The sequence below is a fragment of the Scyliorhinus torazame genome, chromosome 18 (assembly GCF_047496885.1).
Source record: "Scyliorhinus torazame isolate Kashiwa2021f chromosome 18, sScyTor2.1, whole genome shotgun sequence".
Lineage (NCBI taxonomy): Eukaryota > Metazoa > Chordata > Chondrichthyes > Carcharhiniformes > Scyliorhinidae > Scyliorhinus > Scyliorhinus torazame.
In genome coordinates this window covers 124155598-124227686 of record NC_092724.1, presented here as the reverse complement: position 1 = coordinate 124227686, position 72089 = coordinate 124155598, and positions in this window count along the sequence as shown.

Below are 72089 nucleotides of genomic sequence, written 5' to 3'. Positions count from 1 at the left end.
ATGATTGCCTGTAGGTCACACATTCCCTCTCTGCATACACTTACCCTGAAGGGTGACCACACCTCAAAAAGTTGGAGAAGCACATGTACGAGAGTACAGTGCCCAGGTCAAAAACAAGGACTTCCCCGATTATGAACACGGGTACTCGAATCACAGACAAATCTGTAATCCCACTGTATTGCTGGATATTCAGCAAAAAGCCTTACACAAGAAAAAACAATCACAAAGGAGATGGAATCTGCATGGCGTCACTGATACTGAACCCTTCCGCAAATCCTATTGTAAACCCCAAATTTGTGACAGGACTCAAAGGTATATTTCGGCACCAAAGTCAGTGTGAAGGCTAAATTATAACCTATGTTGAATTTCCAATGTCGGATCCTGTGTCATCAATAACCACCTGAGGAACTGATGTATAGTTGCCAATTTATCTACATGTAAAATACATTTAATAACTCTGATGATGTTTATAGTGTAGGTAACAGTAAAATATATTTAACTTTACCTCTGTATGTACCTTAAGCATAGGAATTGCAATGGAATTGCGTTGTTGACTGTTGCAATCAGGTTGTTCTGGGCGGAATCATTTTAGGAAGTCTTTCTTTGCAACAGGATGTCCATTGATGGTCACAGTCAGCAAACAGGATTCAAATCTTGGAGGATGGGTTGGAAAGAGAGAGAGAGAGGCATAAAGAAACCCACTCAGATATTCTCTCGGTGTTTCAGCTGCTTGTACACCACAGAGAAAGCAGGTGCTTAGATATACAAAGCACTGGCATGTCACTTGACCTCTTCTCTTCCAACTACCCAGAGGATTCAATAAGGCCATTGCTCATGTTTTACAAAGGTAACTTGATTAGATAATGTATGTAAAGCTTTCTTAGTCAGGCTATCATCATCTAAGTAATGGTTCATCTCCAACAGTTGACTACCTTACCTGATTGCCTTGATGATTTGATACTGGGAGAGAATTCACCTGAGGGACATCATTGACTACGGTGGCCTTTGCAAACATGCTGGGCTGAATTTTACATCTCCAAGCAAACATGTTTCCTGCAAGAGGGAGGGAGCACACAAAAGAGGGGGATAAAATTGGATCAGCCCATCTTATCAACCTCCTTCCCACCTCTGTGCTCACCCCACACAATATGGGGAGTGGGCTGGTGCCAAAATCAGTAGCCTGCCTTTCATATTTAAACTGCCACACATGGGACAATTAGGCCTGTTACTCAAGCTAGTTGGCCCTGATTATACACTACCCATGCCATTAAACATTTGCAGCAGAGTGGGAGGGGGAAGCTCAATTTTCTGTTGCAAGTGTTATGTTATGGGTCAGGGTTTAGAGAATCCCAAAGTGTATCATGGAGTTCACCTGACCCACAACTTTTAATAGATTGTGGTATGGGGAGCACACGGCTCACTCTACAGGTGTGGTACAGCAGAAATGGACCATTATTTTTAAAAACAAAACAATGTTTATTCTATGAACTCAAGTTAACCTTTCTAAAACAAACAGTGAACATCTTAGCAATCAGTAAATCAACCCCCCCCCCCCCCCAAAGAATACAACACTAAGTAATCTGTATGCTGTCCTTTTCACCCAGAAGACTTAACAAACCTTTAAACAGAAGCACATCAGAGTTTACATTCAATACTGAAAACATTTATAATTCTTCTGAATTCACCAAATGATCAAGAGATAGTCCTTCATGGCAGAGAGCTCAACAGTACAGCTGCTTTGGCTGACTTCAGCTGCAACACACTCAAAAACGAAACCAAAAAGACAGAGACACACCCTAGCTTTTCTCAAAGTGAAACTAAATAGCAGAACCAGAGCTCAACTCCACCCACACTCTGACATCACTGCAGTAACATGAGCAGCCAAACATTTCTTAAAGCGACATTCTCATGACAGTTAAAAGAGTGGGAAGGAAGGGGGTTGGGTAACTCTTCAGGGCTTGTTGTTTGCCAATTGTGGGGCTGCCCCCTTAGATTAAATTTCTCCTTCCTACCGACCTGCTTCCTTCTTTAAGCCAAGTCTTCTCCCACTCCACTGGTCTTCTCCATAACCTCCTCTAACCCTCTCAGACACCGGAATTACCTGCTCCATGGATCAAAGGCCTGACAGTTTTTGAAGGTTCAATTCTAGCCCAGCCAATGATTAAAATCCGTATTTCACATAAAGCACATTTTGATGACAATGTCACTTAGTCATAATTTATTTTACTTTGCCTCTGGTCGACACGCCACACACCCTTCATAATTGGCTGACAACCTTACCTCTCATGTTATTGTATTATGGAAATGGTTGTGTTCGATGGATTTTATCTCTGTTGTTTTCTGATAATATTTAGACGGATGGACAATAATTACATCATAATTATATGTTCTATGCTCCTGATTACTCCATATTCCAAATTTAGACTTGCTAATACTAATTGAGGACATGAACAACTACCATTTTGATTTAAATTTTATTGAAAGCATGGTATAAAAACAAAAAAAAAACAAATGCCACAGAATATGAGAAAGGTTGCAATTTAAAGAAAAGTATTTTGATAACATTAAACCATTGGAATTTCAGATATCATATGCAGAAATGAAAAGTTTTGCAAAGGAAGGAAATTCAACATATCTCCCTTGAACACAATTTAGAAGTTAAAACTGTTAGGGCGGCGTGTGGCACATTGGATAGCATTGGGACTGTGGCACTGAGGACCCAGGTTCAAAACCCAGCACTGGGTCACTGTGTGGAGTTTGCACATTCTCCCCAAGGTTTGCGTGGGTTTCACCCCCACAACCCAAAGATATGTAGGTTGGTAAATTGACCATGCTAAATTGTCCCTTAATTGGGAAAAAAAATAATAGTGTACTCTAAATTTATATTAAAAAAAAGTTAAAACTGTGAAAAGAATTGAGTCTGGACTTTTGCCTGGATATTTATTCTGTGCAGGCATGCTGTTGTGTTGACGGGAAACTTTGAAGAACAGTTTTCCTGATTCCGCTGCAGTTTTTTTATTCCGCTAGTTCTTTTAAGCTTTTTGTCATCAGTTTCCCTTGAAGAGGCACCGCCGCCACAAACTTCTCAGTGGCATTAAGGATGAGCAAAAAATAATAATAATATAATAATAATGTTCACATTCCAATAGCGAATCAACAAAGGAAACCTGATTGGCAGGTTGGAGGCCTGTTGGATGAGGAAGCCTGTTTTACAAGGCCACAACTTGTGTTGATTGTAAAGATCGGTTTCCAATCACAAAGGTACCCCAATCGAAAAATGGGGGAACGGGGACATCCCAATCGTGTGGCAGATGAATGGTGGTCATGGGGGGGGGGGGCAACTAAGGGGGCAACTAAGGTTTAGCACAGTGGGCTAATCAGCTGGCTTGTAATGCAGAACAAGGCCAGCAGCGTGGGTTCAATTCCCATACCGGCCTCCCTGAACAGACGCTGGAATGTGTTGACTAGGGGCTTTTCACAGTAACTTCATTGAAGCCTACTTGTGACTATAAGCGATTATTACCATTATCATTATTATTATTACAACGCCCTCTGGGTCAGCGATTGTTCTCAATTCGAGCTGGCAGAGTGCCTGCCCATTTGCATGTCCTGACTCGCTTATCAAATAGCGCCCCCAACGGAAGTGCAAATCGCACATGGGGTGGATCAGGGAGATAGCAGTCACTGACAGTGAGGTTGGCCTGCATCAGAGAGGTGAGGATCTGCTGCCCCTTCACCCAGATGACCTGTCTCAAGTGAGTTGTTAATGTCAGACAAAATAATCCTTCCCTCTCACTGACCACATTTCCATTGTCTCCCAGGATCTCCATCTGATGGGGCCGGGCCTACCAGAGCCATCATGACCCTTGCCACCCAAGAGGACACCTCAGGGGAGAGCTCCGAGGAGACCACCATCCAGAAGTCACAGTTTTCTGACGCACACCTTGGTAGGCGACAATAGTGGACAGGCTTCTGGGGCACAATCTGGTCAGCACCACAGTGGCTGATACATATCAACTGGAAGCAAGAACATCAAATGGAGTCAGCAATTGGAGATCTGCTGGATCCCAGGACTCAGTTGGGCCCCAATCAGACATCGAGCCTCTGGACAAGGTTATCCCAGAGCTGATGCAGACACTATGACACAGCAGTGAGATTCAGGAGAAGATGTCAGCGACATTCCGGCCGCTGATTGGAGGATTCCGAAACACTACGGGCACAGGAGATGTTGCTGACAATGCGTGGCACCGAGGCCAACACTGCTAGGATGGTGTCTGCAGTGGAAAGCCTGGGGCACGAGGTCAGCATATTTTTCTTTTAAATTTAAAGTATCTAATTCTTTTTTTTTCCAATTAAGGGGCAGTTTAGAGTGGCCAATCCACCTATCCTGCACATCTTTGGGTTGTGGGGTAAGACCCCAGGCAGACATGGGGAGAATGTGAAAAATCCACACAGAGAGTGATCTGGGGCTGGGATTGGACCCGGGTCCTCATGCCATGAGGTAGCAGTGCTAATCACTGTGCCACCGTGCCGTCATGAGAGGTCAGCGCCTTGAACGCTAGTGTCCAAGACATGGCTCAGTCTGTGATGACCATGGCTGAGGGCCTCACCATGTCCCATTCACTGAGTGACATGTCCCGGATGCAGGTGGATATTGCCGGGGCACTGCAGAGCATGGCTGAGTCACAGAGAAGCATTGGTGAGGGCATTGACACCATGGTGCAGACAATGGGGAGATGCTAGGACCGGCAGAGGCGGATAATGTAGAGGCCTCTGGAGTTCACACCAGTTGCTCACCATCCCATGGAGTCCCCCAGCGCCCCATGGGCACTGTCAGGGAGGAGGAAGCGCTGGAGGCTGACACGGGGCCTGCCACCCAGGAGACAATGGCGGTCTCCAGTTCTCCCGAAACCCTCCTTCCTGACACCAGCACATCTCAAGGGCAGAACAGGGTGGCACGGCAATGCCAGTGACACCAGTAAGTTGGCTAAGAGGACGTCCGCCAAGGGCATCAAATGATGGGGAGCGTCGAGAACAGGGAAGGTGCTGAAATAGATGTGGGCGAGAGATCAGGGCAGCCAGACAAATGGTGGCCCGATCTGTGCGGAGCCTTTGCTGCTGGGCTTGCCAGCCGGAAATGGCTTTCAGCGTGGCCTCGGCAGAGATACAATCCCTGAGGCCAAAAGAAACGGCGAAGTGCCGTTGGATAGCGGTGTATTTCTCGGCGGCTGCAGCCTTCGGGGTAGTATGATGGTCGGGGAGGCTGTCTAGCAGTCAGGGGTTAGTTGGTTAGTCTGGGTTAGTTGGTTAGTCTGGGTTAGATGGGTCATCTGGCTTAGTTGGGTAGTCTGGGTTAGTTGGTTGGTCTGGGTTAGTTGGGTAGTCCGGGTTAGTTGGGTAGTCCGGGTTAATTGGTTAGTCTGGGTTAGTTGGGTAGTCTGGGTTAGTTGGTTGGTCTGGGTTAGTTGGGTCCTCCGGGTTAATTGGGTAGTCTGGATTAGTTGGATAGTCTGGGTTAGTTGGTTAGTCTGGGTTAGTTGGGTCATCTGGGTTAGTTGGTTAGTCCGGGTTAGTTGGGTAGTCTGGGTTAGTTGGGTCCTCTGGGTTAGTTGGGTAGTCTGTGTTAGTTGGTTAGTCTGGGTTAGTTGGGTAGTCTGGGTTAATTGGTTAGTCTGGGTTAGTTGGGTCCTCTGGGTTAGTTGGGTAGCCTGTGTTGGTTGGTTAGTCTGGGTTAGTTGGTTGGTCTGGGTTAGTTGGGTCCTCCGGGTTAATTGGGTAGTCTGGATTAGTTGGATAGTCTGGGTTAGTTGGTTAGTCTGGGTTAGTTGGGTCATCTGGGTTAGTTGGGTAGTCCGGGTTAGTTGGGTAGTCTGGGTTAGTTGGGTCCTCTGGGTTAGCTGGGTAGTCTGTGTTAGTTGGTTAGTCTGGGTTAGTTGGTTGGTCTGGGTTAGTTGGGTAGTCTGGGTTAGTTGGTTAGTCTGGGTTAGTTGGGTAGTCTGGGTTAGTTGGTTGGTCTGGGTTAGTTGGTAGTCCGGGTTAGTTGAGTATCTTGAGGGTAGTCAGGAGGGTCGGTTGTGTTGCTCATTTGAATTACACTGGCTAGCCTCTTGAGTTAGACCAGGTATTAAACTGTCTAACATTTTCTGGCTATGTATGCAAGTAAATCCCAGGTATCTGGCCCAAGTTCATGTCCTAAGATGAAGGTTCGAAAACATTTGCAGAGGGTCTCGGGCAGCAGAAATCAGCCCATCAGAAGTTAAACTTCCTTGGGCAATCACAGCACATGTCTGTGTGGTAGGATTTCTGCCGGATTCTAACACACAGCCCCTCAATTAATCTTCCATATCCAATGATCGGGAGACTGGGTGATTTGGACCAATGCTTAGTTTATCGTGCACAGTGAATAGTTAAGCTTGGGCACAATGAGAAGATTTGTGCGCCAGAATGTGCCACTCCCTACCGATCTGTTGCACTGAAACTTCAACAGTAACAGACAGTTTGGAAAATTTCCCAGGTATGTCATCTCCATAGAAGTAAAATAAACCTCGTCAACTACCACCTTATCAGCATACTCCCAATCATCAACAAACTGATGGTAAACATCTTCGACTGTGCTATCTGATGGCACATACTTAGCAAGAATCTGCTCATCAATGTTTAGTTTAAGTTCTGCTCGGATCAATCAGATTCAGACAACATTGCAGCTGCTGTCCAAATGTGGCATTTTGAACAGCTCAATTTCAGAGGTGAGATGTAAATGGCTACTCTTGATATCGAGGCAGCCTTTGATTGAAAGTGACGCCAAAGAGTCAGTATAATACTGAGATCAATGGGTACAGAGGGAAACCTTACCAGTGGGTGGGATCATACCTGACACAACTAGATCTAAGCAACATGCAGGCTTTGGTTTTTGAGTGATAAGTGTTGTGATAATAATCTTTATTCTCACAAATAGACTCAAATTAGCACTGCAATGAAGTTACTGTGAAAAGCCCCTCGTCGCCACACTCTGGCGCCTGTTCGGGTACACAGAGGGAGAATTCAGAATGTCCAAATTACCTAACAGCACATCTTGTGGGACTCGTGGGAGGAAACTGGAGCACCTGGAGGAAACCAACGCAGACAGAGGGTGAACGTGCAGACTCCACACAGACAATGACCCAAGCCGAGAATCGAACCTTGGACCCTGGAACTGTGAAGTGATAGGGGCCTGGTTTAGAGAATCCCAAAGTTTATCATGGAGTTCACCTGACCCACAACTTTTAATAGATTGTGGTATGGGGAGCACACGGCTCACTCTACAGGTATGATACAGCAGAAAATGGACCAGTGTTTTTTTTTTAACAAAACAATGTTTATTCAAACAGTGAATATTTTAGCAACCAGTAAATCAAATACACCCCCCAAAGACTACAAGACTAAGTAACCTGTATGCTGTCCTTTTAACATCCAAAAGACTTACAAACCTTCAATAAGGAGCACATTAGGGTTTACATTCAAGACTGAAAACATTTATAATTCTTTTGAATTCACCAAATGATCCATAGTCTTTGGATGGCAGAGATCAACAGTACAACTGCTTTTCCTGACTTCAGCTGCAACACACTGCAAACACAGACGCACCCAAGCTCTCTCTCAAACTGAAACTAAAAAGCAAAAGTAGAGCTCAGCTCCACCCACATTCTGACATCACTCCAGTAACATGAGCAGCTCCATTTCTTAAACACCCACTCTCACATGACACCTCCCCCCCAAGAAAAAAAAAACCCATCGACTGCAAGGTGGTTTCATTTTTCACCTTTTCACCATCCTTTAAGAAATTCACACAGTAAATATACTGTATCGTTTCAAAAATAAAAACACACGCAAACAGGTATAATAATATAGTCCATTTTTTTCCCCCATTCTTCTTCCTCCAACAGAAATTCTTCTCAATTAACAGTCTCGTTGAACAAGAAGATCTCTGCACGATCTATCCATTGGTCTACGCCTCGGGATTTCTCTTTAAAGTCAGATAATTTAGTTCAATCTGATCATAGCGTCCCTTGCAATTCTCCAACACAGGAGCTTGGTTATCACAGCTTTCAGGCAGTCAAATGCCTTGTAGAGGGTTCCATCTCTGCTACTCCACTACTGGGCCGATATCTGGGGTTTGAGTATCTGTGTGTGTCTCTCTCCAGCTGGCACTGAAACTTCAGAGGCCAGGGGATGCCGCACTGGGACACCTCCACGGAAGAGAGCACTGAATCAAGCCTGCCGTTTATCCCTAACCGGAAGCCTGAGGCTTATATCACACAGATATCCAGACCCCCACCACTGCCCAGGTGATTCTCTCTCTTGCCGGTGGTGCAACACCCACCCGGTTCCTACTTCGCTGGAGTAGCTTTCCCAAGAGAGAGAATAGGACACTGCTGTTTATTACCTAACCAGCAGCCTGTCCTGAGTGAATCGTTCAAGATGACCCTAGATTCTCGACCCCGGAATTAAGGTGAGGAATATCTTAACAATGACTTGGTCAGAGATCGCTGGTGAGAGATTGAAGAATTTAAACGACTCCAATTATCAGCAAATCGAGGTTTATTGCAAAACCCAGGTCAAAATCATCAAACAGAAGAAATTATAATAAAATCTTAAACTCTAACACAAACTAAGTCTATTCAGAAAGTACTATAACGGACACAACGTAAAATCTTATTGTTACACAGTTTTAGCAATGACACAGAACACAAATCAGGTCCCCTTCCCCAAAGCCTCAACCACTATCAAAGTCAAGGGAGTTTCGCAAGCTGCTTCAGGGTACTTACGGTCACAGGCTGCAGGAGGTCAAGTCGAAGGTGGAGAGGTCAAGCCAAGAGACCCTCAATCGAAACACAGCCCCTTTTATATCCGTTTTACCTGGCTTTTTCCTGTGTTCGGCCAGCCCCTTTTGCATTGAATCCATAAGGTTTAAAGTTCCCGCTGGTCCTGCCCCCTTTGAGCCGGTCAGACCTGTCAAGATAGGAGTACCTCCCCTAGGTCCGCCTCCAGTCTGCTTTTTGAGATAACGAGGTTGAGCTCCCTTGTGAAGATTTTCAAAGTCTTCCATCTGCTCTGGAGATCGCTGCTATGTTGATGGGGTGTTGATTGGATTCTGCTCTGGTGGAGGCAAAGTCATTTACATCTGCATGGGGCTATGACCATCCCATTGTCCTGCTTGCAGGCAGGCCCCTTACAGCATTACCATGCCCCTTTGTCTCTGTGTTTAATCTTATCTAGTTGCCTGGCTCCTTCTTCCTTGTAGCTCCTGGGGGGGGTTTGTAAATACCTATGCCCCTACTCAGCTCAGCGGACCAAGCCTGCTGGGAAATTTGGTTACGTTCCTTTGGCTGAAAAGTGTCCAGTTTAGTCTCTGGGTTTTATTCTTGGGCAGTCCAAAAAGGGCCGAATTGCCCGAAAACCTTACAGCCTGTTGAAAGTCCACTGTCCATTGAAATTTGCGACGTTTCTTCAGCAAGTCCATCAGTGGAGCAATCACCCTACAAAACATTTTGCACAAATGATCGATCAAATCCACTCATGACAAGAAATCGCATTATTTCCCTTTGTCTCGAGGGTATTGAAAACTCAAGGAAAGTGATTCGGGCTTTTCCAAATTCACTTTTGGCTAGGTTTATCAGCAAACCCGCCCCCTGAAGTCGATCGAATAACTCCATCAGATGTTTTAAATGGTCTTTCCATGTCTGGCTGAAAATTACCACATCGTCGATGTATACCGCACAATTGGGTAATCCTGAAATGACTTTGTTAGTTAACCGTTGAAATGTGGCTGGGGCGTTTTTCATGCGAAATGGCATAACTTTGAATTGGTATATACCATCTGGAGTCAAAAGCTGAAATCTCCTTTGCCCTTTTGGATAAAGGTACCTGCCAGTAACCTTTAAGTAAATCCAATTTGGAAATAAAAACTGATTGTCCCACTTTCTCAATGCAATCCTCCAAATGTGGGACAGGATAAGAGTCCGTTCTTGTGTTGATTCCCAAATTTCTTTCTCTGTCAGTCTGGCCTCAATAAAAGTTGAGATGGATTCGCACGTAAAAAGAAGTTATTTATTTAGCTTGCAAGCTTGATTCATTTCATAGAAATATAAGAGACATCCAGTTTCCTATATCCCACAAAGCGAATGAACAAAGAAACAAAGGGATCTCTGCAAATCAATTCAAATGGTATCAAGTTTCACATACTCGACGGACATAGGTCAGCCTATGTCCCTCCTGACCTGTTCGATCTATTCTGATTGGCTCACTTCCAATCCCTTTCTCTGGCCCCTATCAATGCAGCATCACTCTCATAGACACACCTCTTCCTGCTTTTTCCATGCGGTCTCAAACCCCTTTCTCCCTAACTGCCAGAATCAAAGTGGCTTATTTCTACATTACATTAACTAGTATCTCTAAAGTAACTATTTTATATCACATTCGTCATTCCCTCCTTTTATCATTCCATGATAACCGAACTATCCAATCCATAGCTACGGTTCCTCATCTAAAAAGATCTGTCGCTGCATTTCCAATTCCTGTCTTAGCCCCCCTTCATTTGCCTCACCCTCATGGATTTTAACAGTTAAATTTTTTTTTCCGGTGATTGGGGCGGTGATCTGATCTAGTGCACCCCACATTCTACCCATCACACATTTAAGGATGGCCAGGCCCACAAAGATGCAGCCGATAGCTAACACTAGATACATGGCCATATTTATCAACCAGTCCTTCCATCCTCCAAATCCCCAGTTACCCCAAGAGTCAGGATCCTGCATCCCGTCCAAGTGATCCCGTATGCGATCCATAAATTTAGTAATGTTAGCGGTCAAGTCCTGAACACCCATGATACACTTGCCCTGTACTATGGCGCATACCCCACCCTCACGGGCCAGAAGATAGTCAAGAGCATACCGGTTCTGCATTGCAAACAACCGTAGCTGAGACAACTCCTTGGTTATTGCCCCGAGGGCTCCCAAGGTTTACTACCCGGGTTTTCCTCAGTTTGGCCTTTAACTAACTTAAGTGTATCTCCCGGTAACCTACGTTCTAGCTGTACTTCCCTTCTCATACGCCCCGTCCTCTCTCTAGTCCCTTTCTCTTTCTCATGGTCTCTTCCTACACTCTTCTGACAGCCTGATTTTACCTTTATTGTACCACTCTTAACACATGCAAAATCAAATTTACATGTATTCCAAAAACAAGGCAATGTCCATATAATGTTCCCTTCCCATCGCCGGGACCGGTGCAGCTGCTTCATGACTCCTGCATTCTCCTTAACTTTGATGACCTTCCATGAGTCGATACCATGTCCTCGTATATGGGGGCAGCGAAGAACATCACCTTTGCATAGGTGATGTATCCTTGTAGATTGGTTGGGGCTACACAGATACATAATATTCCCCTTTTCCATGTCCATCGCCAATAACACGCCAAGCGAAGTGAGGCCAAATATCAGACAGACGATGCGTAGCCACTCCATCATGCTCCACACCTGTAAAATAGCACTGGAGAAGGGAGGCAGGTTAGTATCCGACCTTTGACAGTAGTGGAGATGGACTCAATTTACAGTGATGTAGGTGGACCCAAGCACTTCGCCCCTCCACTTTAACTGCTGTGGGGGTGGTAAGGAGAACTTGGAAGGGCCCGTCCCATCGCGGCTCCGACCCCTTCCTAGTCCAATTTTTGACCATGACATAACTACCGGGCTGGACTGAAAGTGAGCTAGGTACTGGGGCAATGGCTGGTGAGCCGCGCGGACTTGGCCATGGAGTTCCTTGAGCACTTGCGTAAGGGCTAGAACATAGGCGGTCATTTCTTCAGTCATCTGATGAAACTGAACCCGTCTGGGAACCTGCAGGCTCCAAGGAGTTCTAAGAGGCCTGCCATAAAGAATCTCGGCGGGAGAGAGCCGGGCTGGTCCCGCAGGTGTAACCCGCAGCTGGAAGAGGGCAACGGGGAGCAACTTAAGCCATGTCAGTCCTGTGTCTGCTCTTAATTTAGCCAATTTAGTTTTGAGGGTCTGGTTGTGTCTCTCAACCAACCCGGCCGCCTGCGGTCTGTAAGCACAGTGTAACTGCTGGCGTATGCCCAACTGGGAGCAAAACTCCTTGTTAATTTGTCCAATAAAATGAGGCCCATTATCAGAACTTAACTGAGCTGGTATACCGCACCGGGGAATGATTTCCCTCATCAAGACTTTAACCACAGTAGCAGCTTTATTATCGATAGTCGGATACGCCTCGACCCATCTGCTGAACACATCCACAATGACCAAAACATATTTGTAACATTGACACCTTTCCAACTCAATGTAATCCATTTGGAGCGTCTCAAAGGGACCACTGGGCAACGGGGTTTGCCCCTTCCCACAAGGGATACCTTTTCCGGTGTTATATTGCTGACAAATCAAACACCGATTACTGATACTTTGGGCCAACCCCTGCATTTTAGGGTGCCACCAAGTGTCCAGCAACAAATCACTAGTCCCTCGAGCCCCACAATGAGTTGCAAAGTGTACACATTCAATGACCCATAAAGCCAGCACATCAGACATACAAGTCTGATGTGCAGGCGTGGTCCATAAAGAGGAAACAGAATCATATGTACAACCTAACCGTTTCCACATTTGTTTATCACTCTCAGGAGCGTCCTCCTGTAACCTTATGACGTCTTGGATGGTTGGCATTGGCTTGTCAGAAGCAGACATATTCATAGTAGATCGTTTAGTCTGACTTAACATTTTAGGCACCATCACTTGCTGAATTTGTGCGGCTGTCTCGTTCATTACCAACGTCAACTGGGGTTGTACCATTCGTTTGGGCAGCGCATTTAATAACGGAAATCTGCGCGGGCATAAGGAGGGCCTGCAGTAGGTCATTAACTAAACCCCGGTGGGATATTTGACCACACATAATCATGTCAGGTTGTTCTGACGAAATGTCACTCAAATCGCCCCTTATTGTGGTAGTTTCCTGAATCAAGGCTAAACAGTCGTGGCCAGGTGCGTCTTCATGGACAGGGGGACCACTAAGAAAACAGGCTGGATTGATAGTGGTACAGTATTTAAATGTCAGACGTGGATTGTTCAAAAGGTATATCTCATACCTATTCTGACGAGCTGCGGTAAGATGCTGACCATTCGCCCCATATCCCTGGCATGGTACTGGTCATGGACCTGACGTGTAATATGAGGGCTTACCGAAGCTGACTGTGGCCATAAATGTGGTGATATTGTAACAAAATCGGCTGTACCTTCTTTTCCCGTGACTGTGGCTGTAACCTTGACTGGCCATTCGGTCTCAAGTAATGGCCGGTATTTGTCCTCCAACTCCCTGTTTCGTCCAGTTCTGTCATAGGCCAGGGTAACGTGATGCAGTGACTGTTCAACGTCTAACGTCCACCACTGAGGGGTGATAGAAATATAGCACTGTTGTCTCATCCTCCTCTTCGCTGATCCACCCACCCAAAGTCACTATATTGGGGCTCCTGCTGGTAAACTACCATTTCTGCCGCTTGTTGGGGTCGCAGATCATCCTTTTTCATTACATACTCAGTCTTAACCTTTGTAACTGAGCCTCCTTCTTGGCCTACACCCTCCTTCCAGTAAAATCTGACTGCCCTTGCCATCTGGGAAGGGTCGTTCTCTGTCCAATTCATGTTATTACATTTCACAGCAGTAACCACAGAAGGTGGTAGGCAATGCATTAACATAGCACAGTATTGAGGGGAATTCTGACCATTTTGATACAGCAAATCGCCTGACTGCCCCCGGTGGATTTCATTAAAATGCTCCAGAAATTCCTCTGGCTCTTCAATCTTCCTAGGTTTTAGGTCTAAGATAACAGAAAGATTTATGGGCCTTTGAAATGTGCTATTCAACGCATTCAAGATCTGTGTCCTTCTTTTCTCTATTTGCTCTCTTTTTTTTAAAACTTAAAAATGTTTGAAAATTCAAATTGAATTACTGCAACTTGCAAGCTTAGCTCTGATCTCAACTCAGAACTAAATTTACAATTTGCTTAACACAAACTTGTATAACATTTACAACTTAATTATTTCTTTATCTTAACAATTTTTCTTTTAACAAGTTTTTTTTTTCTTTTACATACACATAAGTATTAGCAAAATCAACTATCATCTCCATATTGACACTTTTTAAAATGGTGTCCATGATCTTCTTTAAGTTTCTATTAATCTCCAGATAAAATGAGATAAACCTTATTTCAAGTAAGTAAAACTTAAGATTCTGGCAATTTCAATCAATTGCTTTCGAAAATAATAACTTTTATCAAAGAGGTGGAGAAACCCACTGGTTTCCTTTAATTAATTCAAAACGTAACTTTGCTGGTGTTCACTGACTCAAAGGAAAGGTATCCGATTACACTACGGCTGCTGCTGTTATCTCAAAGCCTGAGTGAGAAGCACTGTCTGTTTTCAACTCCGCCTGCTGCTGTTAACCCTTTGAGAGACTTCTGCTTCAACCAATATGCAGCATTCCTCACAATCTCAACTAGACCTCGGAACTTTACAGTCCAAGGAGACAATTTTAGCTTAATCAACTATATATTTAAAACACTCACACATAGAGTTGAACCATCTTCAGATTTAAAAACAGTTATACTGGACTGAACCTTCATCTATTGCAGTCCCATCAGCCCCTGAACCCATATAATAGACTGAACCTTCATTAATGAAGTCACATCAGCCTCTGAACCCTTATAATAGACTGAACCTTCATTAATGAAGTCACATCAGCCTCTGAACCCATATAATAGACTGAACCTTCATTAATGAAGTCACATCAGCCTCTGAACCCTTATAATAGACTGAACCTTCATTACTAAAGTCCCATCAGCCCACAACCCTAACCCAAGCCGAAACAACAATATGAAATCCCATCAATTAAAGTGCTAATCCCCAGACTGACCTGTGATTTCGTCGAGGCGGTCTTTCTGTGCCAACCGCGAGTGACCAGACTAATCAGACGATAAGAAGAGGGGAACAATCAATGCGCGGTCGTTTTCCAGTTCTACATTGAGGGCCCTTTGTTCCCCATCCTCCTGTTCATAATCAGTCTAATTCTGATTTCGCAGTTGGATCAGGATCGCCCTGAGAAATCCCGGTTTTCGGTACCAAATGTTGATTCCCAAATTTCTTTCTCTGTCAGTCTGGCCTCAATAAAAGTTGAGATGGATTCGCACGTAAAAAGAAGTTATTTATTTAGCTTGCAAGCTTGATTCATTTCATAGAAATATAAGAGACATCCAGTTTCCTATATCCCAGAAAGCGAATGAACAAAGAAACAAAGGGATCTCTGCAAATCAATTCAAATGGTATCAAGTTTCACATACTCGACGGACATAGGTCAGCCTATGTCCCTCCTGACCTGTTCGATCTATTCTGGTTGGCTCACTTCCAATCCCTTTCTCTGGCCCCTATCAATGCAGCATCACTCTCATAGACACACCTCTTCCTGCTTTTTCCATGCGGTCTCAAACCCCTTTGTCCCTAACTGCCAGAATCAAAGTGGCTTATTTCTACATTACATTAACTAGTATCTCTAAAGTAACTATTTTATATCACATTCATCACTTGTAACTCCATTAACATTTCTATAGTCCACACACAACTGTTGGGTACCGTCTGGTTTAGGTTCCATCACTATGGGTGAGCTCCATTGGCTGCAACCCACTTCAGTTATGCCATTTTTAAGCATACACTCAATCTTATTGTTAACCTCTGCCAATTTTAAAGGGTTAAGTCTATATGGATGTTGTTTGATTGGAACAGCATTTCCCACAGCTACCCCATGTATTGCCATTTTAATACTTCCCAATTTATTTCCACAAACTTGCCCATGTGATATCAATAACTCTTTCAGGTCAGTTTGTTTTTCCTCTGGAAGATAACTCAACAATTTATCCCAATTTTTAAGAACATCCTCATTTTCCAATTTAATTTGAGGTATGTCAAATTCACAGTCATCTGGATTTGGTTCGTCACTTCGAGTTAGAATCATTAAACACCCATTTCTTAAAGGGTACACTCACATGACAGAAGCAACAGTGCTACCCACTGTGCTACCGTGCTGCCCACAGAGACTGATAACTTGATAAAAGAGTAACAAATTTCCCAGTGATCAACTTAAAGGATCGCACAGCAACATTTTGCATTTCATAAGTCTTTCACTGTCACATATAAACTAAATAACACAGAGTAAACATCGATTAACAGGCGACTAAATGCTGAACGACCAAAACGGCAGTCCCTCACAACTTCTTCAGACAACTGAAAAACCTACGTCATGTTTATACGTTAAATTACACTCTCGCAGAGATGCAGTCCTGTTTTTAAAGTCCCAAGCTTCACCCACCTTTCACAGGATCTCTTCTCCCTGCCCAAAATGACTTTTCCTGTGTCCTTTAAAAGCAAGCCCCATCACTGCCCCCTTGAGCATGACCAAATGGACTTCCAGTACCCTGGTAACCTTCGGTGATTCCATGATCTTTAACTTTTCTTTTATTTGAACTGGGAATCTTTACAGTGATTAACCCGAGTGTTACATATTCAAGTCGAATGTCATGTGATCCGTAGTGACATTAGTGGAGTGTTTGCACGGGCTTTCAATTTACTATTTTAAAAAATATATATATTTATTAAAGTTTTTTAACACAATTTTTCTCCCTTACAAACAATAATCCCCCCCCCCGTAACAAAAAAAAAACAAGAAATCGGCAGAGCAAGATATATACATGGCAAAATATATTTACACAGCTTTGTACACTAGCCCTCACCCGTACGTGCCAGTTTCCCCAACCCTTCATGTTATCTCTTGCTCATCCACCCTCCCAGGCAGTCCCCCCTCTCTCCCCCCACTCCCAGGACGCCCCCCCCCCCCCCCCCCCAGGTTGCTGCTGCTGCTGACCGGCCTTCCTCTAACGCTCCGCGAGATAGTCTAGGAACGGTTGCCACCGCCTGTAAAACCCCTGCGCAGACCCTCTCAAGGCGAACTTAATCCTCTCCAACTTTATGAACCCAGCCATATCATTTATCCAGGCCTCCAGGCTGGGGGGCTTCGCCTCCTTCCACATTAGCAAGATCCTTCGCCGGGCTACTAGGGACGCAAAGGCCAGAATGCCAATTTACTATTTTACCCAGTAGAAGCAACATCCATTAACAAACATTGCATTTCAGTTTTACAAACTAACAGAGTATGGCACCTCTACTTATTTTTCTTTTTACGCCTAATAACAAAAATATAACACTGAGAAAGTTCTACATTCCCTATTTTGCATAGCAGAGCCTGTAGTGTGTCTTTCTCCAAAATCGTTATTTTTATAGGCTTTATTTATAGAATACAAGAGCAAGGAGATTGTGTTGAACTTGTATCAGACAATAGTTCGGCCTCAGGTGGATGTAGCATTTAGTTCTGTGCACCACACTTAAGGAAAGCTGGAGAGAGTGCAGAAACGATTCATGAGAACAGTTCCAGGGAAGAGGAACTTTATTTATGGAGATAAATTAGAGATGTTGGGACCGTTTTCCTTGCCGGAGAGAAGGATGGGAGGAGATTTGGTAAAGTCAAAATCATGAGGGGTCTGTGCAGAGCAGGTTAGGAGAGACTGTTCTCATGCAGTAATGAATCAAGAATGAGAGGGTACAGTTTTTAAAGTAATTGGCAAAAGAAGCAAAAGTGATGTGAAAGAAAAACTTTATCCCGCAGCGAGTGTTAAGGTCTGGAATCCTCTGCCTGAGATTGTGCTGCAGGAAGGTGGAAGGTTCAATTGGGTCATTGAGAAGGGACCTAGACTTTTATCTGAAAGGGGACAATGTGCAGGGTTATGGGGAGAAGGTGAAGAAATGCCCGAGATGAATTGCTCATCAAGAGCCAGTGTGGACATGATAGACTGAAAGTTCTCCAATTCTGCGCTGTAAAGATTCTGGGTGATTCTGTGAAATCTCTTGGTCTAACTGCTCTGAGCACCTGAGAGCCTGGAAACAACAGGGTCAGCTGCCTCCTCCTCCTCCAAGTTAAAGTGTTAAAACTTGCACCTTACTTCGAATAAGTTTGGATTTTAAAAGTTTCTGCCTCCAAAATGGACTTTGTCTTCCGGCAGATTTATTATGAAGTCACATGGTCTTGTCTCCGGGCAGGTTTTACATAGATATACATAGAATTTACAGTGCAGAAGGAGGCCATTCGGCCCATCGAGTCTGCACCGGCTCTTGGAAAGAGCACCCTACCCAAGTCCACACCTCCACCCTATCCCCATAACCCAGTAACCCCACCCAGCACTAAGGGCAATTTTGGACACTAAGGGCAATTTAGCATGGCCAATCCACCTAACCTGCACGTCTTTGGACTGTGGGAGGAAACCGGAGCACCCGGAGGAAACCCACGCAGACACGGGGAGAACGTGCAGACTCCACACAGACAGTGACCCAGTGGGGAATCGAACCTGGGACCCTGGAGCTGTGAAGCAATTGTGCTAACCACCATGCTACCGTGTTGCCCCACAGGTTTTGTAGGAGGTCACAACCCCTTCTCAAAATTAATCCAAGGGAGGAATCCTCCAGCCCCACCACCAGCAAGAACCTGGATGGGCACCATAATTTGTGAGGCCAAAAATCTGTTTCCCGACAATGGTTTAAACTTTAGCAATTACTTTCTCAGGACTTTAATGGTTCCCACTGAACAATGTTGGGGAATCCTTTTGTGTGTCATGCATGCTCACTGAAAGGCCACATTGCAGGAATTAAGTTTCTTCTCTGAATTAAGTTCTGCGCCAGCGAGAAATTAGAATGTTCACTTTTACGACTGCACATAAACGGTAGGCACCCGACAATGTAGTCTTCTTGCATGATGAACAGTGAGTTGCTGCTGCATTGTTCTCTTCGGAGAGTGCCTGTAAATGCCAGCCCACTACTTCAGTCCAAAAGGTGGCAATGCAAGTTGCATGGAGGATGACCAAGAGAAGGAAGAAGGTCTCCAAAATTATGAGGGGCATAGACAGAGTGGATAGTCAGAGGCTTTTTCCCAGGGTAGAGGGGTCAATTACGAGGGGGCATAGGTTTAAGGTGCAAGGGGCAAGGTTTAGAGGAGATGTACAAGGCAAGTTTTTTACACAGAGGGTAGTGGGTGTCTGGAACTCGCTGCCGGAGGAGGTGGTGGAAGCAGGGACGATAGTGACATTTAAGGGGCACCTTGACAAATACATGAATAGGATGGGAATAGACGGATACGGACCCAGGAAGTGTAGAAGATTTTAGTTTAGAAGGGCAGCATAGTCGGCACAGGCTATGTAAGGGCTAGTGAAGAGTGAAAGGTGGAGCAGTGGCCGGGCAAAGGTGGGAGGGATAGTGCAGGCTCTCTGGATGCCCTTTAAATATAGTGTTCAGACCTCTGGCCCAATGAGGTAATAGCAGCGGTGGCAATGTCCTGCTTGCCCACACTGATGAGCTCCTTGCATATTAGCTGAACAGCGCAAGATCGCTCGTGGTCAACTGTCTCACACCCCAGTGAAAATCACTCCCAATTCTGCACCCACTACCCACTCCAGAATAGAAGATTCTAGCCCATTTTCCCTTGAATAAAAGCTGACCATTTAAAACATAACTGTCTAAGAAAGTCCAGCAGCCACATAGTAAGTGTCAGGCAATGACCATCACCAAAGGGGCCTAACAACTCCACTTGACATTATCATCACCTTGTCCTCCATGATCAACGCTGATAGGAAACTCAATTGGACTGACTACACACATTATGTAGCTACTAGGGCAAGTCAGAGGCTGGATATCCTATAGTAAATGGTTCCCCTCTTGACTCACTAAAGCTTTTCCACTACCTACAAGGGAAAGTAAGGGAAAGTGTGATGGGATAATCTCCACTTCTCGGAATCTATGGCAGCTGCTACGATACTCAAGCAGCTCAGATCCATCCAGGACAAAGCAGTCCACTTGACCATTAATATCTCCCAATAAACCCACAACCTGTACCACCCAGAAAGACATGGGTAGTCAGTGCTTGGTAACTCTAGGCTCAATGATAAGAATATGGCGACCCAGTATTTAATCTTTGCTGGGGTTCAATCCATACACTCAGCTCTGTTGTATTTAATTTTCTAAATCTGATACAGATTGTAATCAAGTGAAACATTAGGAAATTAATACTTAATAAATTATTAAAAGGTTTTATGGGTAGTTGTTGGAAAGTAAAGGGTTAACCCAGATAGTGGCTAAAAACAGAAAAGGTGGCATTCTCTGAACATTACTATTATGCATTCATGGAGCAGTTTAATTGACTCTTTTCTTGTGGGCTTGGTATGTTCTGCCATGATTCAGCATCTGTTAAGATTTCAATAATAACATTGATTCATTTTACTGAGAAAAAAGATGAGGAGAGCAACAGTATAAAATGAAAGCCTTGAAACAAATTATAAGGGCATGTTGAAGTTTCTTTTTAATCTGTAAATCTTTTCATTCCAATGCTTTATTGTCACCATTCTGTTTTGTTTCTTTCTCCCGAGCTTTGGCCCCTTTTTATAATCACTTTCCCCACTTCCCCTCGGCGTTTATGCAGGAATCACCAGCATTCCTTCTAAATTACATGAATTGAACATAAATTAACATTCCCTCAGTGTCATTCCTTCAGTAAATTTGCAGCATTCCAGGAGTAACTGCATCACATGCGCTTCAGCCATTCACCACCACCTTCTCAAGAGCATTAACTTGCAGCTTTGCCAGCAACATATTCCGTAACCGCGGGAACAAAGTAAAATCACTTCCATGCAGCTAGTGCCCCCTGTTGACGGATCTACCTGATTTGATTTGTCTTCAGTGAAAGAAAGACAAGCTTGCATTGATAAACAATCCTTCACAGCCGCCAGGCACTTTACAGTCATTGAACTACTTTTGAAGTACTGTTGGGATGTAAGAAACATGGTTGCCAATTTTGCACAGCGCTAACTCCAACAAGCTGCAATGTAATAAGACCATAAGACATAGGAGCGGAAGTAAGGCCATTCGGCCCATTGAGTCCGCTCCGCCATTCAATCATGGCTGATTTCAACTCCATTTACCCGCTCTCTCTCCACAGCCCTTAATTCCTCGAGAAATCAAGAATTTATCAACTTCTGTCTTAAAGACACTCAACGTCCCGGCCTCCACCGCCCTCTGTGGCAATGAATTCCACAGACCCACCACTCTCCGGCTGAAGAAATTTCTCCTCATCTCTGTTCTAATGTGACTCCCTTTTATTCTAAGGCTGTGCCCCCGGGTCCTAGTCTCCCCTGCTAATGGAAACAACTTCCCTACATCCACCCTATCTAAGCCATTCATTATCTTGTAAGTTTCTATTAGATCTCCCCTCAACCTCCTAAACTCCAATGAATATAATCCCAGGATCCTCAGACGTTCATCGTATGTTAGGCCTACCATTCCTGGGATCATCCATGTGAATCTCCGCTGGACCCGCTCCAGTGCCAGTTTGTCCTTCCTGAGGTGTGGGGCCCAAAATTGCTCACAGTATTCTAAATGGGGCCTAACTAATGCTTTATAAAGCTTCAGAAGTACATCCCTGCTTTTATATTCCAAGCCTCTTGAGATGAATGACAACATTGCATTTGCTTTCTTAATTACGGACTCAACCTGCAAGTTTACCGTTAGAGAATCCTGGACTAGGACTCCCAAGTCCCTGTGCACTTCAGCATTATGAATTTTGTCACCGTTTAGAAAATAGTCCATGCCTCTATTCTTTTTTCCAAAGTGCAAGACCTCGCACTTGCCCACGTTGAATTTCATCAGCCATTTCTTGGACCACTCTCCTAAACTGTCTAAATCTTTCTGCAGCCTCCCCACCTCCTCCATACTACCTGCCCCTCCACCTATCTTTGTATCATCGGCAAACTTAGCCAGAATGCCCCCAGTCCTGTCATCTAGATCGTTAATATATAAAGAGAACAGCTGTGGCCCCAACACTGAGCCCTGCGGGACACCACTCGTCACCGGTTGCCATTCCGAAAAAGAACCTTTTATCCCAACTCTCTGCCTTCTGCCTGACAGCCAATCGTCAATCCATGTTAGTACCTTGCCTCGAATACCATGGGCCCTTATTTTACTCAGCAGTCTCCCGTGAGGCACCTTATCAAAGGCCTTTTGGAAGTCAAGATAGATAACATCCATTGGCTCTCCTTGGTCTAACCTATTTGTTATCTCTTCAAAGAACTCTAACAGGTTTGTCAGGCACGACCTCCCCTTACTAAATCCATGCTGACTTGTCCTAATCTGACCCTGCACTTCCAAGAATTTAGAAATCTCATCCTTAACAATGGATTCTAGAATCTTGCCAACAACCGAGGTTAGGCTAATTGGCCTATAATTTTCCATCTTTTTCCTTGTTCCCTTCTTGAACAGGGGGGTTACAACAGCGATTTTCCAATCCTCTGGGACTTTCCCGGACTCCAGTGACTTTTGAAAGATCATAACTAACGCGTCCACTATTTCTTCAGCTATCTCCTTTAGAACTCTAGGATGTAGTCCATCTGGGCCCGGAGATTTATCAATTTTTAGACCTCTTAGTTTCTCTAGCACTTTCTCCTTTGTGATGGCTACCATATTCAACTCTGCCCCCTGACTCTCCGGAATTGGTGGGATATTACTCATGTCTTCTACTGTGAAGACTGACGCAAAGTACTTATTTAGTTCCTCAGCTATTTCCTTGTCTCCCATCACAAAATTACCAGCGTCATTTTGGAGCGGCCCAATGTCAACATTTGCCTCCCGTTTGTTTTTAATGTATTTAAAGAAACTTTTACTATCATTCCTAATGTTACTGGCTAGCCTACCTTCATATTTGATCCTCTCTTTCCTTATTTCTCTCTTTGTTATCCTCTGTTTGTTTTTGTAGCCTTCCCAATCTTCTGACTTCCCACTACTCTTTGCCACATTATAGGCTTTCTCTATTGTTTTGATGCATTCCCTAGCTTCCTTTGTCAGCCATGGCTGCCTAATCCCCCCTCTGATAACCTTTCTTTTCTTTGGGATGAACCTCTGCACTGTGTCCTCAATTACTCCCAGAAACTCCTGCCATTGCTGTTCTACTGTCTTTCCCACTAGGCTCTGCTCCCAGTCGATGTTCGTCAGTTCCTCCCTCATGCCCCTGTAGTTACCTTTATTTAACTGTAACACGTTTACATCTGATTCTATCTTCTTTCTTTCAAATTGGAGATTGAATTTTACCATATTATGATCACTGCCTCCTAAGTGCTCCCTTACTTTAAGATCTTTAATCAAGTCTGGCTCATTACATAACACTAAGTCCAGAATGGCCTGTTCCCTCGTGGGCTCCATCACAAGCTGTTCCAAAAAGCCCTCCTGTAAACATTCAATGAATTCCCTTTCCTTGGGTCCACTGGCAGCATTATTTACCCAGTCCACCTGCATATTGAAGTCCCCCATGATCACTGTGACCTTGCCTTTCTGACATGCACTTTCTATTTCGTGGTGCATTTTGTGCCCCCGGTCCTGACCACTGTTAGGAGGCCTGTACATAACTCCCATTATGGTTTTTTTGCCTTTGTGGTTCCTCAACTCTACCCACACAGACTCCACATCATCTGACCCTATGTCATTTAGTGCTATTGATTTAATTTCATTCCTAATTAACAAGGCAACCCCGCCCCCTCTGCCCACCTCCCTGTCTTTTCGATAGGTTGTGAATCCCTGGATGTTTAAATGCCAGTCCTGAACCCCCTGCAACCATGTCTCTGTGATGCCTACCACATCATACCTGCCAGTCACAATCTGGGCCACAAGCTCATCTACCTTGTTCCGTACACTGCGCGCATTTAAATATAGCACCTTTAATACTCTATTGACCGTCCCTTTTTGTTTTCTTAGTGTGGTGGACCTTGGTTTACTGAGCCTTTCCATACACTGTGTCATATTTTGTGGGATGGGGACTATCGTAACCTCTCCTGAGTTTTGTCTTTTCGTGCTTTTTTGTATTCCTAAGCAGCTACGCTTCCCACTGATTACTTCACCTCTTGGTTCCCTGACTTTCCCTTCCCCCCCCAATCTTTAGTTTAAAGTCCTATTGACCACCCTATTTATTCTTTTCGCCAGAACACTGGTCCCAGCTCGGTTCAGGTGAAGACCATTCCAACGGTATAGGTCCCCCCTGTCCCAAAACTGATGCCAGTGTCCCATGAAAAGGAACCCCTCTTTCCCACACCACTCTTTCAGCCACGTGTTAACTTCCCTTATTCTTGCCTCCCTATGCCAATTTGCACGTGGCTCGGGCAGTAATCCGGAGATTATGACCCTTGAGGACCTGTTTTTTAATTTGAATCCTAGCTCTTTATAATCTCTAAACAGGTCCTCTTTCCTAGACGTGCCTATGTTGTTGGTGCCGACATGGACCACAACAACTGGATCCTCCCCCTCCCTCTCCAGTATCCTTTCAAGCCGGTCAGAGATGTCCCGCGCCCTAGCACCGGGCAGGCAACATACCATGCGGACTCTTTATCCTGCTCACAAAGGATACTATCTATCCCCCTGATAATAGAATCCCCTACAACTACAACTTGCCTATTTACTCCCTCCCCTTGAATGGCCTGCTGAACCATGGTGCCTTGGTCAGCTGACTCATCCTTCCTGCAGCCCTGTTCGCCATCCACACAGGGAGAAAGTGCCTCATACCTGTTGGACAGAGTCAAGGGCTGAGGCTCCTGAGTTCCTGACTGCTGGTTCCCTTTACCTGCCTGACTTGCAGACACACCCTGCTGTCCCTGGCCACTGGCAGGATTTAAACTACTTACTCTGACAGGTGTGACTGCCTCCTGAAACACAGTGTCCAGGTAAGTCTCCCCCTCCCGGATGTGCCTCAGTGTTTGAAGCTCAGACTCCAGCTCATCAACTCTGAGCCGGAGCTCTTCGAGCAGCCAACACTTACTGCAGACGTGGTCGCTGCAGCTCGCAATGGGATCTGCCAGCTCCCACATCAAGCAGCTCAAGCACATCACCTGACCAGCCATCACTAATTAATTAATTAGTTTAATTTAAGTTTATGAGTTTAGCTCTGTTTTTGAAAAAAATTTGGGGCAGATTTGCTATCAACCACTCAGATCACAGCTTCCCTCTGACGTCACTTTTGGGAAAAAACTGGAAAACAGGAAGTTTCCGTTAGGTTTTTATACTCACAGAGACTGCTCCTCTTCCTCCGAACGGCTCCCGAAATTAGTCCCGAAGAAAGAGAGAGAACAAAACAGTAGGGAAAAAGCACCTTCTCCCACTCTTCACCGAATTACCTCACTGCACCAAATTACCAAATTCTCACTCGGTCTGTATCTCTCTCACTCAGGCTATGTGTCCTTGACCTGCGCAATGCTTACTAATGTGTGCTTTCTGTCTGTCTTTTATACAGACTTTAGGATGACTCACACTAAAACTTCAAAGAGAAGAAAACAATGTGTACCTTTGTGCCCCTTAACAGGCCTCAGGTGACTGCCAGATAACTGCCTCTCAGCAATTAGTGTGGAAGCAGCTTCAGCCAATCAGACACTAATCTACACTGCACTTTTAACTAAAAAACAGCAAAATTAGATGAACCACTTACCTTTCCTGGTTACCTCACTGCACCAAATTACCAAATTCTCACTCGGTCTGTATCTCTCTCACTCAGGCTGGTAATAAATGAGTGGATAATCCTTTTTTTTTGTAATGTTGACTGAGGGATAAATATTGGCCAGGGCATCTGAAATAACTCCCCTGCTCTCAGTTAGAATTGTGCCCTGGGATCTTATACACTCACCTGAGAGGGCAGACGGAGCCTCAGTCTAATGTTCCATCCAAAAGAAGACACCTCCTACACTTCACCAGTTCTGCACTAGAGCGCTATAAAATGTTCTGACATTTAGATTATAGATCATAGAATTTACTGTGCAGAAGGAGGCCATTCGGCCCATCGAGTCTACACCGGCCCTTGGAAACAGCATCCTGTTGTGTTATGCTGCTTCGGATAACACAGGCTGCTACTTGACTCCAGACTCTGAAATGAGTTCAACGTGTTTATTGAACACAGTTCTCAAATGGGTTCGACTCTCTGCTCATCTAACTAGTAACTCAGTCTAACTTCACCAGCTTGCTCTCAGCCACGTGCTGGGTCGTGATGCTGCTGATCAACCCTGTCTAACTCTCTAGATGTCTGTCTGTGGAAAGAGGCAGGGTGTGAGTGCCTCCTCCCTTTTATAGTGTTTATGTCATACCCCCTTGTGTGGTGATGCCACCTCTGAGTGTCCTGACTGCCCATTGGTTGCGTCCTGTTTGAGTGTTCATTGGTTACATGTTTGCATATCATGACACACCCTACTTAAGCCCACATCTCCACCCTATCTCCGTAATCCCACCTAATCTTTTTGGGACACGAAGGGGCAATTTAGCATGGCCAATCCACCTAACCTGCACATCTTTGGACTGTGGGAGGAAACCAGAGCACCCAGAGGAATCCTACGCAGCAGCGGGGAGAACGTGCAGACAGTGACCCAAGCCGCAAATTTAACCTGGGACCCTGGAGCTGTGAAGCAACAATGCTAATCACTGTGCTGCTGTGCCACCCTTTTTGAGGCATCAAACAAACACTAAGTAATCAATATATTTAGCTTCAACCTCTTGTCATGTTGATGCCATACAGCCATGATTTTTAAAAATAAATTTAGAGTGCCCAATTATTTTTTTCCAATTAAGGGGCAATTTAGCGTGGCCAATCCACCTAGCTTGCACATTTTTTTGTTGTGGGGCGAAACCCACGCAAACACGGGGCGAATGTGCAAACTCCACATGGACTGTGACCCAGAGTCAGGATCGAACCTGGGACCCACTGTGCCATTGTGCTGCCCCATACAGCCATGATGATTTTTTGCCATCATATCCAGGTGACAATTGTGAAATCTAGGAGTGCCTGACCTGGGTCTCAAATTGGGCAACAGAAAACCGGTGACTCCAATTCAAAAGTAAGTAATCAACCATAAAGCACCTTGAGCCAAACAAAGGTCATGACACACATTGCAACTCATTGTATCTCTCATGTTCCTGGTAAATAACTGGCTTGCTTTCTCTGTTCCGAAGATTATTTTGTACTTGCTAAAAAAAACAGTGTAGTTTTCTGAGTGTAACCCCTTGGAATCCAGGCTTACCTATACATTCTTCCACACTGCAGCTTCTTTCACAATAAATTGCTGGAACCACATGTAGAAACCTGTCATACTGTAATTAAGCCTTGCTGCCAGAGGAGGTTTCATTTTTGCATTATGGTCCTTCCCACTCATTCCAGAGCTCTGGAACGTTTCCCTTCTGAAGTGTATCCATTTCCTTTACGGACATTGTTATTGAATCTGCTTCTGTCAGCCTTCCATGCAGTGCATTTCAAATCACAACTAAATAGACAAAATTCTCCTTATTTCCCCGGCTTCTTTTGTGAAGTATTTTAAAACTCTGACCTTTGGCTATTGACCCACTTGCTAACGGAAGCAGTTTCTACATGTGCACTCCATCAAAACCCCTCATATTTCCAAATACCCTATTGTTCTTAGAAAAACAAGCTTAGTTTCTCTTGTCTCTCTATGCCACTGGTCACGCAACCCTGGTATATTTCAGATAAATCTCCTCTAACCCTCTCCAAGGTCTTGATATCTTTTCTAAAACACCATGTTCAGAATTGAAGCCAGCAATGTTAAACTGGAAGCATTACCAATGATGTATTAAGGTTTCTAAAGGTTTGGGATAGCATATTTATTTTCATACAAGGTACAGGATCACGTTTACTTTGTAATACCCACCACGAGGTCCACGGGTTGACCTGATTGATCTCCCCATGGGGTTTGTGGAATAGGAGCTCCCCCGTTGAGGGTCGGAGGCCGAACAGTGGGCTTGTTGAGACGGACAGTCAAAAGCCGACCATGTTTAGGACCGGCACCTTTGCATGGTCCTGATTGGGACTGGTGCACTTCATGCCGCATTGTGGCCTTGTTTTTCTTTAACAGAATAAACCAATGTGTTTGAGCTTTCTTGGGACTTCTGTGACTATTATATAAATCAAAATCAAATTTGCCTGCTAACTTCTCAGATTTGTGAACATGAACCCCTGGTCTCTGTTTTTATCGTAGAATCATAGACTCACTACATACAATCCCTCTGCAATGTGTAGCCATCTAAAATGGTCGCCCGCAAAGGATGATGGGAACTGTGGTCAGGTTGGGACACAGACAGGACACAACTTGTGCATATTGCAAACAACAACTCAGACTTATATAGAAACTCCGCAGGACAATAGACTTCAGATTGAAACTTACCATTAGTAGCAGACTCAGGGGCGCTTGTTTGCCATATTTGGGAGTGCCGATGTGACTTGGACAATAACAACTAGGACCCGCCCAGCCGTCAAGGTACCCACCCCTAATTGGCCAGAATCGATTAGGGTGATCAAAATCCTATTGATCCATTGGATTCCTACTTGGGACCACTCAAAAGAGCGCGAAAGATCGGAGGATAAGAGGAACTGCGCGACCAACATTCTGCCTCTTTTGGGGACCGGCTTCTGTCATCCAACTGCAGCACATCGACCAGCCAAGTTCAAGGACCCGCGATCTACACCTGAAAGACGACACTCAGCCTAGATGAACCAGACAACCTCCAGCCGCCACACGTGGGGAACCAGATAAAGGCCTTATCTAACCTGCACAGAGCCGGTCACTTTGAACTTAAGTAAAGGTCGTTTAAACTGCTAGATAGAGTCTAAGGTGTAGTAGCATGTAATTTATTAAATCTAGAAATAGTCCTATGTTCAATAATAAACTGAGATTATACTAAATACTTGTGTGGTCATTTGTCCAATACACGGAACACACTCGCACATTGTGGTTATTAGTGGTAATAAAGATAGAAGTCAGCAACAACCGACCCTCTGAAAGAGCACCCTACCTAGGTCCACTCCCCCACCCCATCCCTGAAATTCCACTTGACCTACACATCTTTGGACACCAAGGGACAATTTAGCATGGCCAATCCACCTAACTCACACATCTTTGGACTGTGGGAGGAAATCGGAGCACCCGGAGGAAACCAACCCAGATATGAGGAGAAAGTGCAAATTCCACACAGACAGTCACCCAAGGCCGGAAGTGCACCCGAGTTCCTGGTGCTGTGAGGCAGCAGTGCTAGCCACTATGCCACCCATTGTCTACCATAATAAATAATTCACTACCCTAGAGGACTGCAAAAGCATGTTCAAGACTGAGATCAAATGGTTCCTGAAGACTAATGACATCAAGGGATATGTGAATAGTGCAAGAAAATGGCATTGAGTTAGATGATCAGCCATGATCTAGCTGAATGGCCACTCCTGTTCTTATTTTCTTATGCTACATAACCAGGCCAATGCAACTCAAGTTTTCTTCTGCCCAGGATCAAGTCCATCACTTCCATTCTCACTTTTTCTCCCTTTTTAGTTACATCTTTTCTCGTTAACCCTCCTATGCTCCTCCCTCACATCCTCATGTTCCCTGTCACTTCTTCCCTTTCACATCCTCTGCACTTCCAATTGCCTACTTCAAGTCTTCAGTACTCATCAACCTCCTACTCTCAGGCTCTCAGGTGCAGCCCATTTTGTCTCCCACATCGATAAGGTGGCAGGACCCTCTCTGTCTTTCATGGTAATCTCTAAAGGGCCCATCAAAGTACTCAATACTGTATCATTTGGGGCAGCAATCCCAATTACCCAACCTATTCTTTTGCCTAACCTCCTGCCAAGTGTGCCTGCTGGTGGGGCTAAACCTGCCAATCTCCCTTTGTCCAACTTAATTCTCCTACTGCTGACCCAGTGGACTCTGCCAGTGGACAACTCTCACCTCCCCTATCTGCAGCTCCCTTCAATAGGCCCGTTCACATGTAAACAAGGCCATTGCCATCCCTGAGCTTATAGCAGATGATGGCAGTAGCATTATGGCCTTGACTTAAACCTGGCTGAGAGTTAATGACATCTTTCCCCCTAAATGAAGCCTCCCCTCTTATCCATGTCTTCGATCACTTGTCTGCCAATATTGTCACAGTTGTGGTTTAGCTTTTACCACCTTGGTCTATCCCTCTACTCCTCTGTCATTTTCTTCGATTATATATGTTGGGCGGCACTGTAGCACAATAATTAGCATTGTTACTTCACAGCTCCAGGGTCCCAGGTTCGATTCCCGGCTGGGTCACTGTCTGGGCAGAGCCTGCACCTTCTCCCCATGTCTGCAATGGTTTCCTCTGGGTGCTCCGGTTTCCTCCCACAAGTCCTGAAAGATGTACTTGTTAGGTGAATTGAACATTCTGAATTCTCCCTCAGTGTACCCAAACAGGTTCTGGAGTGTACAGACTAGGGGATTTTCACATTAATGTCATTGCAATGTTAATGTAAGCCTACTTGTGGCACTAATAAAGTTTATTATTATATCTCACATTGTTCCAACCATTCACCTCTCATTCAAAATCCTCATTCTCTCCGATGCAACCAAAACACTTCACTGATGTACTCTCACTACTTTCCTGCTCTGCATTGAGCGTCTTCTCAATCTCAAAGATTTCAATCTCCATCTCAACTCACCGTGCTCTCTCTCCTCTGAATTCACTGCCATCGTATCCTCCCTAACTCTGTCCATCCACTTAAACTCCCCAACCCAAATTCAGGATACTCCCTTAGATGCTGCCATCTCATGTGGTCTTGCTCATCCCAATTTATCAATCACAGATAAGGTCACCTTAGTCTACCAAACCAAACTTCCTCTAAAGACCAACACTGTACCCCTCCCACTCACACGCATGTCGTAGCCCTTCTTCCTTCACCCTGTTTGAGCACATCTCCTTCAAGAGACCCAACATCTGCTCCCTCGATTCTATCCCCATTAAACTGCTGATAATCCAAATTCCCTTTCTGATTAGCAGTTTGGTTGGTATTTAAATTTTTTTTAAAAATTAAGGGTCAATTTAGGATGGCCAATCCACCAACCTTACACATCTTTAGGTTGTGGGGGTGACACCCACGCAGACATAGTGAAAATATGCAAACTCCACTCGGACAGTGACCCGGGGCCGGGATTGAACTCGGGTCCCCGGTGCCATGAGGCAGCAGTGATTGGTATTTATAATGATTTTTTTCTTTTCAGGCGCTCTTTCAATGTCATCATAAAATCTCTCCTCAAAGGGAAACCCCGTCCTTGCAAAATTCCACTTCATTTCAATCACCCTTTCTGTTCCAAAGTCCCAAAAGATTTTTCCAGCTCCCAAATCTTTCCATCTTTCCCAGAACTTCATGTTTAAATCACTCCAGTCAGAGCATAAGAAATGAGGAGATGATCATTTGGCACTTCAATCCTGTTCCACTACTCAACAGGATAATGGCTGACCTCCAACTCAACATCTTTCTGCATCTTCGGACAACAGGATAATGGCTGACCTCCAACTCAACATCTCTCTGCATCTTCAGAGAATAATACTAGGGAAAGGGGCCAGGAATTAGCAGCCATGAAGAGTTCAATTGAAATATGAATTATCTGGAAAGGGAAGCTCTGCGCTTTAGAACATAGAACATAGAAAATTACAGTGCAGTACAGGCCCTTCGGCCCTCGATGTTGCGCCGACCTGTGAAACCACTCTAAAGCCCATCTACACTATTCCCTTATCGTCCATATGTCTATCCAATGACCATTTGAATGCCCTTAGTGTTGGCGAGTCCACTACTGTTGCAGGCAGGGCATTCCATGCCCTTACTACTCTGAGTAAAGAACCTACCTCTGACATATGTCCTATATCTATCTCCCCTCAATTTAAAGCTATGTCCCCTCGTGCTAGGGGACATAGCACCGAGGAAATCCGAGGAATCCGAGGAAAAAGGCTCCCACTGTCCACCCTATCTAATCCTCTGATCATCTTGTACGCCTCAATTAAGTCACCTCTTAACTTTCTTCTCTCAAACGAAAACAGCCTCAAGTCCCTCAGCCTTCCCTCATAAGATCTTCCCTCTATACCAGGCAACATTCTGGTAAATCTCCTCTGCACCCTTTCCAATGCTTCCACATCCTTCCTATAATGCGGCGACCAGAACTGCATGCAATACTCCAAATGCGGCCGCACCAGAGATTTGCACAGCTGCAACATGACTTCATGGCTCCGAAACTCAATCCCTCTACCAATAAAAGCTAACACACCGTACGCCTTCTTAACAACCCTCTCAACCTGGGTGGCAACTTTCAGGGATCTATGTACATGGACAGCGAGATCTCTCTGCTCATCCACACTGCCAAGAATCTTACCATTAGCCCAGTACTCAGTCTTCCTGTTATTCCTTCCAAAATGAATCACCTCACACTTTTCTGCATTAAACTCCATTTGCCACCTCTCAGCCAAGCTCTGCAGCTTATCTATGTCCCTCTGTAACTTGTAACATCCTTCCGCACTGTCCACAACTCCACCGACTTTAGTGTCATCTGCAAATTTACTCACCCATCCTTCTATGCCCTCCTCCAGGTCATTTATAAAAATGACAACCAGCAATGGCCCCAAAACAGATCCTTGTGGTACACCACTAGTAACTGGACTCCAGTCTGAACATTTCTCATCAACCACCACCCTTTGTCTTCCAGCTAGCCAATTTCTGATCCAAATTGCTAAATCACCCTGAATCCCATGCCTCCGTATTTTCTGCAATAGCCTACCGTGGGGACCCTTATCAAACTCTTTACTGAAATCCATATACACCACATCTCCTGCTTTACCCTCATCCACCTGTTTGGTCACCGTCACAAAGAACTCAATAAGGTTTGTGAGGCATGACCTACCCTTCACAAAACCGTGTTGACTATCTCTAATCAAATTATTCCTTTCCAGATGATTATACATCCTATCTCTTATAAACCTTTCCAAGACTTTGCCCACAATAGAAGTAAGGCTCACTGGTCTATAGTTACCGGGGTTGTCTCTATGCCCCTTCTTGAACAAGGGGACAACATTTGCTATCCTCCAGTCTTCTGGCACTATTCCTGTAGACAAAGATGACTTAAAGATCAAAGCCAAAGGCTCAGCAATCTCCTCCCTAGCTTCCCAGAGAATCCTAGGATAACTCCCATCCGGCCCAGGGGACTTATCTATTTTCACACTTTCCAGAATTGCTAACACCTCCTCCTAGTCCTTCTAGTCTAGTAGCCTGTATCTCAGTATTCTCCTCTACAACATTGCCCTTTTCCGGGGTGAATACTGACGAGAAATATTCATTTAGCACCTCTCCTATCATCTCGGACTCCACCCTCAACTTCCCACTACTGTCCTTGACCTGCCCTACTCTTACCCTAGTCATTCTTTTATTCCTGACATATCTATAGAAAGCTTTAGGGTTATCCTTGATCCTACCTGCCAAAGACTTCTCATGTCCCCCCCTGGCTCTTCTTAGCTCTCTCTTTAGGTCCTTCCTAGCTAACTTGTAACTCTCGAGCGCCCTAACTGAACCTTCACGTCTCATCTTTACATAAGCCTCCTTCTTCCTCTTGACAAGTGTTTCAACTGCTTTAGTAAACCACGGTTCCCTCGATCAACCACATCCTCCCTGTCTGACAGGTACATACTTATCAAGGACACGCAGTAGCTGTTCCTTGAACAAGTTCCATATTTCCATTGAGCCCATCCCCTGCAGTTTTCCTCTCCATCCAATGCATCCTAAGTCTTGCCTCATCGCATCATAATTGCCTTTCCCCCAGATATAACTCTTGCCCTGTGGTATATACCTATCCCTTTCCATCACTAAAGTAAACGTTATCGAATTGTGGTCACTATCACCTAAGGGCTCACCTACCTCCAAATCTAACACCTGTCCTGGTTCATTACCAAGTACCAAATCCAATATGGCCTCGCCTCTCGTTGGCCTATCTACATACTGCGTCAGGAAACCCTCCTGCACACATTGGACAGAATCGGACCCATCTAAAGTACTCAAACTATAGCGTTTCCAGTCAATATTTGGAAGGTTAAATTCCCCCATAACAACTACCCTGTTACTTTCGCTCCTATCCAGAATAATCTTTGCAATCCTTTCCTCTACATCTCTGGATCTTTTCGGAGGCCTATAGAAAACCCCTAACAGGGTGACCTCACCTTTCCTGTTTCTAACTTCAGCCCATACTACCTCAGTAGACGAGCCCTCATCAAACGTTCTTTCTGCCACTGTAATACTGTCCTTGACTAACAATGCCACCCCTCCCCCTCTTTTACCACCTTCCCTGAGCTTACTGAAATATCTAAACCCCGGAACCTGCAACAACCATTCCTGTCCCTGCTCTATCCATGTCTCCGAGATGGCCACAACATCGAAGTCCCAGGTACCAACCCATGCCGCAAGTTCATCCACCTTATTCCGGATGCTCCTGGCATTGAAGTAGACACACTTTAAACCACCTTCTTGCCTGCCGGTACACTCCTGCAACTTTGAAACCTTACTCATGACAAGTTCCCAAGTTGTTTTTTCATGATTTTGTGTTTGGTTAAGGTCCATTTTAATTCTCTCTTCCTTTATCTGCCTGGCCCGCAGCTGCAAGGCTTACTCATGCCCTTCTCCAGGGCTCTCACTAATGCCTTTGCAAACAAAAACCGGTAGTTACTCCCCCACTCCCTGCTTTGTCCCTTACTCAAAATGTCACAGTCGAAAGACGTGCAGGTTAGGTGGATTGGCCATGATAAATTGCCCATAGTGACCAAAAAGGTTAGGAGGGGTTATTGGGTTACGGGGATAGGGAGGAAATGAGGGCTTAAGTGGGTCGGTGCCGATTCGATGGGCCGAATGGCCTCCTTCTGCACTGTATGTTCTATGTTCAATGTATCCCCGCTCAATACAGCTCACATCAGGAGTTCAAATGATTGAACCTCCATCCCAGAGCAGTCAGCTGATACTCAAAAGCCCTGTGTTGTTGCTCGATTGTCTTCTAGATAAGAATCTTCCAGTTCAGTCACATTTTTGTTTCTTTGCACCTGCCCTCTATCTTTCCATTATACTGGGTGACATTGGGGCACAGTGGTTAGCATTGCTGCCTCACAGCGCCAGGGAGCCAGGTTAGATTCCGACATTGGGGGAGCACGTGGGTTTCCTCCGGGTGCTCTGATTTCCTCCCACAGTCCAAAGATGTGCAGGTTATGTGGGCTGGCCATGATCAAAATGTGGGATTATGAGTATAGGGCGGGGTAGTAGGCCTAGGTAGAGTGCTCTTTCAGAGGGTCGGTGCTGACTGGATGGGTCGAGTGGCCTCCTTCTGCACTATAGGGATTCTATGAGTCAACTCCAATAAGATCACCAGATCTCAGGGAATTCTTTAAAATGTGTACAAGGCAGCAGCGAGCACTGGAGCCACCAACATTTCCTAATTCAATGCTTTCAGCAGTCGAATGCAGTAGAGTTTGAAGCAATTTGCCAAAATTGGCACAGCCCACACAAATATGGCAGGGTTTTAAGCACAAATTCTGTTCCATGCAAAGAGTTTCTGAGATCTTTTGTGCTGGTTTCAAACTGTGCTCGAAGCTGTCCCTACCCACAAAATTAGTCATGCCCTTGGGGTGAATTAATCATGATAGGGAGATTTTGCTAATTGCACTTGCTTCCAGGTCTTTGCGGAGGCACCAAAATTAAAGTTCATCTTTTGGGCTCAACGCCAAGAATAGGAATGCATTAATATCTTCTGAACGTCATTTTTTTTTTAAAACCTGAGAACTGATTACTGTACCCCAATATTTTTAGCAAATGGTCCTGAAATTAAGTTATTTTAATTAAATTAAAATTGGGTTACTCTCAGATGTTCGATTAATGCTTTGATTTAAGATGGTAATGTGAACCAATTTTCAGCTGTACTAATTAAACTATCTGGGTTATCACTCAACAATATCAAGGAATAGTTTTGAAGCAATTTCTTTTAACGTGATGTTTTAAAATGTTGTGCAATGATGCCAGTTCATGACAGCTTTTGCATCAACAATATGCAAATGGGCCTTGAAAATAAATAGCACTTCTGGATGATGTAGCAGTGGGTGACCATTGTGGAAATAGTGACCATAATACAATTAGATTTAGCATATTGTGGAAAAGGATATAGATAGAGCAGGAGGAAGAATTCCCAATTGACGAAAGACAACTTTCAGGAAACTGAGAGGTGATCTGGTGTAAGTGTACTGGTTACAGCTACTTGAAGGGAAATCAGTGACAGATCAATGGGAGTCATTCAAGAGCAAATTTCTCTGGGCACTGTCTCAACATGTCCCCACAAAGTAAAGGGGTGGTGCTACCAAAATTAGAGTTTCAGGGTTATCTCAAAGCACACAGGGTAAGATAAAACTGAATAAGAAAGCTTAAGACAGTCACAAAAAATGTTAGAAAGCCTAGGAGTGAATAGAAAGTACTGGGGTGAAGTAAAAACCAAATCAATAAACACAGGAAAATAGGAACAAGGAATTAGGAGCAGAAGTCGGCAATTCAGCCCTCCACCATTCAATCCGATCCTGGCTGATCTCCTGCTGGTCTTAAATCCCACCTCCCTACCTGTTCCCCATATCCCTTTAACCTATTTTTTAAAATCATAAATGTATCTATCTCCTTCTTGAAACCATTTAATGACTCCGATTCCACCACATTATGGGGCAGCGAGTTCCACAAATTCAACACTCTCTGCGAGAAGTAGTTCCTCCTCCTAAAGGAAAGAATGGACATGAAAAAATATTGGCAGGGCAAATCAAGGGAATCCCAAAGATGTTTTCCAAGTACATTAAGCGCAAAATGATAACTAAAGAAAAGGTAGAACCGATCAGAGATATACAAGGTAATTTATGCATTGACGCGAAAGATATGGGCAGGACTCTTAATGAGTACTTTGGCGACTCATTTTAATTTTTTGAGGCAGTAGCAAGGATAATTTATGAGGATAGTGCAGTCCATATGGTCTTCATGGTCTTTAGTAAAGCATTTAGTAAAGCATTTGACAAGGTACCCACATGGCAGACTGGTCAGAAAAGAGTTAGAATGGGTTACAGGGGATTGTAATGAGTTGGAACCAAAATGGGCTCGGTGACAGGAAACAAAGGATATTGATTGATGGATGTCTTTACGAATGGAAAGTTGTTTTCAGTGTTGTTCTGCAGGAATCGGGGTTGTGTCCCCTGCTCTGTGTGTGGTATATTAATCTTTGGACTTAAATATAGGAGGCATGATTGGGAAATTTGCAGGTAACACAATAATCAACCGTGTAGATGATAGCGAAGAGGATATCTGTGAACTGCAGAATGATATCAATGATTGGGTCTGAGTAGCAGAACAGTGGAAAAGTGTGAGATAGTGCAGATAAGTAAAAGCAAATTACTGCGGATGCTGCACTCTGAAACAAAACAGAAAATACTGGACAATCTCAGCAGGTCTGACAGCATCTGTGGAGAGAGAAAAAAGCTGATGTTTTGAGTCCAAACTCAAAACGTCAGCTCCCTTCTCTCTCCACAGTTGCTAACGGACCTGCTGAGTTTATCCAGTGTTTTCCATTTTTGTGTGTCATAATGTATTTGGAGAAGGCAAACAAAGCCATGGAAAATGCAATAAATGGGAGGTTACTGAGAGGAGTAGAGGAAATGAGACACCTTGGAGTGCATATCCACTACCCCTTGAAGATGGCAGGACAAGTGGACAAGGTGGTAAAGGGAGCATATGGAATACTTTTCTTTATTGGGTGAGATATTGAATCCAAAAGCATAAATGTGATGCTAGAACTGTATAAAACACTGGTTAGGCCATAGCTGGAGTTTTGCATACAGTTCTGGTCACCACGTTCCCGAATAGACATAATGGGCGCAGTCTAATGGCCTTGTCGCGCCCGACCTGGTGACACAAAGAGGCTGTTAAATCTCGCAAGAGGCCTCTAATGAGATCTCGCAAGACGTCGCAATCTGGATAATACCCTCACTGGCGTGACCCAGATTAACATATTTAAACGAGCCATTAGGCCTGGGAACTAATGTCTTGTCCTGGGAGACTGGCCCTTGGAAAGATGTGCAGGTTAGGTGGATTAGCCATGCTAAATTGCCCTTACTGTCCAAAAAGGTTAAGTGGGGTTACTGGGTTACGGGGATAGGGTGGCGGTGTGGCCTTAAGTTGGGTGCTCTTTCCAAGGGCCGGTGTAGACTCGAGGGGCTGAATGACCGCCTTCTCCTCTGTAAAATCTATGATTTTATGATTCTACTGGGAACAAATTATGACCAGCAAAGATCACCAGCACTCGGAGGGCTCCTGGGGAAAAGGCATCTGTGACGTCTAAGTCAGACAATGAGTCGCTGGGCTGGGCCCAGCATGGGGTGCTGGGGATGCTGTGTGAGATGGTTACATCTGGTTTTGGAGGCCCTCAAGAGGGTGGAATGTAAGTCAGAGGAGTACGTCCGCTTGCTCTCTGATGAAGTGGTGCCGATATGTGCATGCATTGGGGTCTCCATGGGTAGGTGGCCGATGCTAGAGTGAACCTGGTCCAACAGAATGCCCAGATTCTGTCAGAGATATATGCAGACCTGCACTCAATTGCAGTAGTCATGGATGAGCTTTTGAAGCGGCTATGCAAGAGCGGGTGAGGCTCCATCTCCTTCCAGGTGCCCCTTCCCCTCAATAAGTCAGGCAGGGGCCCTCAGGCATCCATGAGGCACTGTGGGCCATCAGCAGCAGCAGAATTGTATTCAACCACAATTTGCAACCTTATGACCCAGCATATCCCCCACTCTACCATTGCCACCAAGCCAGGGGATCAACCCTGGTTCAATGAAGAGTGCAGGAGAGCATGGTCAGGAGCAACACCAGGCAGACCGAAAAAGGAGGTGTCAACCTGGTGAAGCTACAACACAGGACTACTTGTGTGACAAGCAGCATAAGCAGCAAGTTATAGACAGAGATAAGCAATTTCACTACAAACACATTGAATATAAGCTCTGTAGTCCTGCCACATCTAGTCGTGAATCGTGGTGGACAATTAAACAACTCACTGGAGGAGGAGGCCCCACAAATCTCAAGAGTGGTTACGATTGTCCCCATCCCACAAAATATGACACAGTGTATGGAAAGGCTCAGTAAACCAAGGTCCACCACACTAAGAAAACAAAAGGGACGGTCAATAGAGAATTAAAGGTGCTATATTTAAATGCGCGCAGTGTACGGAACAAGGTAGATCAGCTTGTGGCCCAGATTGTGACTGGCAGGTATGATGTGGTAGGCATCACAGAGACATGGTTGCAGGGGGTTCAGGACTGGCATTTAAACATCCAGGGATTCACAACCTATCGAAAAGACAGAGAGGTGGGCAGAGGGGGCGGGGTTGTCTTGTTAATTAGGAATGAAATTAAATCAATAGCACTAAACGACATAGGGTCAGATGATGTGGAGTCTGTGTGGGTAGAGTTGAGGAACCACAAAGGCAAAAAACAATAATGGGAGTTATGTACAGGCCTCCTAACAGTGGTCAGGACCGGGGGCACAAAATGCACCACAAAATAGAAAGTGCATGTCAGAAAGGCAAGGTCACAGTGATCATGGGGGACTTCAATATGCAGGTGGACTGGGTAAATAATGCTGCCAGTGGACTCAAGGAAAGGGAATTCATTGAATGTTTACAGGAGGGCTTTTTGGAACAGCTTCTGATGGAGCCCACGAGGGACCAGGCCATTCTGGACTTAGTGTTATGTAATGAGCCAGACTTGATTAAAGATCTTAAAGTAAGGGAGCACTTAGGAGGCAGTGATCATAATATGGTCGAATTCAATCTCCAATTTGAAAGAAAGAAGGTAGAATCAGATGTAAAGGTGTTACAGTTAAATAAAGGTAACTACAGGGGCATGAGGGAGGAACTGACGAACATCGACTGGGAGCAGAGCCTAGTGGGAAAGACAGTAGAACAGCAATGGCAGGAGTTTCTGGGAGTAATTGAGGACACAGTACAGAGGTTCATCCCAAAGAAAGGAAAGGTTATCAGAGGGGGGATGAGGCAGCCATGGCTGACAAAGGAAGTTAGGGAATGCATCAAAGCAAAAGAGAACGCCTATAATGTGGCAAAGAGTAGTGGGAAGTCAGAAGATTGGGAAGACTACAAAAACAAACAGAGGATAACAAAGAGTGAAATAAGGAAAGAGAGGATCAAAGTTGAAGGTAGGCTAGCTAGTAACATTAGGAATGACAGTAAAAGTTTCTTTAAATACATTAAAAACAAACGGGAGGCAAAAGTTGCCATTGGGCCGCTCCAAAATGACGCTGGTAATTTTGTGATGAGAGACAAGGAAATAGCTGAGGAACTGAATAAGTACTTTGCGTCAGTCTTCACAGTAGAAGACATGAGTAATATCCCAACAATTCCGGAGAGTCAGGGGGCAGAGTTGAATATGGTAGCCATCACAAAGGAGAAAATGCTAGAGAAACTAAGAGGTCTAAAAATTGATAAATCTCCGGGCCCAGATGGGCTACATCCTAGAGTTCTAAAGGAGATAGCTGAAGAAATAGTGGAGGCGTTAGTTATGATCTTTCAAAAGTCACTGGAGTCAGGGAAAGTCCCAGAGGATTGGAAAATCGCTGTTGTAACCCCCCTGTTCAAGAAGGGAACAAGGAAAAAGATGGAAAATTATAGGCCAATTAGCCTAACCTCGGTTGTTGGCAAGATTCTAGAATCCATTGTTAAGGATGAGATTTCTAAATTCTTGGAAGTGCAGGGTCGGATTAGGACAAGTCAGCATGGAATTAGTAAGGGGAGGTCATGCCTGACAAACCTGTTAGAGTTCTTTGAAGAGATAACAAATAGGTAAGACCAAGGAGAGCCAATGGATGTTATCTATCTTGTCTTCCAAAAGGCCTTTGATAAGGTGCCTCACAGGAGACTGTTGAGTAAAATAAGGGCCCATGGTATTCGAGGCAAGGTACTAACATGGATTGACGATTGGCTGTCAGGCAGAAGGCAGAGAGTTGGGATAAAAGGTTCTTTTTCGGAATGGCAACCAGTGACGAGTGGTGTCCCGCAGGGTTCAGTGTTGGGGCCACAGCTATTCTCTTTATATATTAACGATCTAGATGACGGGACTGGGGGCATTCTGGCTAAGTTTGCCGATGATACAAAGATAGGTGGAGGGGCAGGTAGTATGGAGGAGGTGGGGAGGCTGCAGAAAGATTTAGACAGTTTAGGAGAGTGGTCCAAGAAATGGCTGATGAAATTCAACGTGGGCAAGTGCTGGTCTTGCACTTTGGAAAAAAGAATAGAAGCATGGACTATTTTCTAAACGGTGACAAAATTCATAATGCTGAAGTGCAAAGGGACTTGGGAGTCCTAGTCCAGGATTCTCTAAAGGTAAACTTGCAGGTTGAGTCCGTAATTAAGAAAGCAAATGCAATGTTGTCATTCATCTCAAGAGGCTTGGAATATAAAAGCAGGGATGTACTTCTGAAGCTTTATAAAGCATTAGTTAGGCCCCATTTAGAATACTGTGAGCAATTTTGGGCCCCACACCTCAGGAAGGTCATACTGGCGCTGGAGCGGGTCCAGCGGAGATTCACACGGATGATCCCAGGAATGGTAGGCCTAACATACAATGAACGTCTGAGGATCCTGGGATTATATTCATTGGAGTTTAGGAGGTTGAGGGGAGATCTAATAGAAACTTACAAGATAATGAATGTCACTAGCTTTCGGAGCGCTGCTCCTTCCTCAGGTGAATGAAGAGGTCTGTTCCAGAAACACATATATAGACAAATTCAAAGATGCCAAACAATTGTTTGGCATCTTTGAATTTGTCTATGTATGTGTTTCTGGAACAGACCTCTTCATTCACCTGAGGAAGGAGCAGCGCTCCGAAAGCTAGTGACATCGAAACAAACCTGTTGGACTTTAACCTGGTGTTGTAAGACTTCGTACTGTGCTCACCCCAGTCCAACGCCGGCATCTCCACATCAAAGATAATGAAAGGCTTAGATAGGGTGGATGTAGGGAAGTTGTTTCCATTAGCAGGGGAGACCAGGACCCGGGGCCTTAGAATAAAAGGGAGTCGCTTTAGAACAAAGATGAGGAGAAATTTCTTCAGCCAGAGAGTGGTGGGTCTGTGGAATTCATTGCCACAGAGGGCGGTGGAGGCCGGGACGTTGAGTGTCTTTAAGACAGAAGTTGATAAATTCTTGATTTCTCGAGGAATTAAGGGCTAGGGAGAGAGAGCGGGTAAATGGAGTTGAAATCAGCCATGATTGAATGGTGGAGTGGACTCGATGGGCCGAATGGCCTTACTTCCACTCCTATGTCTTACAGTCTAAATATCCCCATCCACAATGATGGAGGAGCCCAGCACATCCGTGCAAAAGACAAGGCTGAGGTATTCACAACAATCTTCAGCCAGAAGTGCCGAGTGGATGATCCATCTCGGCCTCCTCCAGAGGTCCCCAGCATCACAGATGCCAGTCTTCAGCCAAAACGAAATCAAGAAACAGCTGAAGGCACTGTACATTGCAAAGGCTATGAGCCCTGACAATATTCTGGCAATAGTACTGAAGACTTGTGCTCCAGAACTTGCCGCACCCCTAGCCAAGCTATTCCAGAATACTGGCATTATCTATCCGACAATGTCAAAAATTGCCCAGGTGTGTCCAGGAGCAGAGTCTCCATCATCAGCAAAGTGATGGAATTAGTCATCAAAATTGCTATCGAGCGGCACTTACTTAGCAATAACCTGCTCACGGGCATTCAGTATGAGCTCTGCCAAGGTCAATCAGCTCATGACCTCATGACAGCCTTGGTTCAAACATGGACAAAAGAGATGAATGCCGGGGGTGAGGTGAGAGTGACTGCCCTTGACATTAAGGCAGCATTTGACCAAGTATGGCATCAAGGAGCCCTAGCTAAACTGGAGTCAATGGGAATCAGGGGGAAAACTCTCCGCTGGTTGGGGTCATAACTGGCACAAAGGAATATGTTTGTGGTGGTTGAAGGTCAATCATCTCAGCTCCAGAACATCACTGCAGCTCAGAGCAGTGTCCGAGGCTCAACCATCTTCAGATGCTTCATCAATAACCTCCCTTCCATCATAAGGTCAGAAGTGGGGATGTTTGCGGATGACTGCACAATGTTCAGCACCATTTGCGACTCCTCAGATAATCCAGCAGTCCATGTCCTAATGCAGCAAGACCTGGACAATATCCAGGTTGGGCTGACATGTGGCAAGTTATATTCGTGCCACACAAGTGCCAGGCAATGACCATCTCCTACAAGAGAGGTTCTAACCACCGCTCCTTGATGTTCAATGGCATTACCATCACTGAATATCCCACAATCAACTTCCTGGGGGTTACCATTGATCAGAAACTGGATTGGACTAGCCATATTAATACTGTGGCTATCAGAACAGTCCAAAGGCTAGGAATCCTAAGGCGAGTAACTCATCTCCTGACCCTCCAAAGCCTGCCCACCATCTACAAGGCACAGGTCAGGAGTGTAATGGAATACTCTCCAATTGCCTGGATGAGTGCAGCTCCAACAACACTGTAGAATCTCGACACATTCCAGGACAAAGCAGCCCACTTGATTGCTCCCCCTTCCACAAAATTTCGAACACTCCACCACCGACAGACAGCCTTCTGTACCATCTATAAGATGCACTGTAGGAACTTGCCAAGGTTCCTTCGACAGCACCTTCCAAACCCACAGCCTCTACCATCTGGAAGGACAAGTGCAGCAAATACCTGGGAACCTCAGCACCTGGAGGCATACACCTTATGCATACAGCGCATAACTCACCTCCTGACCCTATCGCACCTCCCAAAGCCAATCCTATTGCAGGAGTACGTGAAAGTCCCGGTGTACTTCTGGGATGATTGGGCTGTGAGAGATTGTGACTAAACATTAATTCCATCATTGCTGATTTTATGCTCCTAAAATGGTGTTGAATTTTTTTCCTTTGGGAAAATAATTGTACAATAATACTGTTACAATAAAAATTAAATGCACGTAAAACAGCTTCAAAAAACCACTTAACTTTTGACATATTTAATAAAGGGTTGTTAGCTCCAAGCCTGGGGTTATTTATTCATCATTAACACATTGAATTCACACCATTATTCATTAAACCAAGCCATTTATTTTCTGCTTTCTATGCATCCATCAATTTGTACATCATAATGTCATTGTCACTTTGGCTGCCAGTTCATTATTCTCTGAAAATACGTTTTTGGTTGTCACACGCTTTTAAAAATTGTATTGTACGTGGATAAGCCACAGCCAGAGGTGACCTAGTTAACTTAAGCACAATAGCAATATTTATCATAATTCTTGTCTAGATGTCCTACTTTTGAAACCATAGTGCATTTGTATAAGATCTTGATTATGCCCTGTCTAGAATATTATGTTGATTTAGGTCTCCTAACATTGTGGGAGATATAGGCGCGATCCTATGGCCACACATCTCGCCGTGGTGCAGCGGGGCCGTTGAAAGCCACAAAACTCTGCTCTTGGGATCTCCCCGGCTCGCAATTCCTCGTGAGATTCAACGTAATCTAGCGAGGCGTTGCGATATAAATCCCACCCACAATGGGTGGGGTCAGTTTTTGGCAAATATGCATATTGGAGCGAGGCAGTAAATCTCACTCTAATGTGCAGATTCCCGAGGTACCTGAAGCTTCGGGGTTCAATCAATTTGCCTCAGAGACCTTGGGTGGGTGCCTTGTCCCCACAGCTGGAACGACACTCCAAGGGAATTGGAGGCCCCCAGCAACATGCCGTTTGGGCAGGGTGGTGCCCTGGCACTGCTGCTGTCACCTGGGTACCCTGGCAGTGCCAGCCTGGCACCTTGGTAGTGCCAGACTAGGTGCCAGCCTGACACTGCCAAGGTGTCCATGTGGCACTGCCAGGTGTCATGGGCAGTGCCAGGGTGCCAGGTTGGCACTGCCAATGTGCCAAGCTGGCATTCTTTGCATGCTTGCGATTGGGCTGGTTTTGCCCGGTGTTGGTGGGGGTGTGGGGGCTGGGGGAGGGGAGGTCAGGGATTCGTTTGGGGGCCTCGGAGGTCGGAATGCCATTTCCGGTGAGCAGAGCTCTCCGTTGTGAAAAATGGGGCTATGTGCGGCCTCGGCTGCGCATTCCCCATTCAGGCCCCTTATTCAACACAAGTCACATTGAATAGCCATGTGTTTCTGAGCACTGCGAGTGACGCGAAACGCACGGCTAAACGCGCTCGCTCGGTGACTTTGTTCCCGGTTGGGAAGATCGTGCCCATTGACAGGAATTCGCTTGTGTAGGTGGGTTTGACCTGGTGAGATGTGAGCATAGAAATCTCAAACCCAAATCCAACCTTTGGTTCTAACTGCGATGGGATGGAAGGGTTTGATGTGCAACCAACCCATTCTCAGGTCACTGAAATATTGTAATGACAATGCGTGCCTTAGTCTTTATCTTCATTTTATACTTCACCCCGGCTGGCTGGGTTTACCAGGTTACAAGAATCCCAGCAGTTAAGAGGTAGGCAAAGGCTGTTGTGTGGAAGAGGCATGTGCCTTTGCTACAATGCTGCTGGGCTGGGACTAATAGGAGTGCTTCCTCCCAGCACCCCAAAATAATGTTTCTCTCCCCATGATCAGATCCCCCCACAATCAGACACCCTACACTCTCCCTCCCACTCCACAAGAGTTTAATATCCTGCCCCTTGGTGAGTTTGGTGATGGGGGATATCAAATCAGGCAGGGGGTGCCTGGTGGGGATTCTGCCACCTTCCTGCCTCCACGTCAATTGTACACATCTGTAGAATCATAGAATCATAGAAGTTTACAGCATGGAAACAGGCCCTTCGGCCCAACCAGTCCATGCCGCCCAGTTTTTACCATTAAGCTAGTCCCAGTTGCCCGCACTTGGCCCATAACCCTCTATACCCATCTTACCCATGTAACTATCTAAATGCTCTTTAAAAGACACAATTGTACCCGCCTCTACTACTACCTCTGGCAGCACATTCCAGACACTCACTACCCTCTGAGTGAAGAAATTGCCCCTCTGGGCCCTTCTGAATCTCTCCCCTCTCACCTTAAACCTATGCCCTCTAGTTTTAGACTCCCCTACCTTTGGGAAAAGATGTTGACTATCTACCTTATCTATGCCCTTCATTATTTTATAGACCTCTATAAGATCACCCCTAAGCCTCCTACGCTCCAGGGGAAAAAAGTCCCAGTCTATCCAGCCTCTCCTTATTACAGGAAGGTCTATTTATGTTCCTCATGTACCACAGCTAATTGAAGCCCTTAAGTAAGTAATTAGTGGCATTTAAGTGTGTTATTCCACCCCTACTGCTATGAACCCAGCAAAAAGTGAATTGGGGGAATGCTCGCTATGTGAGCGACATAACAAATAAACCCCTCTGGGGTGACATGCAGGAAGGTCCCTTGTTCAAAGGCACTCGGTGACCAATTGGGAGTGTCGGTCTCGAGGAGGTAGGGGGGAGGGTCTACTGAGAGTCACTTCCTTCCCCCTTTCTTCTCTTCCCCCATAACTCCCATCAGCAATTCCCATCCCGCTGTCACTCCCCTGTGGCCTGGGATCCAATGACGAAGCTAGGCCTCCAGTCGTTGCTGGAACGTCAACAGCCATCATCTCAGCGGTGGCGTTGCCTCTAGCAGAGATACTGACCTGTGATCGACCAACCCCGGGGAAGGCTTGCCTCTAGCCATGAATGTACCGGAGCGGTAACATTTAAATAAAAGTAAAATATTGAGGATGCCGGAAATCTGAAAAACAGAACATGCTGGGAAGACTCAGCAAATCAGATAGCAGCTGAGGATAGAAAAAGTTGTTTTTCATATCATTAGAAATACTTCATATTTTACTTGAAACAAAACTCTCCAGAGATTCTATCAGACCATTAACCCTGAATTTCAGATGCCTGGACCATTCTGGAGGAGCCCTCCAGTATACCGCAAGGAGAATCTCCCACATCTGCTGCCTCCATAAAACCTTGCAGCAGAAGGGTGACATGGTGGAGGAGGAGGTTGAAGGCCAGGCCTCGTCCGATGGCGCAGATGCGGGGGAGGGCCAGGATGGTAATGGCATGTGGCCCAGGCTGGCACAGGAGGCCGTACAATGTGTACGCCTGAGCGGGCACGCACGGGACGCTCTAATCGCTTCCAGGTTCACCGACTAGGGGGCCTGGCGATGGCACGAACATTCCGGCCTCACCCCCACAGCCCCCCATCTCCAGCTGACCATCCCTTCCCATGGCCACCCTCCCTGCACCAACCCCCCCCCCCCCCCCCTTGCACCTGCAACTCCCTCTGTGATGCCTACCTGTCTCACTGTGGAGTGTGGGCCCTGGTTGGTGGTAACAGCAGATCTGGTCCATGGGCTGGTGGATGATGACAACCCACTCTGCGATGAGCTCTGGTGCTCCACATTGTTTGATAACACCTGACTCTAGCCCACGGTAGCGCAATCCACCATCTACCTGGGTGATCCCTGCATGTGAGCTGGCCATTCCATCACAGTGTCCAACCAATCCCTTGGGCTGGCGGAGATGGGGACAAGGCGGTGAGCGGTGGCTGTCCTGGGGGCCCTGGTCCATGCGCTACTCCAATGGCCGCTGATCCCCCTCACCCTCAGCACCCCTGAAGCCAGTCCACCCCAGCCCATCCCTCACACTCTGTTGACAGAGCACCGGGGCAGGTAGAAATGTTTGTGAACAGGTGTTTATTGTGAACAGGTGAAATGTATCTACAGGTTTGTGCCCTAGTCCCTAACGCTATCCTGTGTGCTGCACCCGTGCCAACTTAACTGGTGCATAACTTTCTGGCCTTACGGGCCCTAAGGCTACATCTAGGTGGATCCCCAGGTGGTACATCAGGGGGTGGAGGTGGTCTTCTGCGATTCCCAACCTGTGACCGGGTTCCCTTTTGCAGCTTTCCTCTGGAGAAACCAGGCCTGGATGGCTCCAGCAGTCTCTCAGGTATCCCAGGGTGTGTAATGCCACCCTGTTCTGCCCAATGCACATTGGATGCATCAGGGACAGGAGGTGTTGTGGTGTTCCAGCACCTCGCCTGCTTGTTTAACTGTCACTGGTTCCATCACCTCCTCTTCCCTCAGGGTGCTCAATCATCCCTGGGCTACTCCTTGAGTCGGGATGTAGCCAGAGCGAGCTCTGGGAGCTCCCCCACCACCTTGGTGATAGGGTATTGATTTATTCATAGTATTAGGTGCTAACTGAGTGCATATAGCTGAGAGGTAAAATTATTATAGTGACTTAACTGTGAGAATCTAGTCATTGTTTCACATAATGAATTAGCCATTGTATTCCAGTGTCTTGACTATGGGAATCTAGACATTGTTTCAGTCAATGTTTCAAATAATGAATTAGCCATTGTATTACAGTGTATTCAGCAATAAGAGTGCATCAACTAATCAGTTACAGAAAGGTCTCTGGGCTGAGCTGTGGCATGACAAACCTATCTAGTAACTTTCTTAAGGCTGCGCACACAGACGATGAGCTAGTTTTGATAGGCACCAGTCAATCTTAAGTAATGTCCAATGTTTGATTAATAAATCATCCTCTAAGTAACAGACACCCATTGGAACAAACCTGGAGGTCTCAGAATTAGAAACCAATGAGAGTAAATGAGAGATTAAACCAGAGATAAGAATTCCCTTACAAGTAGGACCTCGTGGTCGAGATCGAGGTCTAGTTCCTGAATTCCTGCATTTCTGAACTCTTGATCCTCTCTCTGTTTGTTTGTGTTTAAAATTATGTCTTTATGCTTTTTGCCATGTGTTCGACCCTTCTATGTATTGTTTGATATTTTCTTTCTAAGTTTTGATTCAGTTCTTATTCAAGTGTATACAAGTGAATAATTAGCAATAACGTTGTATTTTTGACACCGCCAAACAACTGGACTACAGATTCTCATTAGAAGGTAAAAAAAGAGTCCCAATACCTGGCATTGCCAGTCCTGGAGGCCCGCTCTCATCTCAACCAGGATCTTCATGCTCACGCCCATGGAGCACAGGGACTGGGCAACCTCCCTTTGGGACTATGCCATATCCCTCTGTGACTGTGCCAGGTCCCTCTGTGACTGGCTTAGGGAAGCCAGCACCCAGCCAATGTCATCGACGCCCGCAGCCATGACCCGTTGTGGCTGAGCTAAGCTCTGGAGTGCCACTGCAATGTCCCGGTGGCCCTGGTACATAGCTGTCTGCGAGAGGACAGCACTGTTCTGTGCCTCGACTACTGCCCACACAGAGTGCCCCAGGCCTTGGACATCCTGATCCAAGGCCTCCGCCGCAGAAGCCATTGTGTGGTGTTAACTTGGGTGGAACGCATGGTCGGCATTACCTCATGCCCCTACATGTGGTTGGACGCCTCCTACTGTATCTGCAGGCACTGATTGGTTGATGACACCCACTCATGTAGGCTTTGTGCCTGCATCTCTAGCATCTCGATGGGACTGCTGTTTCCAGAAGCCCGAGACCCATCTGGACGGCAGCTAGACCCTGGGGTTGGGCCTTCCTCGGAGGTCCACCCCTTAGGGGTTCCTACCTCCACCTGATGTACTGCTGCACATGTGTGGTGCGCACCAGATTTTCCCTAGGAGCCTCTTCATTAACATGCCTAACCGAGGTGAGTATCTCTCGGATGGTAGAAAGTGTTGGAGACAGCTGTGATGGGAGGTCTGTGTTGTCCCTGGACTGGTGCTCCAGGGTGTCATGGGCTGGCGTTTGGGTACTCGTATCCCAGTCCATTACCGCCTCCTCGCTGGACATGTTATGGAGTTGTGGCCGGGAGCAGGAGACACTAGAAGGGCCCACCTCATCGCCAGGTTATACCTGCAAGGCACAAGACATGATGCATGATTGGATCGTGGGTTGGGGTGGTGCGGTGGTGTGGGGGAGATGGGATGTTGGGGTTGGGGTGGTATGGGGGAGATGGGGTGGTGTGGGGGAGGTGGGCGATTGAGGTTGTGTGGGGGTGGTGTGATGGTTGTGCTAGGCGTGCCATAGGGACACCGCAACTCAGCAAGGGCTCACTTGGTTGCCCGATACCGACCACTGCCTCAGCGACTGCCCTCTCCCGGGCCCACTGACCATGCCCGGTGCCCGCTGCTCTGGGATGCTGGGGGGTCGCAGGTCTGGTGGGTCCCCTCCAGTCTCTCTCTTCCTACTGGAATACTTATCTATCGCTGCAGCTCGCCAGCCTCCCGAGAGTCAATTCAGGCCCCGGCAAATCGGACACCAATGTTCATTGGAATTGCTCCAGTTCCACTTGGTGACAGTGCTAGCCCATTAATGGATCATGAATTGCTCGGGACCGGCGCCGTTTCCATGGTCGTAGAACACCACCGTTCAGTTCCGGCGTCAGCACTTAGTCTCTGAAATGGAATGTCCGGTCCAAACTATTTCCACTGGTTTGAGATTCTAAAACTAGGGGGCATAGTATAAAAATGATTGCAAGACCCTTCAGGAGAGATGTTAGGAAGCACTTCTTCACTCATAGGGTGGTAAAGGTTCAGAACTCCCTCCCGCAAACAGCAGCTGAAGCTAGAACAGTTGTCCATCTTAAATCCGAGATAGATTTTTGTTAAGCAAAGATATTGCTTGTCAAAAGCAGGGCTATGAGCCAAAGGCAGGTATATGGAGTGAGGCCACAGATCAGCCATGATCTCATTAATTGGTTGGATAGGCTCGAGTGGCGTGGTAAACCACTGTTGCACCTATATTAGGTGATGGATCGTAGGACCTGTACTACAGGTATGACGGTAGTCCCTACCTGCTGGCTCCGCCCAGTAGGTGGAGTATAAATATGTGTGTCCTCTGTGCAGCAGCCATTTTGCCAGCTGCTGTGGGAGGCCACACATCTTAGAGCAATAAAGGGGCAGCACGGTAGCATTGTGGATAGCACAATTGCTTCACAGCTCCAGGGTCCCAGGTTCGATTCCGGCTTGGGTCACTGTCTGTGCGGAGTCTGCACACTCTCCCCATGTCTGCGTGGGTTTCCTCCGGGTGTTCCGGTTTCCTCCCACAGTCCAAAGATGTGCAGGTTAGGTGGATTGGCTATGATAAATTGCCCTTAATGTTCAAAATTGCCCTTAGTGTTCAAAATTGTCCTTAGTGTTGGGTGGGGTTACTGGGTTATGGGGATCGGGTGGAGGTGTTGACCTTGGGTAGGGTGCTCTTTCCAAGAGCCGGTGCAGTCTCGATGGGCCGAATGGCCTCCTTCTGCACTGTAAATTCTATGTTAAAAAGCCTCAGTTGTATTCAACCCTCGTCTTTGTGAAATTGTTTGTGTATCAAGGGGCTGAATGGCCTACTCCTGTTCCTATGTTCCTATAAGGCATACTCTTGGATAAGAGTAACATCATATATACTGGTGTACATCAGCTAGTTATTTTAATAACATTGGCGATTACCCTCAAGTTTATGAGGGGTATAAATAAGAACCTGAGGAGAATGTTAGGCACTGAAAACTATATGACAAAATGAAAAAGAACTACTGTGTATGAAAAGCATTGGGGTTAAATGTAAACAATAACAGAAAGATACAGAGTAGTGTCACAGAAAACATCAGAAAATTTTCAAACCTTCATTCTGAGGGATCAGATTTCTCACCCACAAGGGGGGGATATTGTCGGATTGAGTTTAGTTTAGTGTACTGCTGTTAGAACTTAGTTCCAGTATCCTTAAGTGTATTGGTTAAAATTATATTCTATATATAACATAGCCGCAAAACATGGTGGGTAAGCTCAGTTGAATGGAAGATACAGTTTCTGTACAAGTTCTGACATGTCAAGAGTGATTAAAAGGGCTAATTCAGATGATGTAAAGATCCTTTTGTTTAAAAGTTGCTCGAATGTTTAAAAGTTGCTATACGCCCAGTAATGGCTGTAAACATGCCCAGCCAAAAAGCTGTGAAATGGGATCGGCGCATATTCATTTTGTGAAGTGGTTATTTTTGACGAATGAACAGCAAAGAAGCATGGGTCTGGAGCACTCGACTGACAATGACCTAAACCAGGCTCAAGGCGCCATCATCGAAGGGCCGTTAGGTAATGGCTCACCAATCAGATGGACAGAAACAGGGTTTGGCCTAAAATGGCATAGAATCAAGCTGGGAAAAGTACATAAAATAAGGATTTCATGATACTAAGGGCGCATCACCACCATCATCATCAACAAGAAGAGTGGACAGAAGATTAACTTCCATCCAGAGCCAAGGGACCCACAGTCAACCGGAGATTCAGGACCATTTTTTCATCGTGACGCAGCTGCTGACCGTTGCTTTTTGCTCAGTATCACAATTTTGTTCTGTAGACGAGTCTCGTGCACTCGAAACATTTACCCTGTTTCTCTCTCCACAATTGTGTGCTGCTGGCTGCTGGCACTGACCAGTGCAGCCATCGTCTCTCCCAGGTGGGATTGGTGAACTTGCTAGAGGGCCTCCTGCCAACCAGTGGGGAAATTGTGAACCGCTCCCTCCACCCCGGCATCCAGCAATCGAGTGAGGGCCCCTTCCAAATATCTGGGAGCTGGTCCATCCTCTGGATTTGAATGAGATCAAATGCTGTGGAGCCGATTGACTGAATTGCTTAGGTGACCCTGGGGCGGGCGAATCAGACACTTTGCACTTTAAGCCGCAGCATTTTCCATGTTGCAAAAAAAAATGTTTCTAAGTGCCTAAAGATTGCGATCTGAATTGCATTTCTGGGCCCGACGGGATTTGCACCAATTATATGGCCAGAAATGACACTGCCATTATTTTGGGAAAACTCCACCCATCTTGTGGGAATCATATCTGTGCCAAAAATATTGGGCTGGATTCCCCGATTCTGCGGCTAAGTGTCGATGTTGGCGTGGGAACTGTGGCATTTTACAATGCCAAAATCGGCGCCGAATAATCACTGATTCCTGGACCGGTGAGGAGCTCGCAGTGGCAGTAGGTAGAACTTCTGGCTCTTGCATGAAAAATGGCCGGAGAATGGCTGGGACCGAGGGCGCGCAGATTCGACATGCCAGATAGTGACCCCCCCAAGATATCCCCTTGCCACCCCCGGACCGCCCCCCCCCCCCCACCAGCCATTGCCGAAGCCCTGTCCCAGCCAGCGGCACGACTCCCATCCGACTGTGGCGGCGCTGGACACAGTCCACAGCTGCCATGCGCGGTTCACAAAAACTGAGAGCAAAGGTGAACCGCGGCGTCGTGAACTCGGCCCATCGGGGGTGGAGTATCTGGGGAGGGCCTTCAGGTATCGTCCTGAAGCCGTCCCAATGGCGTGCGGTGTACTCCCCGATGACGCCGTTTATGAGGGAGCGGAGCATCCAAAACAGGCGCCGCCCCCGATTCGGTCGTTAAAAGTGATTCTCAGCCCGATTGCCGATTACAAAATTTTCCCATTGTTAATTTTCTCAAAGTCAGTATAACTACGATACTAAAATAATGATTAGATGGTGCTCTCGTATATGACACAAGCCTCACAGTTTGAGATGTGAAGTACGTTGCCAGGTGCTAATAAAGAATCCACACTGTCATTCAAACAGTATACAAACTGCATGGGATTGAATTCAATTACTGCTCCAGGTATGTCTTCCTTAAATTAACTTTAAACCACTGTTCATCTAATCCCAAAATCAGACAGATTGGTAGTCATCCATCCTAGTCCCACTGGTTTACCGCTAAACCTGAATTAGTGGTCTCATTACCAGAGGCCGAGATTCTTCTGATCCAGCACTAGATACGCTGATCTCCTAGGAGGTAAACTGGTTCTAGCTGAACAAGCACTGGTACTATTTTGGTGTGCTGCATATATTTAGCATCATTGTAAGCGTCAAGGGATCCTTAAAAATTAATTCTGATTCACTGCTTCTAAACTCTTAGATTAATGAGGAAAGACAGCAGACATAAAATTCAGCTTGCAAAGCTCTTCTTACTCAATTGTGGGAAAGAAAATCATGACAGTTACTTAATCCATTACACGTCGTGGCGGGTGTCGTGTTGGGTGTTCCGCTATACAGACGAACCAACATGGTTGCAGATGGTACAACTCTGTTTTATTACTATCAACAACAACATCTGTAAACTTATGACTGTGGTTCGTTCTTTACCCTTTAACCTGTGGACCCAGCCCTTACACTATCTTAGAGAGGCACTCAGCATATAGTGAATGTCTGAGTGGCTTGCTGTGAGCTCTGTGCCCTGAGCTGTCTCCTGCTGGAATGCACGGGAACTGTGGTGTTCCCCATTTTATAGTGCGTGTGCCCTTGCTTGTGATTGGCTGTGATGTTGCATGTGTGTTGATTGGTCCGTTGATCTGTCCATCAGTGTGTATGTGTGTTTGCACCATGATGTTTATCTGAATATCATGACAGCGGGTAACAACGAATCTCACCTCCTGTGTCCTTGCATCTGAAAAACAGCAAGCACACGTATGTGGATTTTATCACAGCCTAGTTTGAGCACTCAAGCATGGTGATGGCTTTCTGTGCATCCTAGACTGTCAGGTGTTCAGAAGAAAATTCAAACTGCCAAACAACAATTGCTGAGTCTATCCATCAGTGATATAAATAGGTAGAGCATAATACTTCAACTGGCAGGTTATTAACTCAGTAAACAAGAGGAAATTGTACTCTGGGATTGTTAGGTGCATCATAGCTGAGAGATTGAACATAGAAAATTACAGCGCAGTACAGGCCCTTTGGCCCTCGATGTTACGCCGAACCTGTGAAACCACTCTAAAGCCCATCGACACTATTCCCTTATCGTCCATATGTCTATCCAATGACCATTTGAATGCCCTTCACGTTGGCGAGTCCACTACTGTTGCAGGCAAGGCATTCCACCCCCTTACTACTCTCTGAGTAAAGAACCTGCCTCTGACATCTGTCTTATATCTATTCACCCCTCAATTTAAAGGTATGTCCCCTCGTGCTAGACATCACCATCCGAGGAAAAAGGCTCTCACTGTCCACCCTATCCAATCCTCTGATCACCTTGTATGCCTCAGTTAAGTCACCTCTTAACCTTCTTCTCTCAAACGAAAACAGCCTCAAGTCCCTCAGCCTTTCCTCATAAGATCTTCCTTCCATACCAGGCAACATTCTGGTAAATCTCCTCTGCACCCTTTCCAATGCTTCCACATCCTTCCTATAATGCGGCGACCAGAATTGCACGCAATACTCCAAATGCGGCCGCACCAGAGTTTTGTACAGCTGCAACATGACCTCATGGCTCCGAAACTCAATCCCTCTACCAATAAAAGCTAACACACCGTACGCCTTCTTAACAATCCTCTCAACCTGGGTGGTAACTTTCAGGGACCTATGTACATGGACACCGAGGTCTCTCTGCTCATCCACACTGCCAAGAATCTTACCATCAGCCCAGTACTCTGTCTTCCTGTTATTCCTTCCAAAAGGAATCACCTCACACTTTTCTGCATTAAACTCCATTTGCCACCTCTCAGCCCAGCGCTGCAGCTTATCTATGTCCCTCTGTAACATGTAACATTCTTCCGCACTGACCACAACTCCACTGACTTTAGTGTCATCTGCAAATTTACTCACCCATCCTTCTACACACCTTCCAGATCATTTTGAAAATGACAAACAGCAGTGGCCCCAAAACAGATCCTTGTGGTACACCACTAGTAACTTGACTCCAGTCTGAACATGTCCCATCAACCACCACCCTTTGTCTTCTTCCAGCTAGCCAATTTCTGATCCAAACTACTAAATCACCCTGAATCCCATGCCTCTGTATTTTCTGCAGTAGCCTACCGTGGGGAACCTTATCAAATGCTTTACTGAAATCCACATACACCACATCTCCTGCTTTACCCTCATCAACCTGTTTGGTCACCTTCTCAAAGAACTCAATAAGGTTTGTGAGGCACGACCTACCCTTCACAAAACCATGTTGACTATCTCTAATCAAATTATTCCTTTCCAGATGATTATACATCCTATCCCTTATAAACCTTTCCAAGATTTTGCCCACAACAGAAGTAAGGCTCACTGGTCTATAGTTACCGGGGTTGTCTCTACTCCCCTTCTTGAACAAGGGGACAACATTTGCTACCCTCCAGTCTTCTGGCACTATTCCTGTAGACAAAAATGACTTAAAGATCAAAGCCAAGGGCTCAGCAATCTCCTCCCTAGCTTCCCAGAGAATCCTAGGTTAAATCCCATCCGGCCCAGGGGACTTATCTATTTTCACACTTTCCAGAATTGATAACACCTCCTCCTTATGAACCTCAAGCCCTTCCAGTCTAGTAGCCTGAATCTCAGTATTCTCCTCGACAACATTGTCTTTTTCCTGTGTGAATACTGACAAAAAAATATTCATTTAGCACCTCTCCTATCTCCTCGGACTCCAAACACAACTTCCCACTACTGTCCTTGACTGGCCCTACTCTTACCCTAGTCATTCATTTATTCCTGACATATCTATAGAAAGCTTTAGGGTTATCCTTGATCCTACCTGCCAAAGACTTCTCATGTCCCCTCCTGGCTCTTCTTAGCTCTCTCCTTAGGTCCATCCCAGCTAACTTGTAACTCTCGAGCGCCCTAACTGACCCTTCACGTCTCATCTTTACATAAGCCTCCTTCTTCCTCTTGACAAGTGTTTCAACTGCTTTAGTAACCCACGGTTCCCTCGCTCGACCACTTCCTCCCTGCCTGACAGGTACATACTTATCAAGGACACGCAGTAGCTGTTCCTTGAACAAGCTCCACATTTCCATTGTGCCCATCCCCTGCAGTTTTCCTCTCCATCCGATGCATCCTAAGTCTTGCCTCATCGCATCATAATTGCCTTTCCCCCAGATATAACTCTTGCCCTGCGGTATATGCCTATCCCTTTCCATCACTAAACTAAACATAATCGAATTGTGGTCACTATCACCAAAGTGCTCACCTACCTCCAAATCTAACACCTGTCCTGGTTCATTACCCAGTACCAAATCCATTATGGCCTCTTCTCTCGTTGGCCTATCTATATACTGTGTCAGGAAACCCTCCTGCACACATTGGACAAAAACGGACCCATCTAAAGTACTCGAACTATAGCGTTTCTAGTCAATATTTGGAAAGTTAAAGTCCCCCATAACAACTACCCTGTTGCTTTCGCTCCTATCCCAGAATCATCTTTGCAATCTTTTCCTCTACATCACTGAAATTTTTCGGAGGCCTATAGAAAACCCCTAACAGGGTGACTTCTCCTTTCCTGTTTCTAACCTCAGCCCATACTACCTCAGTAGACGAGTCCTCATTAAACGTCCTTTCTGCCACCGTAATACTGTCCTTGTCTAACAATGCCACCCCTCCCCCTCTTTTACCACCTTCCCTGAGCTTACTGAAATATCTAAACCCCGGCACCTGCAACAACCATTCCTGTCCCTGCTCTATCCATGTCACCGAAATGGCCACAACATCGAAGTCCCAGGTACCAACACATGCCGCAAGTTCACCCACCTTATTCCGGATGCTCCTGGCATTGAAGAATACATACTTTAACCCACCTTCTTGCCTGCCGGTACACTCCTGCAACTTTGAAACCTTACTCATGACCTCACTACTCTCAACCTCCTGTATACTGGTGCTACAATTCAGGTTCCCAAATCCCTGCTGAACTAGTTTAAACCCTCCCAAAGAGCATTAGCAAATTCCCCCCCAGGATATTGGGACCTCTCTGGTCCAGGTGTAGACCATCCCGTTTGTAGAGGTCCTACCGACCCCAGAATGAGCCCCAATTATCCAGAAATCTGAAACCCTCCCTCCTGCACCATCCCTGTAGCCACGTGTTAAACTCCTCTCCCTATTCCTCGTCTCGCTATCACGTGGCACGGGTAACTCTGTTTGTCCTAGATCTAGGTTTCCACCCTAGCTCCCTGAATTCCTGCCTTACATCCCTATCCCTTTTCCTACCTATGTCATTGGTACCTATGTGGACCACAACTTGGGGCTGTTCCCCCTCCTCCTTCAGGATCCCGAAAACATGATCCGAGACATCATGCACCCTGGCACCTGGGAGGCAACACACCAACTGCGAGTCTCTCTCGTTCCCACAGAATCCCCTATCTATCCTCCTAACTCAGGAGTCTCCAATGACTAATGCTCTACTCCTCTCCCCACTTCCCTTCTGAGCAACAGGGACAGACTCTGTGCCAGAGACCTGTACCCCATGGCTTACCCCTGGTGAGTCCCCCCCCCACAACAGTATACAAAGCGGTATACTTGTTACTAAGGGGAACGACCACAGGGGATCCCTGTACTGACTGCTTCCTCCCAGCCCCTCTCACCATCACCCATCTACCTTTATTCTTCGGAGTAACTGCATCCCTGAAGCTTCTATCTATGACCAGCTCTGCCTCCCGAATGATCCGAAGTTCATCCAGCTCCAGCTCCAGTTCCCTAACGCGGTTTCTGAGGAGCTGGAGATGGGCGCACTTCCCACAGATAAAATCAGCAGGGACACTGACGGCGTCCCTCACCTCAAACATTCTGCAGGCGGAACATTGCACTACCTTCCCTGCCATCCCCTTTAGATAAAAAAATAAAAAGAAAGAAAAAACGTACCTGTTATTCACTCCCCTTCTCAGCAAGCACTCACTCAGCAACCTCTGCACCCCGCACGATAACACCTGAGGGAAAATAAAAGAAAAACTACTTACCAGTCACCAGCCAATCCCTGGCCTGCAGGCTGTGACGTCACGGTTCAACTTCTTTCTACTTCTACCTGCCCTCGAGCCTTCCTCTTGATCTTTACAGCGGTTGTTTTTTTTTGGTTAGAGGAGGGGGTAGGGAGGGAAACACTGAAGAAGTGTTTTGGGTTTAAGCGTCACTTGAAGATAAATATTTGGGTCCTGATTTTAACTCTGGGTTTGAGGCAGATGGATGGTGATGTGAGTTAATAAGAAAAGAGTCCAAGGACCAAAACACCTGCCAAGAGTGCGACCAAAGATGCTACCCTAGGATAGGGCTCATCAGCCATGCAAGGACCCACAGACAGGTTTTATAGCCAAATTTGCAGACAAATAGGTGGGATAGTAAGTTGCAATGAGGAAATAAGAACCTTACAAATGGATAAAAATAGGTTAGAAGAACGGCCTAAAATGTGGCAGATTCAGTTTAATGTGGATAAGTGTGGGGTCATGCATTTTGGTTGGAAAAATGGGGAAGCAACTTATTATCTAAATGGGGAGAGACCTCAGGGTGCTCCGTTGCAGAGCGACCTGGGAGTCCTCGTTCATGAGCCACAGAAAGCTAGCCTGCGGATAAAGCAGATAATAAAGAACACAAATGGAATGTTGGTATTTATAGCGAAAAGAATAGATATAAAAATGAGGAAGTGTTATGGCAACTATACAAGGCATTGGTGAGACCATACCTGGGGTATTGTGCACAATGTTGGTCCACTTATTTGAGGAACGATGTAGTGGCATTGGAGGCATTTCAGAGGAGGTTCACTAGGTTAATTCCAGAGATGAGGGGCTGGATTCTCCGCTGGCGGGATTTTCCATTGAGCCGGCAGCGCATCCACGCCCGGGGATTTCCCGACAGCGTGGGGCTGCCCACAATGGGAAACCCCATTGGCCGGCTGGTGGGACGGAGATTCCTGCTGCCGGCGGGGACCCACCGCACCAGAAAGCTGGTGTGGCGGGGTGGCGAATGAAGAGGATTGAACAGTTTAGGCCTATACTCTGGAGTTTCGAAGAATGAGGGGAGATCAACTTGGGGTATACAAGATGCTAAAATGTATGGATAAAGTGGACATGGAGTGGATGCTTCTGTGGGGCATTCTAGAACGAGAGGTCATAGTCTTAGGATAAGAGGCAGAAAATTCAAATCAGAGTTGAGGAGAAACTATTTCTCCCAAAGGGTTGTGAATCTGTGGAATTCGCTACCTCAGAGTGTGGTGGATGCTGGGACAGTGAGTAAATTTAAGGAGGAGTTAGACAGATATTTAATTGGTAATGGGTTGAAGGGTTATGGAGAATGGGCAGGACAGTGGTGTTAAGGCCAGGATGAGATCAGCTATGATCGAATGGCGGAGCAGACTCGATGGGTCAAATTACCTAATTCTGCTCCTATATCATTCACCAACATTCACACTAGATATTTAAATGTAACTTATGTCAGCTGATGCCATAAAAAGGGGGACTTTGCATTTGTGTTGATCAGAGAGAGATGGGCTGGGGAACAGGAGACAAATGTTTTGGGGATTGGAGGAGACTCACTGGGGAACATTGGGGAGACTCATTGGGATTTAGGAGCTGACTTATTGGACATCATGGGAGATTCATTGGGGATCGGGTGGGACTCAAATCTGGCATCGATTCGTGCTCCTTTTGAGAAATGTGAGCCTGGCGGATAGGCTGCTGCAGGGAGCCGAGGAAGTGAGTCGCCATCTTCGCTCACAAGCAATGAGCCCCCGCGGTGCACTGGGCTTGCTGCCCCTGTGCTCAGAGGGAGTGGGGGGGGGGCAATCGGGGTGGGAGGGGAGGTTGCCCCACTGGGAGGGCAACAGCGCACGGCTCTGCCAACTCCTGGATATTGTGTACCCATTATGGGGGCAACCCTATTCCCTGCTCTTCTGCCCCAAAGACCACCCATAACCATCGATAATTGCAGAGGCCATGCTGCTGAAGGCTCCTGCTAATAGGGAATTGATAATTATAGTTAAGTGAGCACTTCACACATCCTTCCTATGGGTGGGCATGCCATTTAGCATGTGGGAGTTACTGACTAGTATCTCAATCAGATCGTAATGGCCTCCTGGCCTCGGCCGTCTCCAGGAGCCTCCCCAGAACTGTATCCCCGAGTCTTGGCGCCATGGCTGTGAGCTGGTTGGCTGTGCAAGAGCAGTTTATGGGCTGCTCTACCTTGTTAGCGGGGCGCTGGCAAGCACAATCCCCATGAATAGACTGGCGAGCCTTAATTTGCAGCGTGAAGCCCATGGGTCCTCCTTAAGTGGACCAATTAACATCGTCCTGCAGTGACAGTCTCGCCCAGCCAAAAACCGAGAAACTCGCGGCAATTCCCGCTCCCTACCACGCTTCGAACCGTTTTGGAAGAATCCCGCTCCTTGCCTATTATTTGTCGTAATTTAACTGAGCCATTTATCATTCTGATTTGAAAGACATTTTGACCCCGGCATTTTTGTGACAGAGTCATACTGTAAGGTTCCTTGATGGTTTGTTTGGTTTTGTAACCATGCTGTTGAATTTCATTGTCAAACAACAGTGACGGAATCAAAATTCTTCACTGTCTTTTAATTGAGAAATATGGGGCGTCATTCTCCGACCCCCCAGAGGGTCGGAGAATGCCCGTTGGCCGCCGTGAATCCCGCCCCCGCCGAAGTCTCCGAAGGGAGAAAAGTCGGCGGGGCGTTAATGGCGCCGCTGCCGCGGAGAATGTCACGGGTCTGCGCAAGGCAGCCGATTTTCGGCCTGCCGATATTCTCCCTTCCGGATGGGCCGAAGTCCCGTTGACGTGACGACCGTTCACGTCGACGTGAATCAAACCTCCTTTTCATCGGCGCGACCCGGTGCTCCAGGCTCACGCCGACCAGCGTGGAGGTGAGTGACGGCCTGGGGGGTTGGCTCTGGGCAGGAAATGGCGTGGCCGCAGACTGATTGCGTGAGGAGAGGTGTGTCTCGGCTTGTGTGTGTGTGTGTGCGGCGGGGTGGGGGGGTGGTTAGAGTAGGCTGGGCTCCGGGGGAGTGCCGGGAGGGGGTCCGTGCCGGGGTGGAGGTTGGGGGGGGGTCCGTGCCGGGGTGGAGGTTGGGGGTTTAGGGGGTCCGTGCTGGGGTGGAGGTTGGGGAGGGGGTCCGTGCCGGGGTGGAGGTTGGGGGGGGGGGTCCGTGCCGGGGTGGAGGTTGGGGGTTGGGGGGGGTCCGTGCTGGGGTGGAGGTTGGGGAGGGGGTCCGTGCCGGGATGGAGGTTGGGGGGGGGTCCGTGCCGGGGTGGAGGTTGGGGGTTTAGGGGGTCCGTGCTGGGGTGGAGGTTGGGGAGGGGGTCCGTGCCGGGGTGGAGGTTGGGGGGGGGGGGGGTCCGTGCCGGGGTGGAGGTTGGGGGTTGGGGGGGGTCCGTGCTGGGGTGGAGGTTGGGGAGGGGGTCCGTGCCGGGATGGAGGTTGGGGGGGGGTCCGTGCCGGGGTGGAGGTTGGGGGTTGGTGGGGGGTCCGTGCTGGGGTGGAGCTTGGGGGGGGGGGTCCGTGCCGGGGTGGAGGTTGGGGGTTGGGGGGGTCCGTGCTGGGGTGGAGGTTGGGGAGGGGGTCCGTGCCGGGGTGGAGGTTGGGGGGGGGGGGTCCGTGCCGGGGTGGAGGTTGGGGGGGGGGGGGGTCCGTGCCGAGGAGGGTGATGGGAGGGCAAGTGAGTTGGTCCACCTGGCCAGGTGCCAGCCTCCAACAGTTGGACCCATGCGGTCCATGCCACCTGGCTGGGGGGAGGAGGGGATATGGGCAATGATGACATGTCGTCGTTCCCCTCCCCCCCCACCAGGCCGTCATGTTTTCAGATCATCCAGCGATGTTGGCCGCCGTGGTGGCAGCCGCTCATGTCTATGTTGCCCTGGATGAGGAGGAGGAGGAGGAGGAGGAGGAGGAGGAGCGTGCCAGAGAGGCGGCGCAGGCTGCCGCAGAGGGGCAGGCGGCAGCCGCCCAGGCTGGAGGGACACCTGACCGACAGGACGAGGAGGGGGAGGAGGACGTCGCGGCCCCACGGCAACGGAGGCACCCGAGGGCGCCCCGTGTGTACCGGCCCCGGCAGTCATACCAGGACCTCACGGACCGGGAATGCAGGAGGAGACTCCGGATGAGCCGGGAAACCGTGGCACACATCTGCCACCTGCTGGCACACCTGTCACCGCGTGGCACTGGCGGGGGACACCCTCTCCCCGTGTCCGTCAAGGTTACGGTGGCCCTGAACTTTTATGCAACGGGGTCATTCCAGGCACCGAGTGGGGACCTGTCCGGCATATCGCAGACATCGGTGCACCTGTGCATCCGGGCAGTGACAGATGCCCTATATGCCATGGCGCACCGCTACATCCGCTTCCCCGTGGACCGGGCCAGCCAAGATGCCCGGGCCGTGGGCTTCTCTGCCGTGGCCGGGTTCCCCATGGTCCAGGGCGCGATCGATGGGATGCACGTCGCCGTGCGGCCACCTGCAGATAACAGGGCCGTGTTCACTAATAGGAAGGGGACCTATTCGATGAACGTACAGGTGGTCTGCGACCACCGCATGATGATCCTGCACGTCTGCGCCCGTCACCCAGGCAGTGTACACGACTCATTCGTGTTGTCGCGGTCATCCATCCCCGGCATGTACGAGGGACGCCATCCCCGGCTGAGGGGCTGGTTGCTGGGCGACAGGGGCTACCCAATGCGATCGTGGCTGATGACGCCTATACGGAGGCCACGCAATGAGGCGGAGAACCGCTACAATGATGCCCATGTAGCGACAAGGGGAGTGATCGAGAGGTGCTTTGGCGTGCTGAAGATGCATTTCAGGTGCCTGGACCTCTCTGGGGGCGCCCTCCAGTATTGGTCAGATAGGGTCGGCCGCATCATTGTGGTGTGCTGCGTCCTGCACAACATAGCCCAGCAGAGGGGCGATGTGCCGCAGGCAGAGGAGGGCGGAGTGGAGGAGCAGCAGGAAGAGGCCCAGTCCTCCCCAGATGAGGGGGATGGGGGCAATGGTCAGGGCAGACGGGGTAGACACAGGCGGGTGGCTGTCCACCGTTACCGGCTGGCCCAGCGGGCACGGGACAGACTGATAGACGCCCGCTTCACTGACTAGATGGGCGTGGGAATCGGGTAGTATGGCCACAGACCGCACACCATGGCAACAGCCGACCACCCACACCCCCCACCCATCCACCCACCCAGCACCCTCACCCCCCTCCCCAACCCCACACACCCCACCCGCATGCACACCCCCCCCCCCCATTGCCGATCCACCGGCGGCACAACGGGCCGGGCTCACACAGTTGCGGGTGGACGCGTGTCTATCGCAGGCCATGGGGGATGATGACAACCCGCCCTGCGATGAGCTCCTGGCTCTACATCGTTGGACTATGTCTGACCCATGGCCACAGTACCACCATCCACCCGGACCATCCCTGCATGCGGCTGTGACACTGCAGCGCACGGTCCCGTCCTCTGCCCGGGGGATGTTGATGGCGGCCCAGGGGGAAGGGGGCAGACTCACCTGGGGCTGAGGTAAGACCACCCCTCACACACACACTTGCGCTCAACGTACATGACACCCCCGCACACTCGGTAGGTGTAACATTGACTTTAATAACCAAAGGAGTTCATGCACGTGCCCTAGCCCCTAAAACTCATCTGTGCCCTGCACCCGTGCCAACTTACTCAGTGTCTAATTGTTTGGCCTTACGGGCCCTTTGACTACGTCTACGTGGTTCCCCAGACGGTACAGCAGACTGGAGGTGGACTCCTGTGATTCCTGCCCTCTGACACTGGATCCCTTTGGCGGCCGTTTCCTGGGGCGTCCTGGCCTAGATGGGCCAGGCTGCGGCCCGGGCGACTGGGATGGCGAGCTGCCAGCCTGTCCTGCCCGTTGCCCACCCGATGCACCTGGGACGGAAGGGGGGAGTCCGAGGTGTCGCGGTGTACCGGGACCTCCCCTACAGAGGGAGCCGGGACGGACCACACCACCTCCTCCTCCCTCGGGGTGCCCGATGGCACCCAGGCCTCTACATGGGTGGGGGATGCGAACGGACTGGCCATCCAACGCCCTCCCGACATCTGGCGCTGCCAGTCCTGGAGGCCCGTGCTGGTATCGACAGGGGTCTGCAGGTTTGCAGCCATGGAGCCCAGGGTGTTGGCAAACCCTGTCTGTGACAGTGCGACGCCGGCTCGCACATGGCCTGCTGAGACTGGGCCATGGCCTGCTGAGACTGGGCCATGGCCTGCAGAGACTGGGCTATGGCGTTGAGCGCCTCTGCCATCTGGCGCTGGCACTGGCTAATGGCCTCCTGTGAGAGGGCAGCCATTTCCTGGGCCACAGACGCCACCTGCAAGGAAGGCCCCAGGCCTCGCAAACCGTTCCCCATGTCTGACACCGTCGCAACCATTGCCTCCACCGCGGACGCCACCCGTGCGGTGTCAGCCTGGGTGGCACGCATGATCGGGACCACTCCCAGCTCCTGGACGCGGGTGGACTCGGGGTAAAAGGCAACAGTGTTAGGCAGGTATATGAATGCACGCCATCGGTTGCGCGTGCATTGCAGAGGTTAAGGTTAGGGCTGGATTCACTTGGGGATATGGGGGATATGGGGGAGGGGGGATATGGGGGAGGGGGTATATGGGGGATATGGGGGAGGGGGGATATGGGGGAGGGGGGATATGGGGGAGGGGGGATATGGGGGAGGGGGGATATGGCGGATATGGGGAGGGGGGATATGGGGGAGGGGGGATATGGGGGAGGGGGGATATGGGGGAGGGGGGTTATGGGTGATATGGGGAGGGGGGATATGGGGGAGGGGGGATGTGGGGGATATGGGGGAGAGGGGATATGGGGGAGGGGGGATATGGGGGAGGGGGGATATGGGGGAGGGGGAATATGGGGGAGGGGGGTATATGGGGGAGGGGGGGATATGGGGGAGGGGGGATATGGGGGATATGGGGGAGGGGGGATATGGGGAGGGGGGATATGGGGGAGGGGGGATATGGGGGAGGGGGGATATGGGGGAGGGGGGATATGGGGGAGGGGGGGATATGGTGGAGGGGGATATGGGGGAGGGGGGATATGGGGAGGGGGGGATATGGGGGAGGCTCACCCTGCCTGCTCTGACGAAGTCGTTCACCTTCTTGTGGCACTGGGTGCCTGTCCGTGGTGTCAGGGCCACAGCGGTTACGGCCTCTGCCACTTCCCTCCACAGACGCCGGCTGTGGCGTGGGGCAACTCTGCGGCCGTGCCCGGGATACAGGGCGTCCCTCCTCTGCTCCACCGCGTCCAGGAGCGCCTCCACATCGCGTGACTCGAACCTCGGGGCTGAGCGACGGCCAGCCATCCAGTCGGGTGTTGTGGTCGGGTGTTCCGGTCGGGTGGGGGGGAGCAGGGCGGCCTTATGAGCCGTCACGCCGTGCAGCGCGTATGACGCTGCACGGCGTGAACCACTGCGCAAGCGCGGATCCCGTTACGTCGCTGCTAGCCCATTTCGGGCCGGAGACTATCGACCCATTTTTCTGACGTGACGCAAGTGGGATTTGCGCCGTTTTTTGCGCCGATCGGTGGACTTTCCGCCGATAACGGAGAATTTCGCCCATGATTCTCATATGGAAGGAAGAATGAGCACAGATACATTTATATTTCAGTTATGGCATGTTGGGCATCGCTGACAAGGCCAGCATTTATCGCCCAGCCTTAGTTGCAGGTGGTTATGAGTTGCCTTCTTGAACCACTGCAGTCCCTGAGGTGCAGGTACACCCACAATGTTGTTCGGGAGAGAATTCCAGAATTTTGACCCAGCAACTATGAAGGAACAGTGATATATTTCCAATTTGGGGTGCTGAGTGACTTGGAGGGGAATCTCCGGGTGGTGGGGTTCTGCTCCTCTTTCCCTTCTAGGTGGTAGTGGTTGTGGATTTAGAAGGTGCTGTCTGTGGAACCTTGGTGAGTTACTGCAGTGCATCTTGTAAATGGTACACAGACTGCCAGCTGGTAAGTGGGAGTCTTTCAAAAGTGTGTTAACGAGGGTCCAGGGTGAGCACATTTATCTTGGAATGAAGGGTAAGGCTGGTAGAAGTAGGGAACCCTGGATGACTTGGGATATTGAGGCCATGGTCAAAAGGAAGAAGGAGGCATATGACATGCAAAGGTAGCTGGGATCAAATGGATCCCTTGAAGAATATAGGGCTTGTCGGAGTCGAGTTAAGAGAGAAATCAGGAGAGCAAAAAGGGGACATGAGATTGTCTTGGCAGATAAGGCAAAGGAAAATCCAAAGAGCTTTTACAGATACATAAAGGGCAAAAGAGTGACTAGGGAGAGGTTGGGCCTCTTAAAAATAAACAAGGCCATCTATATGCGGAACCACAAGGGATGGGAGAGGTCCTAAATGAATATTTCTCGTCAATATTTACTGTTGAGAAAGGCACGAATGTTAGGGAAATTGGGGAAATAAAAAGTGATGTCTTGAGGAGTGTACATATTACAGAGAAGGAGGTACTGCAGGTATTAAAGTGCATCAAGATAGACAAATCCCCAGGACCTGATGAAATGTATCCCAGAACGTTGTGGGAGGCTAGGGAGGAAATTGCCACCCCCCTAGCTGAGATATTTAAATCAACAGCCACAGGAGAGGTGCCTGAAGATTGGAGGGTAGCAAATGTTGTGCCCTTGTTTAGGACGGGCTGTAGGGATAAGCCTGGGAACTACCGACTGGTGAGTCTTCCTCTGTAGTGGGTAAGTTGTTATTCTGAAGGAAGATTTTCTGAGGGACAGGATCTACAGGTATTTAGACAGGCAAGGGCTAATTAGGTAAAGCATCATGGCTTTGGAAGGGGAAAGTCATGTCTCACGAATTTGATTGAGTTTTTGAAGGGGTAACCAAAAAGATAGATGAGGGCAGTGCGGTCGACGTTGTCTACATGGACTTTAGCAAGGCTTTTGATGGGGTACCGCATGGTAGATTGCTGCAAAAGGTTACATTTCACAGAACCCAGAGCGAGGTAGCCAATTGGATACAAAATTGGCTTGCCAACCGAAGCCAAAGTGTAGTTGTGGAGGGTTGTTTTAAAAGCTGGAGGCCTGTGACCAGCGGTGTGCCTCAGGGATCGGTGCTGGGTCCACTGTTATTTGTTATATATATTAATGATTTGGATGAGAATGTAGGAGGCATGGTTAGTAAGTTTTCAGATGACATTAAGATTGGTGGCATAGTGGACAGTGGAGAAGGTTATATAAGATTGCAACAGGATCTTGACCAATTGGGCCAGTGGGCCGATGAATGGCAGATGGAGTTTAAATGTGAGGTGATGCATTTTGGTAGATCAGGGCAGGACCTATTCAGTTAATGGTAGGGAGTTGGGGACAGTTACAGAACGAAGAGATCTAGGAATACAGGTTCACAGCTCCTTGAAGGTGGAGTCGCAGGTGGACAGGGTGGTGAAGAAGGCATTCAGCATGCTAGGTTTTATTGGTCAGAATATTGAATACAGGAGTTGGGACGTCTTGTTGAAGTTGTACAAGTCTTTGGTAAGACCACACATGGAATACTGTGTTCAGTTCTGGTCACCCGATTATAGGAAGGATATTGTTAAACTAGAAAGAGTGCAGAAGGGATTTACGAGGATGCTACCAGGGCTTGAAGGGGAGGCTGGATAGGCTGAGACTTTTTTCCCTGGAGCGTAGAAGGCTTAGGGGTGATCTTATAGAGGTCTATAAAATAATGAGGAGCATTATAATGAGTTATAATGAATTATAAAATAATGAGTAGATAGTCGACATCTTTTCCCAAAGATAGAGGAGTCTAGAACTAGAGGGCATAGGTTTAAGGTGAGAGGAGAGAGATACAACAGAGATCAGATGGGAACTTTCTTCACACAGAGGGTGGTGAGCATCTGGAATGGGCTGCCGGAGTCAGTGGTAGAGGCAGGATGGGTATCGAGGGGTATGGACCAAATGCAGGCAGGTGGGACTAGTTTAGTGATAGAAACTGGGCTGCATGGACCAGCTGGGCCGATGGGCCAGTTTCCATGCTGTAAACATCTGTGTGATTCTATGTTAATCGGTGGTGGTGGAAGTGGTAGCAATCAAGTGGGCTGCTTTATCCTGGATGGTGTTGAGCTTCTTGAGTATTGTTGGAGCTGCATTCATCGAGGCAAGTGGAGAGTATTCCATTACACTCCTGACTGGTGCCTTGTAGATGGTGGACAGGCTTGAGGGGTCAGGAGGTGAGTTACTCACCACAGGATTCCTAGCCTTTGACCTGCCCTGGTAGTCACAGTATTAATATGACTAGTCTAGTTCAGTTTCTGGTGAATGGTAACCGCCAAGATTCTGATAGTGGGAGATTCAATGATGGTAATGCCATTGGATGTCAAAGGGCAATGATTAGATCCCCTCTTGTTGGAGATGGTCATCGCCTGGCGCTTGTGCTGTGTGAATGATACTTGCCACTTGTCAGCCCAAGCCTGGATATTGTACAAGTCTTGCTGCATTAGGACTGAACTGCTTCAATACCTGAGGAGCCATGAATGGTGCTGAACATTGTGTAGTCATCAGTGAACATACCTACTTCTTACCTTTTATGATGAAAGAAAGGTCATTGATGAAACAGCTAAAGATATTTGGGCCTAGGAACTCCTGGAGCCGAGATGATTGATCTCCAACTGCTACAACCAATTACCATTATGCCAGGTGTTACTCCAACCAGCACACTGTTTACCTATGATTCCCATTGACTCCAGTTTTGCTGGGCTCCTTGATGCTATACTTGGTCAAATGCTGCCTTGATGTTAAGGGCAGTCACTCTCCCCTCACCTCTGGCATTCAGCTCTTTTGTCCATGTTTGAACCTCGGCTGTAATGAGATCAGGAGCTGAGGAACCCTTTGCCAAACCCAAACAAAGCATTTGTGAGCAGGCTATTGCTGACTAAGTGCCCCTTGATATCAATGTAGTATTGCAATTACAACCAATCAATAGGAATGTATGTTCTGTAAATAGTATTCTGCAGTGATTTAAAGCCAAAAATGCCAACCAATCCCATTAATCACAGACTTTACAGTGCAGAAGTAGGCCACCCGGCCCATCGAGTCCGCACCGGCCCCTACAAATAGCACAGTACCCAAGCCCACGTCTCCACCCCATCCCCGCAACCCAGCAATCCCCATTTAACCTTTATTTGGACACTAAGGGCAATTTTTTGCATGGCCAATCCACCTAACCCGCACTTATTCGGACTGTGGGAAGAAACCGGAGCACTCGGAGGAAACCCACGCACACATGGGGAGAACGTGCAGGCTCCGCACAGACAGTGACCCAAGCCAGGAATCGAACCTGGGACCCTGGAGCTGTGAAGCAACTGTGCTAACCATTATGCCACTGTGCTAAGATATATTTAATTACATAACTTTCTGCCTGTTGGTTCAATGTCCACTGTAGTTTAACCATCTGTCCATTAAGGCACATTTTATCCTGTAAAGTTAGTAGTCTTACAAAGTATTACCGGCATACTTTTACATAAAGTGTTTCATAATAAAAGCAGTATTATAGATAAGGCTTGAGTTAATCATGGGCGCAATTCTCCGACCCCCCACCGGGTCGGAGAATCGCCAGGGGCTGGTGTGAATCCCGCCCCCGCCGTGTCCCGAATTCTCCGCCACCAGAGATTTGGCGGGGCGGGAATCGCACCGTGCCGGTTGGCGGGGATCGCGCCGGTTGGCGGGCCCATCCCCGGCGATTCTCCGGCCCGTGATGGGCCGAAGTCCCGCCGCTGTCAACCCTCTCCAGCCGTCATGGATTAAACCATCTACCTTACCGGCAGGAGCAGGCGGCACGGGCGGGCTCCGGGGTCCTGGGGGGAACGCGGGGCGATCTGGCCCCGGGGAGTGCCCCACGGTGGCCTGGCCCGTGATCGGGGCTCACCAATCGGCGGGCGGGCCTGTGCCGTGGGGGCACTCTTTTTCTTCCGCCTTCGCCATGGTCTTCACTATGGCGGAGGCGGAAGAGACCCCCTCCCCTGCGCATGCGCGGGGATGACGACAGCAGCCGCTGATGCTCCCGCGCATGCGTCGCCCGGCGAAGTCCTTTCGGCGCGGCTAGTGTGGCGCCAAAGGCCTTTCCCGCCAGCTGGCGGAGCGGAAACCACTTCGGCGCGGGCCTAGCCCCTCAAAGTGAGGGCTTGGCCCCTAAAGGTGCGGAGGCTTCCGCACCTTTGGGGCGGCCCGACGCCGGAGTGATCCGCGCCGCTTTTGTTGCCGGGTAGCGGACATCGCGCCAGTTTGCGGAGAATCCCACCCCATGTGTTTCACTAACAATTAAAACCTGATTCCTGGCACAGTGGTTAGCATTCCTGCCTCACAACGCCAGGGACCCGGGTTCAATTCCGCCCTTGGGTGAGCATCTGTGTGGAGTTTCCACATTCACCCGGTGTCTGCGAGGGATTCTCCCGGGTGCTCCGGTTTCCTCCCAGTCCAAAGCTGCCAGATTAGGTGGAATAGCCGTGCTAAATTGTCTCTTAATGTCCAAAGGATGTGTAGGTTAGGTTAAGGGGTTATTGGGAACGGGCGGGTGAGTGGCTTGGGTGGAGTGCTCGTTCAGAGGGTCTGTGTAGACTTGATGGGCCGAATGGTCTCCTTCTGCACTGTAGGGATTCTATGATCTGTGATCTAATCTAGGCAACTAATGAATTATTCCATTTTGATATGTTCCTGCACTTAAACTTTGAATGCTCAACGTGTAGAATGCCTACCGTTCATTCAGCTAAAGTTTCACAAGTTGAAATCGAGCAGCCAGGAAGCGGACAAGATAAAAATTTGCATATTGACTTGGAAACCTGCATTTGATTTTACTGAAAAATGTATAGTTTCAGTTAGCAATTTCTCTGAGTTAAATGGTTAAAACACAGAACCTGTAATTACTATTACTTTGCCATGATTGCAGATACAATGGGTTGGATTCTCCGGTCGGCGACGCCAAAATCGCGTTCGACGAATGGCAGGAGAATCACATTCCCCGACCGTATCGGGGGCGGCACCGCTTTTGTGATGCTCTTCCCCCTCCAAGCGGCGTACTCTGCAAGTACGCCGCTCCACGTATCGATAGCCCACCCCCCGATGCTCCGCCCCCGACCGGCCAAGTTCCTGATGGCGCGGGACACGTGTGGTCTCACCCGTCGGGAACTCGGCGTGGCGTGGACTCAGTCCAGCGCCGCTACATTTGGGGGAGGGCTGATCCACGGATCAAGGGGGGGGGAGGGGCATTATTCGGGGCTGGGGGCACTGTGGTGAGGCTGTCCGGGGCGGATGTGCCGGCAAAGGGGGGGACTATTTTGTGGG